The sequence below is a fragment of the Lissotriton vulgaris genome, unplaced genomic scaffold (assembly GCF_964263255.1).
Source record: "Lissotriton vulgaris unplaced genomic scaffold, aLisVul1.2 SCAFFOLD_1781, whole genome shotgun sequence".
Classification (NCBI taxonomy): Eukaryota; Metazoa; Chordata; class Amphibia; order Caudata; family Salamandridae; genus Lissotriton; species Lissotriton vulgaris.
Genome location: NW_028250225.1, coordinates 306,642 through 378,475, shown reverse-complemented (window position 1 = coordinate 378,475; position 71,834 = coordinate 306,642). Strand labels below are relative to the sequence as shown.

General features: G+C 51.2%; 1 long non-coding RNA gene across 1 annotated transcript; it reads left to right on the top strand.

Annotated features, from left to right (window-relative positions):
• The first annotated feature begins 14,784 nt into the window (after positions 1-14,784).
• LOC147663331 (uncharacterized) lies at positions 14,785-61,407 on the top strand. The gene is made up of 2 exons (XR_015305353.1): positions 14,785-14,879; positions 60,789-61,407. It is a non-coding gene; the product is annotated as an uncharacterized LOC147663331 (long non-coding RNA).
• Positions 61,408-71,834: the final 10,427 nt, after the last annotated feature.

Genomic DNA, 71,834 nt, shown 5'->3' with positions numbered 1-71,834 from the left:
CACAGCCATAAATAAAGTTCTCCCCATTGGAATACCTGAAAGCTATTATGACCCTGTTAAAATGCACACGTACCGTGCACATGATGAGCCATAGAAGATGGGCAGCATCTGTGCCCTCTGACCAGCCCCCACCCCGCATAGGGTTGGTATGGTTAGAAACCCTACCGCAATTTTATTTAACTAGACTATTTGATGTGTCCCACTTCAGCAGGTAAACACCTGTGGAAAAGGCTTCAAATTCAAAATTAAAACAAACTAGGCGGACAAAAAAAGTACAGAGGTAAGCAAATATAAATATCACAAGAGCTTTGCTTTGAAAGAGGCAGGGAACCTTTACAACATAAAACAAACGCTGAAACACAAACGCGGCCCTGAGGCCGCTAATGTGAAAAAGTACTGGGCTAAGGGGGCGGGGTGGGCTGAGTGCGAGACAACACACAGCGATTCCCTTGCGGGAGCGAGCAAACATACTTTGCATAAGTTCGCTCCTGCAAGGGAATCGCCAAACGTGCACGCATTTGACCCTGCCCTCAGGTAGGTCGCCCCCCAGCCACTACACGGTCCTCCTGTGATGCAGCCCCCGCTGTCGCCTTGCCCCTGATGCCGCGTGAGTCCCCTGCTGCTCGTGGTATTGTATTTCATTTTATTAACTTTCATTGCATTCCGTGACTATTTGTTTCCTCCTGTTGTGTCTTGAGCCGCGTGAGTCCCCTGTTGCTTGTGGTATTGTATCTCATCCTATTCACTTTCATTGCATTCCGTGACTATTTGTATCCTCCTGTTCTGCCTTGTTGCCTTCTGTGCCCCTTGCTCCCCCGCATCGCCTCCCGTGTCCTGTCCCCCGCTCCCTGGTTCCCTCTGTGCCTTCTCCCCGCCGCTGCGTCCCTGTGGCCCCGCCCCCGCCATTCCCATTCTCCACCCCACTCCCGCCTCCCAGCTGCTCCTCCCTCCCACAGCCCCTCATATGGAGGCCACGCGGCGGTGAAGGGAGCAACCTTTCACCCTGCCCTCAGATAGGTCGCCCCCCAGCCGCCACACGGTCCTCCTGTGATGCTGCCCCCGCTGTCGCCTTGCCCCTGGTGCCGCGTGAGTCTCCTGTTGCTTGTGGTATTGTATTTCATTTTATTTACTTTCATTGCATTCCGTGACTATTTGTTTCCTCCTGTTGTGTCTTGTGCCACGTGAGTCCCCTGTTGCTCGTGGTATTGTATCTCATCCTATTCACTTTCATTGCATTCCGTGACTATTTGTATCCTCCTGTTCTGCCTTGTTGCCTTCTGTGCCCCTTGCTCCCCCGCATTGCCTCCCGTGTCTTCTCCCCGCTTCCTGGATCCCTCTGTGCCTTCTCCCCGCCGCTGCGTCCCTACGGCCCCACCCCCGCCATTCCGATTCACCACCCCACTACCGCCTCCCAGCTGCTCCTCCCTCCCACAGCCCCTCATATGGAGGCCGCGCAGCGGGCGCGCCAAAGGCAAGCCCGTCTGCGCGCGTCCGCACCTGGACTGCGCCCAGTGCCAGAACCCTTGGCCCCCGCCGGAGCAAGGGAACCCGACTGAGATAAGACTCCTCCACCCTCAGTGCATTCAACACCGGACGTCGACCCGCCTGCTACAGAGCAACCCCGAAGCAAACCAAGGGACCCTTCACCTGTCAATCCCGCAAATTCACCTGCCCCTGAACCTGCAGCCCTTCCACCGGACCTAAAATCAACAACACCCACCTCAAGTGCATCCTATTCAACACACGCTCCGTCCACAAGCACGCCGTCGAACTCTCGGACCTCCTCGACGCAACAGCACCAGACATCGCCTTCCTCACAGAAACCTGGATGAACACCTTCTCGGCCCCAGACATCGCCATAGCCATCCCGGATGGCTACAAGATCACCCGGAAGGACTGCGTCAACCAAACTGGAGGAGGAATCGCCATCATCTACAGGAACACCATCAACATCACGACCAACCACGAAGGCACACTCTCTACCGCCGAACACCTGCACTTCCAGATTCACACCAACCCCAAGACCACCATTAGTGGAACACTTATCTACAGACCCCCGGGCCCGCGCACACAATTCAGCGAAACAATCGCCGACTTCATCAGCACGCACGCCCTAGCCTCACCCGAATACATCCTCCTAGGGGACCTAAACTTCCACCTGGAGAAAAACAACGACAACAACACCACCACCCTGCTCGACAACCTCGCCAACCTCAGACTCAAGCAACTGGTGAACACCCCCACCCACTTAGCTGGCCACACGCTCGACCCCATCTTCTCCGCCAGCAACCACGTCTCCTTCAGCCACTCCACCAGACTACACTGGACCGACCACAGATGCATCCACTTCACCTTCAATAAGACCACATCCCACCTCCGCACGCAACAAATCCCCCGCAGATGCTGGAGCAAAGTCACCACAGACCAGCTCCTCTCATCACTGAGCCAGAACCCGCCAGCCGACACCGCGGAAACCAACAACGCAGCCCACAACCTCGCACAGTGGATCACCAATTGAGCCGACGACCTCGCTCCACTGTAGAACCCCCCAGGCGAGTCCCGCAACAGGAAATCCTCATGGTTCACCGACACCCTCAAAAACTCAAAGAAATCCTGCCGAACCCTCGAAAAAACCTGGCGCCCCAATCAGACTACCGAAACATGACTGCCCTCAAGAAGGCCACTCGCAAACACCACCAGCTGATCCACACCACTAAAAGAGCAGTGTTCAAAGAGCGGCTAGACAGCAACACCCACAACAGCAAGGAACTCTTCAGCATCATCAAAGAACTCTCCAACCCCAGTGCCAGCAACAACGACATCACACCATCACAAGACCTCCGCAACTCCCTCGCTACGTTCTTCCACCACAAAATCGCAGACATACACGACAGCTTCGGACCCCAGACACCGCCTCCAGTTACCGAACCACCGACCCCCACCACCATCCGCATCATCTGGACCCCCATCAGTACTGAAGACACCACACACATCATGAACACCATCCACTCCGGCTCCCCCTCTGACCCGTGCCCCCACCACATCTTCAACAAAGCCGACATAATCATCGCACCCCACCGCCGGAACATCATAAACAACTTCTTCACGTCAGCCACCTTCCCTGAGAGCTGGAAGCACGCAGAAATCAACGCCCTTCTGAAGAAACTCACAGCGGTCCCCAAAGACCTCAAGAACTTCCGCCCCATCTCTCTACTTCCCTTCCCAGCTAAAGTCATCTAGAAGACCGTCAATAAACAGCTGACTGCTTTCCTCGAGGCAAACAACTCGCTCGACCCGTCCCAGTCCAGATTTCAAACCAACCACAGCACCGAGACCGCCCTCATCGCAGCCACCGACGACATCAGGACCCTGATGGACAGCCGAGAAACAACCGCTCTCATCCTCCTAGACCTCTTGGCTGCCTTCGACACCGTCTGCCACCGCACCATGATAACCCGCCTCTTCAACAAAGGGATCCAAGCAAAGGCCCTGGACTGGATCACCTCATTCCTCTCCAACAGTACCCAGAGAATCCGCCTACCTCCCTTCCGATAAGCAGCCACCAAGATCATCTGCGGCGTACCTCAAGGCTCCTCGCTCAGCCCAACCCTCTTCAACATCTACATGAGCCCCCTCGCCGCCATCGCACGCAAACACAACATAAACATCATCTCCTACGCCAACGACACCCAACTGATACTCACCCTCACTAAAGACCCAGCCACCGCCAAAACGAACCTCCAGGAAGGAATGAAAGACGTTGCAGAATGGATGCAACTCAGTTGCCTGAAGCTGAACTCAGACAAGACGGAGGTCCTCATCCTCGGACAATCCCCTTCCACCTGGGACGACTCCTGGTGGCCCACAGCGCTGGGCACCGCACCAAAACCCACGGACCACGCATGCATCCAAGAATTCATCCTGGACTCTTCCCTCACAATGGCCAAGCAAGTCAACTCCATCTCGTCATCTTGCTTCAAAACTCTGCGCATGCTCCGTAAGATCTTTCGGTGGATCCCCACCGAAACCAGAAAAAACGTCACCCAGGACCTCGTCACCAGCCGACTGGACTACGGAAACGCCCTATACGCAGGAACCACAGACAAACTTCAGAAACGACTCCAGTGCATACAGAACGCCTCCGCACGACTCATCCTCGACATCCTCCGCCACAGCCACATATCCACCCACCTGAAAAACCTGCATTGGCTCCCCGTCAGCAAGAGGATCACATTCAGGCTCCTCACCCACACACACAAAGCGTTGCACGACAATGGCCCCGAATACCTCAACAACCGCCTCTCGTTGTACACCCCCACCCGCCAGCTACGCTCTGCCAGCCTCACCCTCGCCACCGTCTCACGGATCCGGAGAAACACCACCGGAGGAAGATCGTTCTCCTACCTGGCAGCCAAAACATGGAACTCCCTCCCCACACACCTATGACTGACCGAGGACCATCTCACCTTCAGGAAACACCTCAAGACCTGTCTCTTTGAGCAGTAGCGACACCCTCCCCCCTCTCCCTCCAGCGCCTTGAGATCCTCACGGGTGAGTAGCGCGCTCTACAAATTTATTGATTGATTGATTGATTGATTGATTGCCATTCAAAGCAATGCAATGCATGCACGTTTTTGGCTGAAAAGCCGAAGCCATTTCTATAGGTCTTTTTCGATGCAGCGCATTCGCGCTGCGTAGGCGAGACCTAAAAATGGATAAATACAGATAAAGTTGACAAAAAATAAGTATGCATAAATACAGACGGAAATGTCAAAAAATAAATACCATAAAACCGGGAGCCATTTCTATAAAGAACTTTAAGACTGAGTTAAAAGTTTCTACATTTAGAAGGTAGATAAGAGTGTGCCACCAAACAATGTATGCCTAAAAACACTACCCCGGATACCTCATTATACACCCTAAAACTGGGGTAAAAGTCCCTTTCAGCAGCCATAAATCTTCCCAAGGCACAAGGAATCTCATATCAGTTAAAATACACAGGGGGATATTCTCAAGAACGTGTGATAATAACCGCAAAACTAGCTTAACGAAACTCTTCATATTGCTGGAAAACTACGCCGTGTGAACTCCGTATTCACAGCACAGAGGTACCATGCCATAAGCCCACGACAACGTGTCAAATATCCGTGATAAAGACAACGCGACGCCACAAAAATGCGAAACACCACTGCAAAAAAAGTTGCGACGAGGCCAATTGCGATACAAAAAGCCGTGAAAACCGGAACAGTGCTGCAAATCCCACGCATAAGGCAGGAAAATGCACTATAAAAGCACCAAAAAGAGCACACCAAAAAAAATTCAAAGTGTGTAGCACCATGGATGCACCCGGACCTAGTGCAGAGGCCAACGCGGACCCCACAACCTCACAGACCACCAGCAAGGAACCTCGGGGTCGGGAAAGGCCAAGGAGAAGAGGAAGACAGGGTGCAGTCCGCAGAAAAGCTAGATCAGTGTCACAGAGGTGACAGTACACTACCATCAACTGACCCACAAGTAGACTAGCGTGAATGCAGTCGGAGTGTCAAGGAGGTCAATGGAGGAGGCCAAGAGGAGCTGGCATGATGTGAAAAGCAAAACCAAGCACAATCCCACTGCCAACACGAAGGCAGCAACGGCAACAGGAGGTGGTAGTCCTGCGCTAAAGGAGGACCTGGACAAATCGGAGGCCACAGTCATCAATGTGGAGACGGTGCAAGGAGATCGGAGTAATAGCAATCACAGCACATCCCACGACAATGTGGTATAAAGTGCAACACCGACACTGCAGAACAGGGGACACAACTGGGTCCACTCGTGCGCAGAAACAGGCCTATCGCATCTAACAGAGCAGGTAACTGTGAAATTAAAATGTACGTTTACAACCTTACATCCGTCACGTAGTCCAAATGTCCTCTGTCCCACATCAAATTGCCAGCACCTCCCAAACAGTCACAATGTACATTGTCATATAGTTTGCATGTCAACAAGAACAATGCGCCAACATACATATCAACACAATGTCAACATGCATTTCCCCTTCACATTGCAGAAGGACAAACAACACCTCCAGCAGAGCAGACCAGACAAATCATCAGTGATGCTGGAGACGACCACCACACCTTCTACACTGACGCCCTACAATAGCTCATGTACATCTTAGGTAACCCACCCCCAGGAGCAGGGCAGCCAATCTACATAGAGGAGAACCCCGCCCCTGCACAGACCACAGAGCTGGAAGCACCTGCCACCATGGCTGGCTACCAACACTCCACCGAGGCAAACATCGAATTCAGAAGACAGGTGTCAGAATGCCAAAAGGAGGTTGCCAAACAGGCGCGGGTGGGGTCAGAGCTCAGGGAAGCTGAACTACATCACATACGGGATGTCCAAGTCCTATCAGGGACCACCTACACCCCACAAAGGAGACCCACACTGCGACAGACACACATGCATTTGCACATTTCCTGTACTGATGCACACCCAGAGCCCCGGAATTGCCATTCACCCACCCACGCTGGACCTCCGTATGACGGCCCAGTACACTCCTCTTACGTATTGAGTGGCTGACAACAAAGCTACATGTCAAAGGTCGTACCCGCTGCCAGCGGGGGCATGAATGTGTCTGCTCTACACAGCACAGTTTAATGTTGAAGGGCCCGGGCCCTCATGCATACATTATGACCACATGCACACACTTATATAGTTGGTGGGATTGGCTACGGGCACGTGCACCCGACCCCTTTATTGGCAGGGTCACATGTACAGTGATGCCTGTCCTGGATGTGCGTGGGGTGAGTGTAAGCCAGCCCTCACAGAGTTGTTCGTGCTGGCAACAACTACAACAGTGAACAAAAACGATAACAGAAAACACCAGCATTACAGAGACAACAGCGAAGCATCATGCAGAGGGCAGAAGCTACCCGGAAGTGGCAAATTGAGGAGTGGAATGCTACTGCCTCCTTACTACCACCAAGTCTGCCTCAGCTACATGATGATGAAGACAACCCCCAGTCCATAGACTCAGATGTCACCAAAGTTCAACCGGAGAGTGTCCATGAATGTCAGGAAATAGACTTAGTGGCACCGTGGCTGAGAGGTGATGCAGACTGCGATGAGGTCGGTACAATGATATGGACTCTGCCATTGCAAAATCAAGTCTCAGTCCCAAATGTGTTACCTACTCAACTGCAGTGTAGGCCGGAGGCAGCGGTCAGCAGTGGCCCACAGCCATGTGTCTTCGTAACAATGATCCTTTTTTTCCTCATGACTGAAACGCATCATGCTCTTACACCACTCCGTGCGTGCAATGATATGTACTGTGCCACTGAAAAATCAAGGCTCAGTTCCAAATGTGTGACCTACTCGAGCTTAGTGTGGCCTGAGGGCCCACAGACACGTGTGGTTGTAATGCTATGCACAGACTTGGTGGCACCACATCAAAGGGAGTATAGTGACATAAAATCAGCCATAAATAATGTTCTCTGCCATAGTGTAATCAAGACTCAGTTTCAAATGTGTGACCTACTTGTCTGCTGTGTATGCCGGTAGAGTACGTCAACGAGAAAGGAGTACTGCAGGCCTTGCTCGCGGAGGCCGTGATGGTCGTAGCAGGTTGCCAGGGTCACGGGCCTCGGGCTTGGAGCTTGCACCGGCACATGGTGGGCCCTCTTTGACACACACCGGTGTCAGCAGGTGAGCAGTAATGCCTTGCTGCGCAGAGGCGAGCAAGACTGGTTTGGGGTCCAGCGGCCTGGGGTGCAGCAGGCGCACAGGATCGCAGGCAACACCGCTCACGGCGATGGCATCGGCCTCATGGCGGGGTGAGGGACACAGCTCTGGCAACGATGTTGGGCATTCCAGAAGAGAACCACGCCCAGAGCTACGTGCTTTTTATTCACACCCCTACGCTGGCCTGGCGATCACCGCACCAGCCCACTCCGCTCACGCTTACAGGGGGGGACGTAACAAGCTACATGTCCATGATCTTCCCCACTGGCTGGGGTGACATGGTTGCATCAACTGTCCACTACACTCCAAACATCAGCGGTGTATGTCGACATGGATATGTGTGTGGTCTGCTTACTGCAGTCTGTCCATCACATCCACGGCACACTTGGCATAGTGTACATTCTCATTCATCGGTCACTTGCCTCCTTCGCACGTGCCTGGTTCCAACCTCTTCCCACAATCTTCTATCATGTGGCTGAGGTGCCATGCCTTTGATGGATTATGTGAATGGCTGGCCCAGGTTCCCACAGTAAGTTGTGCTGTTGTGTCTGGTGGATGGGCATATTGTTGGGCATGTGGTATGTGAGTTTGTAATGTGTACATTACCAGTGTGGTGAGTTGCATAATTGTGGAGTTGAGGTGTGTGGTGTGTTCATTTGGTACTTGCCAACAAGCAGTGCATTTCCTTAGGTGCCATCCTAGTGGCGCTGGCTGATGATGGACTGTCGGTAGATGTAGGAGTCATGCACACTGCCTGGGTGGTTGTTGTCGGCGTTGGTGGAGATTTCCCAGAGGTCCAGTATTGCATGCACATTGATAGAATACGTGTGCTTTCTGTTGCGGTTATTGTGTGCAGTGTTCCCAGGGGGCACAAGTAGGACACGTCTGCAGTCAATTGCCCCAACACGCGCGGGAAGCCAGCATGTCAAATGTTTGCTGTTCATATGGGGGCTTAACCCTCTTGCTGCAGCGAGCAGTGATGGCGAATCTGCTATAGACAGGGAGAAAAGCAGCAGGGCCAAGAAACAGCTCTGGTGTGGCCGCATGTGATTGGTATTTTCCAGAACAGTCTTCCTTCAGGGTCCGGTATTACCTGCGCCCAATTCTGACAATGAAGTGCTTTGAAAATAGCCAAAACGCTCCAAGGGATACCTAGATTTGGCCATTTTTCCCAAATGCAGTGACGATCCCTGCACTGAAATCAACAAAGCAGCAGCCAATGGATCCCTTTGTTCTAGAGCCTACAGTGAGAGCCCATAGGCTAAAACAGTGATCTGTAGTCGAATGGCCTCCTGAACCCCTCTCCCGTCCTAATGGGACTGTATTATGCTGTTCTGCCCATTCTTTGAGCCTTCCCAACATTACTTTAGAAAAACATGTTCACCCGCTTCGAGGAGGTTCACTAAGTTATAGTTTTTGGGGTCCCTAAACTCCTCTTTTTTTATATATCCACTTTATGTTTGCACCATTCCAGCTGTCTTGGATCTTAACAGAAGAATGTGGCCCTCTAATCTATCTTGGTTTTAATTATAACAGCTGCACAGATTGCGGGCGTCACTGTCCTGGTTAGTTTTAGTGTCCCTATGGTGGCTTTAATAATCTGGAAGGAGAAGTATGTCCTAATTTTCCCCACTACAGTAGACCTTTCCTCCCTTTCTTTTGCCTTCTCCTCACACCGAGCACCAGACATATCTTTTAGGTGCTTTACTCATTCTCCTTCTTCTACAACTCACCTCAATGACCTTCCTGTACCTTTCTGCACCCGCTGCCAGACCTTTCATGTATTTTTAGTTTCCTTTGCTTTCTGCATGTTTGTCCAGCAACTCTCCTTATAAGACCTTTTCCTATCGACTATTAATGTTCTATATCTCTGCTTAGCGCTGAGTAGCTGGGAGTATTTCTCGTCATCATGTTTTATCTTCAAGCTCTTCTCCCATTTCCATATCTGGCTTTTTAGGTTTCTACTTTCCCTATCAATCCATAGGTTCTCTTTCACACACCTACACTGGTCCTTTATTCTAATATTCTATTGCTTGGGTAATCATATCACTATTTCTTGCTATGACGTTCTCAGGTGTGTCTTCCCACTGCAGCACCTCACAGTTCTGTTGTAGGTTGGCCAGACCTTGCAGCTAATCTTCTGAAATCCTGGTGGTTAATGTTAGGGTATTCTACCTGTAAGGGGTCTACCTTTTTTAGAGCTGGTCCCCACTGAAATTATTACCAGATTCAGGGGCTATGATCCATGCAGCAGCATTACCTTAAAGCTTATGATTTCATACCATGAGTATACAAAGATATAATCAATCAGACACAATTGCTTTTTCCATCTCTAAAGGTCTGTCGAGCGGGACTGTCTAGGGTATTGCGGCCATTTATACTGAACTTTCCTATTTGGCCCAGATGTTTTACCAGTGCAGCCTCACTGGAGTGTTACCAGCCTTGACTCTCGAGCTTTGCCCCTGTCAAAGGTCTCTGCCAGCAGGAGTGTTACCAGCCCTAACTCTCGAGCTTTGCCCATGTCAAAGGTCTCTGCCAGCAGGAGTGCTACCAGCCCTGACTCTCGAGCTTGGCCCATGTCAAAGGTCTCTGCCAGCAGGAGTGTTACCAGCCTTGACTCTCGAGCTTTGCCCCTGTCAAAGGTCTCTGCCAGCAGGAGTGTTACCAGCCCTAACTCTCGAGCTTTGCCCATGTCAAAGGTCTCTGCCAGCAGGAGTGCTACCAGCCCTGACTCTCGAGCTTGGCCCATGTCAAAGGTCTCTGCCAGCAGGAGTGTTTCCAGCCTTGACTCTCGAGCTTTGCCCCTGTCAAAGGTCTCTGCCAGCAGGAGTGTTACCAGCCCTAACTCTCGAGCTTTGCCCATGTCAAAGGTCTCTGCCAGCAGGAGTGCTACCAGCCCTGACTCTCGAGCTTGGCCCATGTCAAAGGTCTCTGCCAGCAGCAGTGTTACCAGCCCTTATTCTCGAGCTTTGCCCATGTCAAAGGTCTCTGCCAGAAAGAGTGTAACCAGCCCTGACTCTCGAGCTTGGCCCACGTCAAAGGTCTCTGCCAGCAGGAGTGTTACCAGCCCTGACTCTCAAGCTTTGCCCATGTCAAAGGTCTCTGCTAGCAGCAGTGTTACCAGCCCTGACTCTCAAGCTTTGCCCCTGTCAAAGGTCTCTGCCAGCAGGAGTGTTACCAGCCCTGACTCTTAAGCTTTGCCCATGTCAAAGGTCTCTGCCAGCAGCAGTGTTACCAGCCCCGACTCTCGAGCTTTGCCCTTGTCAAAGGTCTCTGCCAGCAGGAGTGTTACCAGCCCTAACTCTCGAGCTTTGCCCATGTCAAAGGTCTCTGCCAGCAGGAGTGTTACCAGCCCTGACTCCCGAGCTTTGCCCATGTCAAAGGTCACTGCCAGCAGGAGTGTTACCAGCCCTGACTCTCAAGCTTTGCCCATGTCAAAGGTCTCTGCCAGCAGGATTGTCACCAGCCCTGACTCTCAAGCTTTGCCCATGTCAAAGGTCTCTGCCAGCAGGAGTGTCACCAGCCCTGACTCTCAAGCTTTGCCCATGTCAAAGGTGTCTGCCAGCAGGAGTGTTACCAGCCCTGACTCTCGAGCTTTGCCCACGTCAAAGGTCTCTGCCGGCAGGAGTGTTACCAGCCCTGACTCTCAAGCTTTGCCCATGTCAAAGGTCTCTGCCAGCAGGAGTGTTACCAGCCCTGACTCTCAAGCTATGCCCATGTCAAAGGTCTCTGCCAGCAGGAGTGTTACCAGCCCTGACTCTCAAGCTTTGCTCATGTCAAAGGCCTCTGCCAGCAGGAGTGTTACCAGCCCTGACTCTCGAGCTTTGCCCATGTCAAAGGTCTCTGCCAGCAGCAGTGTTACCAGCCCTGACTCTCAAGCTTTGCCCATGTCAAAGGTCTCTGCCAGCAGGAGTGTTACCAGCCCTGACTCTCGAGCTTTGCCCATGTCAAAGGTCTCTGCCCACAGGAGTGTTACCAGCCCTGACTCTCGAGCTTTGCCCATGTCAAAGGTCTCTGCCAGCAGGAGTGTTACCAGCCTTGACTCTCGAGCTTTGCCCATGTCAAAGGTCTCTGCCAGCAGGAGTGTTACCAGCCCTGACTCTCGAGCTTTGCCCATGTCAAAGGTCCCTGCCAACAGGAGTGTTACCAGCCCTCACTCTCGAGCTTTGCCCGTGTCAAAGGTCTCTGCCAGCAGGAGTGTCACCAGCCCTAACTCTCAAGCTTTGCCCATGTCAAAGGCCTCTGCCAGCAGGAGTGTTACCAGCCCTGACTCTCGAGCTTTGCCCATGTCAAAGGTCTCTGCCAGCAGGATTGTCACCAGCCCTGACTCTCAAGCTTTGCCCATGTCAAAGGTCTCTGCCAGCAGGAGTGTCACCAGCCCTGACTCTCAAGCTTTGCCCATGTCAAAGGTCTCTGCCAGCAGGAGTGTTACCAGCCCTGACTCTCGAGCTTTGCCCACGTCAAAGGTCTCTGCCGGCAGGAGTGTTACCAGCCCTGACTCTCGAGCTTTGCCCACGTCAAAGGTCTCTGCCAGCAGGAGTGTTACCAGCCCTGACTCTCGAGCTTTGCCCACGTCAAAGGTCTCTGCCAGCAGGAGTGTTACCAGCCCTGACTCTCGAGCTTTGCCCACGTCAAAGGTCTCTGCCAGCAGGAGTGTTACCAGCCCTAACTCTCGAGCTTTGCCCATGTCAAAGGTCTCTGCCAGCAGGAGTGCTACCAGTCCTGACTCTCGAGCTTTGCCCATGTCAAAGGTCTCTGCCAGCAGCAGTGTTACCAGCCCTTATTCTCGAGCTTTGCCCATGTCAAAGGTCTCTGCCAGAAAGAGTGTAACCAGCCCTGACTCTCGAGCTTGGCCCACGTCAAAGGTCTCTGCCAGCAGCAGTGTTACCAGCCCTGACTCTCAAGCTTTGCCCATGTCAAAGGTCTCTGCCAGCAGGAGTGTTACCAGCCCTGACTCTCGAGCTTTGCCCATGTCAAAGGTCTCTGCCCACAGGAGTGTTACCAGCCCTGACTCTCGAGCTTTGCCCATGTCAAAGGTCTCTGCCAGCAGGAGTGTTACCAGCCTTGACTCTCGAGCTTTGCCCATGTCAAAGGTCTCTGCCAGCAGGAGTGTTACCAGCCCTGACTCTCGAGCTTTGCCCATGTCAAAGGTCTCTGCCAGCAGGAGTGTTATCAGCCCTGACTCTCGAGCTTTGCCCACGTCAAAGGTCTCTGCCAGCAGGAGTGTTACCAGCCCTGACTCTCGAGCTTTGCCCATGTCAAAGGTCTCTGCCAGCAGGAGGTGTGTTACCAGCCCTGACTCTCGAGCTTTGCCCATGTCAAAGGTCTCTGCCAGCAGGAGTGTTACCAGCCCTGACTCTCGAGCTTTGCCCATGTCAAAGGTCTCTGCCAGCAGGAGTGTTACCAGCCCTGACTCTCGAGCTTTGCCCATGTCAAAGGTCTCTGCCAGCAGGAGTGTCACCAGCCCTGACTCTCGAGCTTTGCCCTTGTCAAAGGTCTCTGCCAGCAGGAGGTGTGTTACCAGCCCTGACTCTCGAGCTTTGCCCATGTCAAAGGTCTCTGCCAGCAGGAGTGTTACCAGCCCTGACTCTCGAGCTCTGCCCATGTCAAAGGTCTCTTCCAGCAGGAGTGTTACCAGCCCTGACTCTCCCGCTTTGCCCACGTCAAAGGTCTCTGCCAGCAGGAGTGCTACCAGCCCTGACTCTCGAGCTTTGCCCACGCCAAAGGTCTCTGCCAGCAGGAGTGTTACCAGCCCTAAATCTCGAGCTTTGCCCATGTCAAAGGTCTCTGCCAGCAGCAGTGTTACCAGCCCTGACTCTCGAGCTTTGCCCATATCAAAGGTCTCTGCCAGCAGGAGTGTTACCAGCCCTGACTCTCGAGCTTTGCCCCTGTCAAAGGTCTCTGCCAGCAGGAGTGTTACCAGCCCTGAATCTCGAGCTTTGCCCCTGTCAAAGGTCTCTGCCAGCAGGAGTGTTACCAGCCCTGACTCTCGAGCTTTGCCCATGTCAAAGGTCTCTGCCAGCAGGAGTGTTACCAGCCCTGACTCTCGAGCTTTGCCCATGTCAAAATCTCTGCCAACAGGAGTGTTACTAGCCCTCACTCTCGAGCTTTGCCCACGTCAAAGGTCTCTGCCAGCAGGAGTGTTACCAGCCCTGACTCTCAAGCTTTGCCCATGTCAAAGGTCTCTGCCAGCAGGAGAGTTGCCAGCCCTGACTCTCGAGCTTTGCCCATGTCAAAGGTCTCTGCCAGCAGGAGTGTCACCAGCCCTGACTCTCGAGCTTTGCCCCTGTCAAAGGTCTCTGCCAGCAGGAGTGTTACCAGCCCTGACTCTCAAGCTTTGCCCATGTCAAAGGTCTCTGCCAGCAGGAGTGTTACCAGCCCTGACTCAAGCTTTGCCCACGTCAAAGATCTCTGCCAGCAGGAGTGTTACCAGCCCTGATTCTCGAGCTTTGCTCATGTCAAAGGTCTCTGCCAGCAGGAGTGTTACCAGCCCTGACTCTCGAGCTTTGCCCACGTCAAAGGTCTCTGCCAGCAGGAGTGTTACCAGCCCTGACTCTCGAGCTTTGCCCATGTCAAAGGTCTCTGCCAGCAGGAGTGTTACCAGCCCTGACTCTCGAGCTTTGCCCATGTCAAAGGTCTCTGCCAGCAGGAGGTGTGTTACCAGCCCTGACTCTCGAGCTTTGCCCATGTCAAAGGTCTCTGCCAGCAGGAGTGTTACCAGCACTGACTCTCGAGCTTTGCTCATGTCAAAGGTCTCTGCCAACAGGAGTGGTACCAGTCCTGACTCTCGAGCTTTGCTGTTGCTGTGAGGTGTGTGTCTTAGAATGGAACTGTGCCCACGTGGACACATCCTGCTGCGCTCTGCTGTGCGCTGGAAATGTTTGCACCGGCTCCAGGACCTCAAACACCGGGACAGGCGAGGACAGGGGGCGGCGACTCCTAATGGGAGGCGGAGTCAGAGGAAGAAACAGGTCCATCCTCCGCCCCCAATTGGTCAGCCTTGCGAAACAGACAGGCAGAGGCCTATAAATATGGTGGTTCCAACACTTGGAGTTCAGAGCATCCCTCGGATATCAAGATGAAGATCACTGGCTGTTACCTGCTCGCCCTGGCCCTCGTGCTGGGCCCCGTGCTCCAGATGTGCGCAGCTCGTGAGTACAGACTCTGTGTAGCTACTCTACACACTGCCTAGGGGTGGCTCCACTGCTGATGAGGGAGAGGGGGCGAGCTTCCTTGGCAGGGAGCTGTGTGCAGCCACAGCACATGATGGAGAGGGTGCGAGCTCCCTTGGGAGGGAGCTGTGTGCAGCCGCAGCACATGAGGGAGAGGGTGCGAGGTTCCTTGGGAGGGAGCTGTGTGCAGGCGCAGCACATGAGGGAGAGGGTACGAGCTTCCTTGGGAGGGAGCTGTGTGCAGCCGCAGCACATGAGGGAGAGGGTGCAAGCTTCCTTGGGAAGGAGCTGTGTGCAGCTGCAGCACATGAGGGAGAGGGTGCGAGCTTCAGTGGCAGGGAGCTGTGTGCAGCTGCAGCACATGAGGGAGAGGGTGCAAGCTTCCTTGGGAAGGAGCTGTGTGCAGCTGCAGCAGAGGAGGGAGAGGGTGCGAGCTCCCTTGGGAGGGAGCTGTGTGCAGCTTCAGCACATGAGGGAGAGGGTGCGAGCTCCCTTGGCAGGGAGCTGTGTGCAGCCGCAGCACATGAGGGAGAGGGTGCGAGCTTCCTTGGGAAGGAGCTGTGTGCAGCTGCAGCACATGAGGGAGAGGGTGCGAGCTTACTTGGGAAGGAGCTGTGTGCAGCTGCAGCAGAGGAGGGAGAGGGTGCGAGCTCCCTTGGGAGGGAGCTGTGTGCAGCTGCAGCACATGAGTGAGAGGGTGCAAGCTCCCTTGGGAGGGAACTGTGTACAGCCGCAGCACATGAGGGAGAGGGTGCGAGCTCCCTTGGGAAGGAGCTGTGTGCAGCCACAGCACATGAGGGAGGGAGTGCGAGCTCCCTTGGGAGGGAGCTGTGTGCAGCTGCAGCACATGAGTAAGAGGGTGTGAGCTCCCTTGGGGGGGAGCTGTGTGCAGCTGCAGCACATGAGGGAGAGGGTGTGAGCTCCCTTGGGAGGGAGCTGTGTGCAGCCACAGCACATGAGGGAGAGGGTGCAAGCTCCCTTGGCAGGGAGCTGTGTGCAGCCGCAGCACATGAGGGAGAGGGTGCGAGCTTCCTTGTGAGGGAGCTGTGTGCAGCCGCAGCACATGAGGGAGAGGGTGCGAGCTTCCTTGGGAGGGAGCTGTGTGCAGCTGCAGCACATGAGGAAGAGGGTGCGAGCGTCCTTGGGAGGGAGCTGTTTGCAGCTGCAGCACATGAGGGAGAGGGTGTGAGCTTCCTTGGCAGGGAGCTGAGTGCAGCTGCAGCACATGAGGGAGAGGGTGCGAGCTTCCTTGGCAGGGAGCTGTGTGCAGCTGCAGCACATGAGGGAGAGGGTGCGAGCTTCCTTGGGAGGGAGCTGTGTGCAGCTGCAGCACATGAGGGAGAGGGTGTGAGCTTCCTTGGCAGGGAGCTGTGTGCAGCTGCAGCACATGAGGGAGAGGGTGCACGCTCCCTTGGGAGGGAGCTGTGTGCAGCTGCAGCACATGAGGGAGAGGGTGCGAGCTTCAGTGACATGGAGCTGTGTGCAGCCGCAGCAGATGAGGGAGAGGGTGCGAGCTTCCTTGGAGGGAGCTGTGTGCAGCTTCAGCACATGAGGGAGAGGGTGCGAGCTGTCTTGTGAGGGAGCTGTGTGCGCGTTGACACTTCCTCAGGGTTGTCTTGCACACTGACGCATGCTCACGGATAGGTGTGTCTGCACACTAATGCTTTTGGTGAACTGTCTAAGGCTGGACTCTGTAGCAGGCCCGGCTCCAGGAATTTTTATTTGGGTGGGCCAAGGGTGCATTTCGGTGGGCCGCTGCGGACTTGATTTGTTGCATTTATGTCTAGGCAGCCCTGCTTCAGGGCCCTCCTTTATCTCTTTTTAGTCATACAAAGCCCAGTAAAACTCACTCTTTTGCAAATCTCTTTTTAATGTTATCACTCTCAAAAAGTGTTTTTTTCCATGTAATGTTACTTTGATGGGAATTGGAGGTTTCTGAGGTGGGAGTATCAGGCAAGTGACACTCCTCGGGCTCCCTCTGAGCGAGCCTTCAGGGAGAATTTCCTTTCATTACTACCTCCACCTGACCACAGACTCTGCAACACACTCCCTTACAGGATTGATTAGCCACTATTCTTCTCCAGTGCACCTTATCTCACAAATGACCTTGGGTCTCAGGCCCATCTCAGGCAGCATCGGGCTCCGCTTTCATTTTTCCAGGTAAAAACATTAGTAAAATCACCTTCATACTAGGCGTGGGCGGAAAATCCGTTCCGCTCGCGGATTTTGCGGATTTTCGGGAAATCCGCAATCCGCGAGATTTGCGAATTTCCCGCAAAATCCGCAAATCCGCGAGCAGCGGATTTTGCTCGCACTGCTCGCACTGTTCGCGTGAGTTCGCGCCCCGCGAATAAGTGCAAAATTGCAGAAATACGATTTTAGCAAAACTGAAAGTAACTACTTACCAGGTTCAAAAGTTCAGGCTCATCATTAGTAGCCATTTCCTGGAGTGCTTCCTGAGGGGCCCCTCCAGAGTTCAGTTGCCAGTTGAAACTAGTATGTGACCCTGCTCTGAACCTCAGAATAGTTACACATATGCCACAAAGGTCCTGAATTACAGCTAAGGGAGACAAGCAGGAGCCAGGCTGGAAGTTAAAATCCATTAATCAGCCCCTAATTCATTATTGTCAGTTGGGGCAGGGCAGGTGTTGTAACTAATTTTGCAACAATGAAAGCACTTAGCAAGTGCAAAAGATCACTAATCAGGGCGCACTAAGGAAGCAGGTGCCAGCTAAAAAAATATTCTGTGACACATGAATCAGCCCCAAATTAATTCAGGTCACTTGAGGCAGGGAAGGTGTGCTTTGCTTTGCCGAAAATAATGTACACTGGACAACCAGAGGGTGTGGTGATGAAACAGAGGGTGGCATGGGTGGGCCAGAGGGTGGCATGAGTAGTCAGAGAGTGGCAGTGGTGACAGAGAGTGGCAGTGATGAAGAAGAGTGTCCCAAACAGGCTGGACACGTAGAAACAACAAGTTCGCGAAACTTGCGACCCGACAGGTAAGTTCGCAATTTGCGAAAGTGTACAAAACCCTCGCGAACTGGCAGAAACACGGGCGAACACAAAAAAAAAAAAAATCCGCAAATTCGCGGGAATTCGCGGATTTTGCGGATTGCGAATCCGCAAATCCGCAAAATTCGCGAACGCGAGATCCGCAAAATTCGCTCATGCTTACTTCATACTTAAACCATTGAATTTATCAGTAAATATAATTAACAGGGACCTTAAAGTATGTTCCACAGTAGCCCTTATGGCCCGATTGCTAATTAAATAAACAAAAACAGAAGGGCCTGACGGGGCCGGCTTCAGCGCTGATGCGAATGTCTTTTTTGATGCTGCACCAATAACTTCTTTCTCAGCAAATACCTTTACTACCACCCTCCCCCAGTGCCCCTCATCCCTCCATGGCCCCCCTATTGACCTCTTCCTCGGATTCCCTCACTGCCACACACCACAAGTGCCCCTCATCTCCCCATAGGCCTTCCCCCTCGTGACCTCCTCCTCAGACTCCCTCACTACCACCCTCCACCAGTGCCCCTCATCTCCCCGTAGCCCCTCCTCCTCAGACTCCCTGTTAGACCTGACATCATTGGCTTGAGTCTCTCCTCCATTTTTACTGTTTGGCCTCCACTGTTTTACGATGTTTTGCTGGTATATGCTTTGGGCGCTGGGCCGCTGCTGATCAGTGCCCCAGCGCAAGTGCTCCCTATGTTAAATTGATGTGTCTATTGTATCCATGTTTGGCTTATTTGGTTTACTGTCAGTCCCTCGTCTAGTGCACCAGGAGTGCCGGGGCTTGTAAATACAAATACCGCTCGTGGGCTTGCAGCACGTGTTGTGCCACCCACAAGAGCGGCCTCGTAAAAGAATGTCTACGGGTCGGTCATTGCGTGACCCACGTGCAGCCTAGTGCTGTCACGCAGGCTGCGCGAGTATACCTACTTGCCAGTCCCCGAACCTTCCCTTAACTTCATGTTAGTCACCCCTATGGTAGGCCTGAGGGCAGGGTGCGTTGTAAGTATAAGGTAGGACACGCCTGACCAGGTTGGCATGTCCTAATAGTGAATTACAGCCATCTTCGTTCTTCACTATTGCGAGGTAGCCTGCTCTCCATTAGTTATAATGGGCCGCCTGGATTATTAACGCTATGATCCTAGCTGGCTCGGGGAGCATGGTGCAATGTCGAGTTTGGTATCCCTGAACTCGGGGTTTAATTACGCATCCGTTGGTGTGGATGGTTTTTGGACTCTGGGTTTGGAAATAGCACTTTTAGAAAGTGCCTATTTCCTTGTCCAACCATATCTGGTTTCTGCTGGTCTTGTGTGTGTGTGAGACAGGAGCTGGGTGGCTCCACAGGTCTGGATGAGTCAGTGTGGGATGAGTGGGACATTTGCGTTGAGAGTAGGGGGAGAGTAGTTGCTGATAGCCTGCCCTGCTTGATACAATGCTGGCTCCACCTCCTGCCAAGCGGCTGATGGCTCTGTGCCTGCCATGGACGATCCTAGCCCCACCTCCTGCCAGGAGGCCGATAGCTCGGCTCCTGCCAGTGTCAATGCTGGCTCCACCTCCTGCTGGGCGTCTGAGGACCCAGCCCTGCTCAGTGAATAGGCCAGGTGCGACTGCCTGGCTCCGCCCACAACAGACCCAGGATGTTGGGAAATTCCCCTGCATGGACAAAGGGATCAAAGCCAGAAAGGGGTATAAGAGAAAGACCCCTGAACCATGAAATCAGATCACTTCTGACAAGAAACTCTGACACCAAGGACAAGAAGCCTGCTGATCCAAGGACTGCCTACCCCTTCTGCCAGTGTGCTGTTTGTTGGGGGAATCCTGCAGTGCTTCTTTATTTTTGCCAAGGAACCAGGAGAGAGGAACTAGGTGTGTACTCTCACGCTTGCTAAGAAAATCTCCAAGGACTGGAAGAGTGCCAGTCTCCTGCCGAAGTCACAGGGCTAAAGTACTTCATCTGCTTAAAGTGCTATTCGTGGAACCTGTGAATCCAGCACCTCTGAAAGAGCCAGCAACCCCGACGCCGACGGACGTCGCCGAATCCAGCTCGACATAGTGAGTAACGGCTCCAGTGTCCCGCTTCCTCGACGCCGGCCGCCGGGCCCGATCGACGCCAGCATCAACGCCAGTGAGTAGTGAGTTCGGCTCCAGCTCCAAGGGACCTCGTGTCTGCACCGCTGCTGAGCGCGTCGCCCTCGTGCCCTCTCGACGCCGTGAGCGCTGCTCACCCTTTGCAACCGCATCATCGACGACGACGCCTGCTGAGGCCTGATCGACACCGAAGACGCGACGCCGGAGTGCCCGACGCTGCTGACCATCGTGTGCTTCATTTTCCTAAGGTACTGTGTTGTGGGAGGTCCGTGTGACCCCGGGCTCGACGTAGCGCTCCTCGCGGTCGACGCCGAACCTTTGGATTAACTTTGCCTCGACGTCGTGTAGCCCCCGTGTGGGTTACCCTGTTGCTAAGAACTATATTTCCAAGACGAAGATTTGCTTTGATACGAAAGACTTTGTGCTACAGAAGAAACTACCTTTGAACTATTTTTCCCTTCCCAAAGTATTTATTACGATTGTGTACATTTTTGCCGTTATTTGGTCTTGTGCTAAGCCTTATATAAAAATCCTTATTTTTATAATACTACGGTGTCATGTCCATTTGTAGTGTATTCACTTTATTACTGTATGTGGTCATAAATGCTTAACCAACAGCCTCTGGGATAAGCCTGTCTGCTCTGCCAAGCTACCAAGGGGGTGAGCAGGGGTTATCTAAGTGTGTGGTCCCCTTGCCCTGACTAGAAAAGGTGTGTCCCTTTTTGTCAGAAGTGCATACCTCTGCCAACTAGAGACAGCCGGTTCTAACACTCCCTCACTACCACCTTCCACCAGTGCCCCTCATCTCTCCGTAGCCCCCCCCTATTGAACTCGTCATCTGGCTCCCTCACTACTACTCTCCACCAGTGCCCCTCATCTCTCCGTAGCCCCCCCTATTGAACTCGTCATCTGGCTCCCTCACTACCACCCTCCACCAGTGCCCCTCATCTCTCTGTAGCCCTTCCCCCTCATGACCTCCTCCTCAGACTCTCTCACTACCACCCTCCACCATTGCCCCTCATCTCTCCGTAGCCCCCCTATTGAACTTGTCATCTGGCTTCCTCACTACTACTCTCCACCAGTGCCCCTCGTCTCTCTATAGCCTCCCCTTATTGACCTCCTCCTCAGATTCCCTCACTACTACTCTGCAACAGTGCCCCTCATCTTTACGTAGCCCCACTCTCATATGCATTTCATTTGTTGTATAGCGCTACTCATATCAGTGTAGTGTGTGTCAGTACTTTACACCACACACACATTATACAGAGACAATGAATCATACAAGTATGTACATCAGTCTACAGGGAATGTCACATAAACCAATGAGGATTCCAAGGTGTAGGACTCACATGTCATCCATACTGGTGGGCAGTATATTTTAAGAGGGTTTGGTCTGGGAAAACACAACCTTAGAATTCAAAGAGTATTCCATGGGGGTCAGCTTTACTGATAAAAATGTATATCTCCCCAAACATACTCTTTTTAGCAACATTAGAATGATGAAAGACTGGGGAAGTTCTAACTATATCACAAAACCAAAAAAGCGAAGTTCTAACTATACCATTCATGTTTGTATGCAGCTTTTTGGTGACAGTTCATTGGTCACTGTCCTATGTTAGGATTGTAACTTCTGAACTGCAATTAACACAATGATCTCTGTGACAAAGGCAGCAACCCACTGAGCTATCCACATAAAATACAGTTCATCTTAATTTAAAAACTATTAACAGACAAATGATTGCTCTCCAGAAGATTGTTAATGACCAGCGTTATCTGGGCATTTTTTATCGTCTTAATGCTGTCCTGCCTGATAATGATAAAAACTGTTTAAATGAAGCAGATTCGAAGTATGTGTCCTGCTGGGCCTGTGCAGATTTTAAAAAGAAAATTACACATTCTCTTACCTAATAAATTAGTCAAACTTTGTGTCACAAAGGTGACTAGGAATAAACAAACTTATTTTCTCCTGGGCGGCATAGAAAGAGAAATAAGGCAGCAGGACAGTAGGCAAAGGTTACCAAAGGTTACCATTGTCAAAGAAAGGATTTGTTGCCTTTCACCATGCAGAGATGCAGGGGTGAAAAAATAAACAAGGCCTTGTTAACATTTAAAGACCTGTGAAGTACTTGGTGCGGCTGCGATCATTTCTAAAACTGTCTGTATGTGTGCGCCCAGGAAGCTGTCTCGGCCCAGGCTGACACACACGACCTGTGCGGTGCGCGCCTGCCTTCAAGCCCTCACTGCGAGGGCCAAGGCTCCTGTCTGGGTCGGCCTGGCCCACCCGCTAGAACCGGGCCTGCTCTGTAGAGCCCCTCTCTGTGCTCAACCATCGTCTGATTTGTACAAACTGGCTCCAAAGATCATGAAAACTCTTCAGGGGCTGGGTCTGGATGATGAGGCCGCACACTAACCGATTATTACATTTTGTTCATTACAGAGGGAGTCGGCGGCTGTCCTTCGACAGAGGTTACGAGGGAGATGTGCGAGAAAGGAGGTGGAGTCCGCAATAGATGTGGCAAGAACGAAGAGTGCGATGAGGGGATGTGCTGCCTCGTCGAAGGCTGCATCTTGCGTTGCCGTCTAATGGGTACGGGGGCAATGCAGGGGTCTCCATGGCAACGCCTGGAGGGAGGGGGGCTCACACACTTCCGGCTGCTTTGGGTCCGGCAGCCCCACGGAATTGGCACAAAGCAGGGGCCTGATCTTTACCATAAGTGTAAACTGAACATACATTCAGACGTGTAGGGCTGCAGGCAGAGGGCGCATTCCAAGGCATTGTCAGAGTCCAGCCTGAGCCTCTCTGAGAATAAACCCATCACAACTTCACACTTCACAGGTGAGCCCAGAGCAGGCCCAGGCGCACCTGACAGAGAGACGTCATCCCTGATGCTAAGGTTCGGGAGAAATATCTATATATGTAGAATAATGAACCTCAATACATACCATGCAGTAGCCATGGTTAGGGGTCCCGGTACAAAAAAAGGTTCCTATGAACTTTATTAAGATGCAGAAAAGCAGTGCAAGCTTCCTGCACACACGGAACAGGGGCAGCACTGGCTGCAGCATTGCAAGCTTCCTTCATGCATAGAACAGGGGCAGCACTGGCTGCAGCAGTGCAAGCTTCCTTCACGCATAGAACAGGCGACGCACTGGCTGCAGCAGTGCAAGCTTCCTCCACACATGGAACAGGGGCAGCACTGGCTGCAGCATTGCAAGCTTCCTTCACGCATAGAACAGGGGCAGCACTGGCTGCAGCAGTGCAAACTTCCTCCACACCTAGAACAGAGGGCAGCCCTGGCTGCAGCAGTGCAAGCTTCCTCCACACACGGTACAGGGGGCAGCACTGGCTGCAGCATTGCAAGCTTCATTCACGCATAGAACAGGGGCAGCACTGGCTGCAGCAGTGCAAGCTTCCTTCACGCATAGAACAGGCGACGCACTGGCTGCAGCAGTGCAAGCTTCCTTCATGCAAAGAACAGGGGCAGCACTGGCTGCAGCAGTGCAAGCTTCCTCCACACTCAGAACAGGCGACGCACTGGCTGCAGCAGTGCAAGCTTCCTCCACACACAGAACAGAGGCAACACTGGCTGCAGCAGTGCAAGCTTCCTCCACACACAGAACAGGGGCAGCACTGGCTGCAGCAGTGCAAGCTTCCTCCACACACTGAACAGGGGCAGCACTGGCTGCAGCAATGCAAGCTTCCTCCACACACGGAACAGGGGCACCACTGGCTGCAGCAATGCAAGCTTCCTGCACACACGGAACAGGGGCAGCACTGGCTGCAGCAGTGCAAGCTTCCTCCAAAACCAGAGCAGGGACAGCACTGGCTGCAGCAGTGCAAGCTTCCTCCACACAAAGAACAGGTGACGCACTGGCTGCAGCAGTGCAAGCTTCCTTTACGCATAGAACAGGTGACGCACTGGCTGCAGCAGTGCAAGCTTCCTTCACGCATAGAACAGGCGACGCACTGGCTGCAGCAGTGCAAGCTTCCTCCACACACAGAACAGGGGCAGCACTGGCAGCAGCAGTGCAAGCTTCCTCCACACACAGAACAGGGGCAGCACTGGCTGCAGCAGTGCAAGCTTCCTCCACACAGAGAACAGGGGCAGCACTGGCTGCAGCAGTGCAAGATTCCTTCACACATAGAACAGGCGACGCACTGGCTGCAGCAGTGCAAGCTTCCTTCATGCACAGAACAGGCGACGCACTGGCTGCAGCAGTGCAAGCTTCCTTCACGCATAGAACAGGGGCAGCACTGGCTGCAGCAGTGCAAGCTTCCTCCACACACAGAACAGGGGCAGCACTGGCAGCAGCAGTGCAAGCTTCCTTCACGCATAGAACAGGCGACGCACTGGCTGCAGCAGTGCAAGCTTCCTTCACGCATAGAACAGGCGACGCACTGGCTCTAGCAGAGCTTGCTTCCTCCAAACACGGAACAGGGGCAGCACTGGCTGCAGCAGTGCAAGCTTCCTCCACACACAGAACAGGGGCAGCACTGGCTGCAGCAGTGCAAGCTTCCTCCACGCACAGAACAGGCACAGATCTTGCAGTAGCAGTACAAGCATCATTCACACTCAACAAGCACATCACTAACAGTAGCAGCGTGAGCTTCCTTTACACACAGAACAGGGACAGACATTGTGAAAGCATCATTCACACCCACAGCAGGCAGAGCTCTGGCAGCAGCAGTGCAAGCTTCCTTCATACATGGAACTGGTGGAGCACTGGCTGCAGCTCTGCAAGCATCAATCACACCCACAAAAGGCACATCACTGGCATTGCCAGTGCAAGCTTCCTAAACACACACGGAACAGACACAGACAAGACACAGATCTTGCAGAAGCAGATCAAGCATCATTCACACTCACAATAGACACATCATGGCAGTAGCAGTCAAGCTTCCTTTACACAAAGAAAAGGCACAGATCTTGCAGCAGCAGTGCAAGCATTGTTCACACTCACAACAAGCACATCACTAGCAGTAGCAGCGTGAGCTTCCTTTACACACAGAACAGGGACAGAATTTGTGGAAGCATCTTCACACCCACAACAGGCAGAGCTCTGGTAGCAGCAGTGCAAGCTTCCTTCATACGTGGAACTGGTGCAGCACTGGCTGCAGCACTGCAAGCATCGTTCACACTCAGAAAAAAGGCACATCACTGGCATCGGCAGTGTAAGCTTCCTAAACACAAATGGAAAAGACACAGACCAGACACAGATCTTGCAGAAGCAGAGCAAGCATCATTCACACTCACAATAGGCACATCATGGCAGTAGCAGTCAAGCTTCCTTTACACATAGAACAGGCACAGATCTTGCAGCAGCAGTGCAAGCATCGTTCACACTCACAATAGGCAGATCATGGCAGTAGCAGTCAAGCTTCCTTTACACATAGAACAGGCACAGATCTTGCAGCAGCAGTGCAAGCATCGTTCACACTCACAATAGGCACATCATGGCAGTAGCAGTCAAGCTTCCTTTACACATAGAACAGGCAAAGATCTTGCAGCAGCAGTGCAAGCATCGTTCACACTCACAATAGGCAGATCATGGCAGTAGCAGTCAAGCTTCCTTTACACATAGAACAGGCACAGATCTTGCAGCATCAGTGCAAGCATCGTTCACACAATAGGCACATCATGGCAGTAGTAGTCAAGCTTCCTTTACACATAGAACAGGCACAGATCTTGCAGCAGCAGTGCAAGCATCGTTCACACTCACAATAGGCACATCATAGCAGTAGCAGTCAAGCGTCATTTACACACAGAACAGGCACAGATCTTGCAGCAGCAGTGCAAGCATCGTTCACACTCACAACAGGCACATCATGGCAGTAGCAGTCAAGCTTCCTTTACACACAGAACAGGCATAGATCGTGCAGCAGCAGTGCAAGCATCGTTCACACTCACAATAGGCACATCATGGCAGTAGCAGTCAAGTGTCGTTTACACACAGAACAGGCACAGATCTTGCAGCAGCAGTGCAAGCATCATTCACACTCACAATAGGCACATCATGGCAGTAGCAGTCAAGCTTCCTTTACACACTGACCAGGCACAGATCGTGCAGCAGCAGTGCAAGCATCGTTCACACTCACAACAGACACATCATTGCATTAGCAGTGCAAGCTTCCTTTACACAGAGAACAGGGACAGAATTTGTGGAATCATCATTCACACCCACAACAGGCAGAGCTCTGGCAGCAGCAGTGCAAGCTTCCTTCATACATGGTAAATGTGCAGCTCTGGCAGCAGCAGTGCAAGCTTCCTTCATACATGGTACACGTGCAGCTCTAGCAGCAGCAGTGCAAGCTTCCTTCATACATGGTACACGTGCAGCTCTGGCAGCAGCAGTGCAAGCTTCCTTCGTACATGGTACACGTGCAGCTCTGGCAGCAGAAGTGCAAGCTTCCTTCGTACATGGTACACGTGCAGCTCTGGCAGCAGCAGTGCAAGCTTCCTTCATACATGGTACACGTGCAGCTCTGGCAGCAGCAGTACAAGTTTCCATCGTACATGGTACACGTGCAGCTCTGGCAGCAGCAGTGCAAGCTTCCTTTGTAAATGGTACGTGTGCAGCTCTGGCAGCAGCAGTGCAAGTTTCCTTCTCACATGATACACGTGCAGCTCTGGCAGCAGCAGTGCAAGCTTCCTTCTCACATGGTACACGTGCAGCTCTGGCAGCAGCAGTGCAAGCTTCCTTCACACATGGTTCATATGCAGCTCTGGCTGCAGCAGTGCAAGGTTCCTTCATACATGGTACACGTGCAGCTCTGGCAGCAGCAGTGCAAGCTTCCTTCTCACATGGTACACGTGCAGCTCTGGCAGCAGCAGTGCAAGCTTCCTTCACACATGGTTCACGTGCTGTTCTGGCAGCAGCAGTGCAAGCTTCTTTCATACTTGGTACGTGTACAGCTCTGGCAGCAGCAGTGCAAGCTTCCTTCACACACGGTTCACGTGCAGCTCTGGCAGCAGCAGTGCAAGCTTCCTTCTCACATGGTACACGTGCAGCTCGGGCAGCAGCAGTGGAAGCTTCTTTCATACATGGTACACGTGCAGCTCTGGCTGCAGCAGTGCAAGCTTCCTTCATACATGGTACGTGTGCAGCTCTGGCAGCAGCAGTGCAAGCTTCCTTCACACATGGTTCACGTGCAGCTCTGGCAGCAGCAGTGCAAGCTTCCTTCATACATGGTACACGTGCAGCTCTGGCAGCAGCAGTGCAATTTTATTTCATACATGTTACACGTACAGCTCTGGCAGCAGCAGTTCAAGCTTCCTTCATACATGGTACGTGTGCAGCTCTGGCAGCAGCAGTGCAAGCTTCCTTCTCACATGTTGCACGTGCAGCTCTGGCAGCAGCAGTGCAAGCTTCCTTCACACATGGTTCACATGCAGTTCTGGAAGCAGCAGTGCAAGCTTCTTTCATGCATGGTACGTGTGCAGCTCTGGCAGCAGCAGTGCAAGCTTCCTTCACACACGGTTCACGTGCAGCTCTGGCTGCAGCAGTGCAAGCTTCCTTCTCACATGGTACACGTGCAGCTCGGGCAGCAGCAGTGCAAGCTTCTTTCATACATGGTACAGGTGCATCTCTGGCAGCAGCAGTGCAAGCTTCCTTCATACATGGTACGTGTGCAGCTCTGGCAGCAGCAGTGCAAGCCTCTTTTATACATGGTACACGTGCAGCTCTGGCAGCAGCAGTGCAAGCTTCCTTCACACATGGTACACGTGCAGCTCTGGCAGCAGCAGTGCAAGCTTCCTTCACGCATGGTACACGTGCAGCTCTGGCAGCAGCAGTGCAAGCTTCCTTCGTACATGGTACGAGTGCAGCTCTGGCATCAGCAGTGCAAGCATCGTTCATACTCAGAACAGGCACATCACTGGCATCGGCAGTGTAAGCTTCCTAAACACACACGGAACAGACACAGACCAGACACAGATCTTGCAGAAGCAGAGCAAGCATCATTCACACTCACAATAGGCACATCATGGCAGTAGCAGTCAAGCTTCCTTTACACATAGAACAGGCACAGATCTTGCAGCAGCAGTGCAAGCATCGTTCACACTCACAATAGGCACATCATGGCAGTAGCAGTCAAGCGTTGTTTACACATAGAACAGGCACAGATCTTGCAGCAGCAGTGCAAGCATCATTCACACTCACAATAGGCACATCATGGCAGTAGCAGTCAAGCTTCCTTTACACACTGACCAGGCACAGATCGTGCAGCAGCAGTGCAAGCATCGTTCACACTCACAACAGACACATCATTGCATTAGCAATGCAAGCTTCCTTTACACAGAGAACAGGGACAGAATTTGTGGAATCATCATTTACACCCACAACAGGCAGAGCTCTGGCAGCAGCAGTGCAAGCTTCCTTCAAACATGGTACACGTGCAGCTCTGGCAGCAGCAGTGCAAGCTTCCTTCATACATGGTACACGTGCAGCTCTGGCAGCAGCAGTGCAAGCTTCCTTCATACATGTTAAATGTGCAGCTCTGGCAGCAGCAGTGCAAGCTTCCTTCATACATGGTACACGTGCAGCTCTGGCAGCAGCAGTGCAAGCTTCCTTCATACATGGTACACGTGCACCTCAGGCAGCAGAAGTGCAAGCTTCCTTCATACATGGCACACATGCAGCTCTGGCAGCAGCAGTGCAAGCTTCGTTCATACATGGTACACATGCAGCTCTGGCAGCAGCAGTGCAAGTTTCCTTCATACATGGTACACTTGCAGCTCTGGCAGCAGCAGTGCAAGTTTCTTTCATACATGGTACACGTGCAGCTCTGGCAGGAGCAGTGCAAGCTTCCTTCATACATGGTACACGTGCAGCTCTGGCAGCAGCAGTGCAAGCTTCCTTCTCACATGGTACACGTGCAGCTCGGGCAGCAGCAGTGCAAGCTTCTTTCATACATGGTACACGTGCAGCTCTGGCTGCAGCAGTGCAAGCTTCCTTCATACATGGTACGTGTGCAGCTCTGGCAGCAGCAGTGCAATCTTCCTTCACACATGGTTCACGTGCAGCTCTGGCAGCAGCAGTGCAAGCTTCCTTCATACATGGTACACGTGCAGCTCTGGCAGCAGCAGTGCAAGCTTCCTTCTCACATGTTGCACGTGCAGCTCTGGCAGCAGCAGTGCAAGCTTCCTTCACACATGGTTCACATGCAGTTCTGGCAGCAGCAGTGCAAGCTTCTTTCATGCATGGTACGTGTGCAGCTCTGGCAGCAGCAGTGCAAGCTTCCTTCACACACGGTTCACGTGCAGCTCTGGCTGCAGCAGTGCAAGCTTCCTTCTCACATGGTACACGTGCAGCTCGGGCAGCAGCAGTGCAAGCTTCTTTCATACATGGTACAGGTGCATCTCTGGCAGCAGCAGTGCAAGCTTCCTTCATACATGGTACGTGTGCAGCTCTGGCAGCAGCAGTGCAAGCCTCTTTTATACATGGTACACGTGCAGCTCTGGCAGCAGCAGTGCAAGCTTCCTTCACACATGGTACACGTGCAGCTCTGGCAGCAGCAGTGCAAGCTTCCTTCACGCATGGTACACGTGCAGCTCTGGCATCAGCAGTGCAAGCATCGTTCATACTCAGAACAGGCACATCACTGGCATCGGCAGTGTAAGCTTCCTAAACACACACGGAACAGACACAGACCAGACACAGATCTTGCAGAAGCAGAGCAAGCATCATTCACACTCACAATAGGCACATCATGGCAGTAGCAGTCAAGCTTCCTTTACACATAGAACAGGCACAGATCTTGCAGCAGCAGTGCAAGCATCGTTCACACTCACAATAGGCACATCATGGCAGTAGCAGTCAAGCGTCGTTTACACATAGAACAGGCACAGATCTTGCAGCAGCAGTGCAAGCATCATTCACACTCACAATAGGCACATCATGGCAGTAGCAGTCAAGCTTCCTTTACACACTGACCAGGCACAGATCGTGCAGCAGCAGTGCAAGCATCGTTCACACTCACAACAGACACATCATTGCATTAGCAGTGCAAGCTTCCTTTACACAGAGAACAGGGACAGAATTTGTGGAATCATCATTTACACCCACAACAGGCAGAGCTCTGGCAGCAGCAGTGCAAGCTTCCTTCAAACATGGTACACGTGCAGCTCTGGCAGCAGCAGTGCAAGCTTCCTTCATACATGGTACACGTGCAGCTCTGGCAGCAGCAGTGCAAGCTTCCTTCATACATGTTAAATGTGCAGCTCTGGCAGCAGCAGTGCAAGCTTCCTTCATACATGGTACACGTGCAGCTCTGGCAGCAGCAGTGCAAGCTTCCTTCATACATGGTACACGTGCACCTCAGGCAGCAGAAGTGCAAGCTTCCTTCATACATGGCACACATGCAGCTCTGGCAGCAGCAGTGCAAGCTTCCTTCATACATGGTACACATGCAGCTCTGGCAGCAGCAGTGCAAGTTTCCTTCATACATGGTACACTTGCAGCTCTGGCAGCAGCAGTGCAAGTTTCTTTCATACATGGTACACGTGCAGCTCTGGCAGGAGCAGTGCAAGCTTCCTTCATACATGGTACACGTGCAGCTCTGGCAGCAGCAGTGCAAGCTTCCTTCTCACATGGTACAAGTGCAGCTCTGGCAGCAGCAGTGCAAGCTTCCTTCACACATGGTACACGTGCAGCACTGGCAGCAGCAGTGCAAGCTTCCTTCTCACATGGTACACGTGCAGCTCTGGCAGCAGCAGTGCAAGCTTCCTTCATACATGGTACACGTGCAGCTCTGGCAGCAGCAGTGCAAGTTTCCTTCGTACATGGTACACGTGCAGCTCTGGCAGCAGCAGTACAACTTTCCATCGTACATGGTACATGTGCAGCTCTGGCAGCAGAAGTGCAAGCTTCCTTCGTACATGGTACACGTGCAGCTCTTGCAGCAGCAGTGCAAGTTTCCTTCGTACATGGTAGACGTGCAGCTCTGGCAGCAGCAGTACAAGTTTCCATCTTACATGGTACACGTGCAGCTCTGGCAGCAGCAGTGCAAGCTTCCTTCGTACATGGTACACGTGCAGCTCTGGCAGCAGCAGTGCAAGTCTCCTTCATACATAGTACACATGCAGCTCTGGCAGCAGCAGTGCAAGCTTCCTTCTCACATGGTACACGTGCAGCCCTGGCAGCAGCAGTGCAAGTTTCCTTTGTACATGGTACACGTGCAGCTCTGGCAGCAGCAGTGCAAGTTTCCTTCTCACATGGTACACGTGCAGCTCTGGCAGCAGCAGTACAAGTTTCCTTCTTACATGGTACACATGCAGCTCTGGTAGCAGCAGTGCATGCTTCCTTCACACATGGTTCACGTGCAGCTCTGGCAGCAGCAGTGCAAGCTTCCTTCATACATGGTACACGCGCAGCTCTGGCAGCAGCAGTGCAAGCTTCCTTCATACATGGTACACGTGCAGCTCTGGCAGCAGCAGTGCAAGTTTCCTTCGTACATGGTACACGTGCAGCTCTGGCAGCAGCAGTGCATGCTTCCTTCACACATGGTTCACGTGCAGCTCTGGCAGCAGCAGTGCAAGCTTCCTTCATACATGGTACACGTGCAGCTCTGGCAGTAGCAGTCAAGCTTCCTTTACACATAGAACAGGCACAGATCTTGCAGCAGCAGTGCAAGCATCGTTCACACTCACAATAGGCAGATCATGGCAGTAGCAGTCAAGCTTCCTTTACACATAGAACATGCACAGATCTTGCAGCATCAGTGCAAGCATCGTTCACACTCACAATAGGCACATCATGGCAGTAGCAGTCAAGCGTCCTTTACACACAGAACAGGCACAGATCTTGCAGCAGCAGTGCAAGCATCGTTCACACTCACAATAGGCACATCATGGCAGTAGCAGTCAAGCTTCCTTTACACACAGAACAGGCATAGATCGTGCAGCAGCAGTGCAAGCATCGTTCACACTCACAACAGACACATCATTGCATTAGCAGTGCAAGCTTCCTTTACACAGAGAACAGGGACAGAATTTGTGGAATCATCATTCACACCCACAACAGGCAGAGCTTTGGCAGCAGCAGTGCAAGCTTCCTTTATACATGGTAAATGTGCAGCTCTGGCAGCAGCAGTGCAAGATTCCTTCATTCATGGTACACGTGCAGCTCTGGCAGCAGCAGTGCAAGCTTCCTTCTCACATGGTACACGTGCAGCTCTGGCAGCAGCAGTGCAAGCTTCCTTCATACATGGTATACATGCAGCTCTGGCAGCAGCAGTGCAAGTTTCCTTCTTACATGGTACACATGCAGCTCTGGCAGCAGCAGTGCAAGCTTCCTTCACACATGGTTCATATGCAGCTCTGGCTGCAGCAGTGCAAGGTTCCTTCATACATGGTACACGTGCAGCTCTGGCAGCAGCAGTGCAAGCTTCCTTCTCACATGGTACACGTGCAGCTCTGGCAGCAGCAGTGCAAGCTTCCTTCACACATTGTTCACGTGCTGTTCTGGCAGCAGCAGTGCAAGCTTCTTTCATACATGGTACGTGTACAGCTCTGGCAGCAGCAGTGCAAGCTTCCTTCACACACGGTTCACGTGCAGCTCTGGCAGCAGCAGTGCAAGCTTCCTTCTCACATGGTACACGTGCAGCTCGGGCAGCAGCAGTGCAAGCTTCTTTCATACATGGTACACGTGCAGCTCTGGCTGCAGCAGTGCAAGCTTCCTTCATACATGGTACGTGTGCAGCTCTGGCAGCAGCAGTGCAAGCTTCCTTCACACATGGTTCACGTGCAGCTCTGGCAGCAGCAGTGCAAGCTTCCTTCATACATGGTACACGTGCAGCTCTGGCAGCAGCAGTGCAAGCTTCCTTCTCACATGTTGCACGTGCAGCTCTGGTAGCAGCAGTGCAAGCTTCCTTCACACATGGTTCACATGCAGTTCTGGCAGCAGCAGTGCAAGCTTCTTTCATGCATGGTACGTGTGCAGCTCTGGCAGCAGCAGTGCAAGCTTCCTTCACACACGGTTCACGTGCAGCTCTGGCTGCAGCAGTGCAAGCTTCCTTCTCACATGGTACACGTGCAGCTCGGGCAGCAGCAGTGCAAGCTTCTTTCATACATGGTACAGGTGCATCTCTGGCAGCAGCAGTGCAAGCTTCCTTCATACATGGTACGTGTGCAGCTCTGGCAGCAGCAGTGCAAGCCTCTTTTATACATGGTACACGTGCAGCTCTGGCAGCAGCAGTGCAAGCTTCCTTCACACATGGTACACGTGCAGCTCTGGCAGCAGCAGTGCAAGCTTCCTTCACACATGGTACACATGCAGCTCTGGCAGCAGCAGTGCAAGCTTCCTTCGTACATGGTACGAGTGCAGCTCTGGCATCAGCAGTGCAAGCATCGTTCATACTCAGAACAGGCACATCACTGGCATCGGCAGTGTAAGCTTCCTAAACACACACGGAACAGACACAGACCAGACACAGATCTTGCAGAAGCAGAGCAAGCATCATTCACACTCACAATAGGCACATCATGGCAGTAGCAGTCAAGCTTCCTTTACACCTAGAACAGGCACAGATCTTGCAGCAGCAGTGCAAGCATCGTTCACACTCACAATAGGCACATCATGGCAGTAGCAGTCAAGTGTCGTTTACACACAGAACAGGCACAGATCTTGCAGCAGCAGTGCAAGCATCATTCACACTCACAATAGGCACATCATGGCAGTAGCAGTCAAGCTTCCTTTACACACTGACCAGGCACAGATCGTGCAGCAGCAGTGCAAGCATCGTTCACACTCACAACAGACACATCATTGCATTAGCAGTGCAAGCTTCCTTTACACAGAGAACAGGGACAGAATTTGTGGAATCATCATTTACACCCACAACAGGCAGAGCTCTGCCAGCAGCAGTGCAAGCTTCCTTCATACATGGTACACGTGCAGCTCTGGCAGCAGCAGTGCAAGCTTCCTTCATACATGGTACACGTGCAGCTCTGGCAGCAGCAGTGCAAGCTCCTTCACACATGGTTCACATGCAGTTCTGGCAGCAGCAGTGCACGCTTCTTTCATGCATGGTACGTTGTTGGACTTGGCCCTTCTGGCAGGTTCACCCCTGAACTTTTTGCCTAGTGATTTCTGGTCTTTGCGCACTTTGACACTGTGGCGCAGTGTAAAGTGCGTGCTCTCCCTGAGTGCGTGTGCGAGATTGACCTGCTCTCCCATAGGAATGCATGGGGAATGTCTGTGTCCCTAGTAGTTTCTGATGCGTGAGGCGTGCATGGTCAAGTTTGGTATGTGCGAACTCGTGAGAGTGAATGCTTCGCAACGATGTACGTGACATGGTTGTGTCTTGTGCGGAAGTGCTACTTCTAGACATGACTGTGTATGTGCTGTGAAGGTGCTGGCGTGTGATTGGCTGGAGCTGGCTGGGATGCCAGGCTCCAGGAAGTCTGTGTGGGTCTGCCCCGGTGGTGAATGGAGAGATTAGCATGCTGATGTGAGGGAGGGGCTGCGCCTGTGTCCTGAATGGGGCTGGGTTTTCCCCACACAATGCTGGCTCCGCCCCCTGTGGTGCGACTGATGACCCTAGCCTGCCTGATGAATGAAAGGGGTGGTTGAGCCATCAACAGTGCTCTCAGACCAGCTGCGACTGGTTCTGCCCCCACCCTGCACCCACAGACAAAAGGGAAAAGGTGTATAAAAGAGGGGCTGTGACCCCAGGAAAATATTCTTGTTTCTGACTTGGATCTACCAGGGGCGTGCTGCTGCTTGGGCCCAGGGGAAGGCTTGCCTCCCCTGGGCTCTGCCCAGCCCCTGGCTTGCTGATGGACCCCAGAAGGACTTTGCTGGAATTGCCTCCTAGCACTTGGAAGCGCTTTCCCTGGACCCTTTTCTGATTTATAGCGCTGGGAGCGCTGTATTCACCTGCCTAGCGCCTGGAAGCGCTTGGTTTGCTTATAGCGCTTTGAGCGCTTTATTGTGGTGCCTTTATAGCGCTTGGGAGCGCTCCATGTTCCTCGCCGGTGCCCACCCGGCATGTCCTTCGCTTTGTTGCCGGCTCGCGCAGGGAGTGCTTTGTTTCCCCCTTGTGGCGCTTGGGAGCGCTGTGGTTGCCCTCCGGCGCCTGGAGCGCCTTGATTGCTTTGACCGGTGCCCACCCGGCATTGCCCGGCTCAAGTGCTGCCTTAATTTGCCCCGTGTAATCACCGCCGCCGCCGCGGGCAAAACAGGAAGTCAGGCGGCGTCGCGCCTGACTGTAGGCGGGACTTCCGGTTTGCTGAAGGAAGTCCCGCCCGCCGCCGTCCTCTGATTGGCCAGGGCGCCCGGCCGGAGAAGAGGAGCCCGGAGCCTTGAGGGCTCCACCTGCCAAGTCCCGGTCCCGAGATGGGGGACCGGGTGAAGATGCCCCCCCCTCTTCGCGCCGGATGTTGCGTGGTGGGGCTCCCAGGAGTGAGGGGAGCCCCGGAGGCGGAGTCCTACGCTGTCCCCGGAGGGGGGACACAGAGAGAAGGGACGCCCGGAGCCCGGTAAGGAGGGGGGCCTCGGGACTGTCCCTGGTTGTTCTTTGAGCGGCCCCACATGATAGCGGGCCGCTCCAACGATGTGGCCATACCTGTTTCCAGTGGCCCGTCACCCCAGCACCATAGTAGTGTCAACTTCCTGAGCGTCCCCGAATGGCAGCGGGCCGCTCCCACGTTCCCAGAGCCCAGATGGCTCCAAACGCCCGGCACCATTTATTTAGAGCCCACGAGGCTCCTTGGGCATGTGTACTTCGAGCCTGAGAGGCTCCACCAGTGCTTCAATGGTGCCACATTCGTTGTGAGAGCCCTGAGAAAGGCTCAAGGAGGCGTATTTTGGATTTACTGAGAGCCCACGAGTGGCTCAGGGGCCATTTGTTTATCCAGAGCCTGCAAGGCTCCCACGTTGGCCCATCCTTGCTTGCACCAGTTGCCCAGCACTTAGTGGGCAACTGCCACGTTTAGGACCCTGACTTTGGACACAGGGCGTCCTAGCCCTAGAGAGGCCAGTTGGCCTAGGGACTGCCACAGGTGGTGGCTAATGTGAGTTTTTGCTCTATTGTGTTGTCCTGCACCGCTGAATGTGTTGTTGATGCATCATGTGCCTTGCTCCTTACACCGCTGAATGTGTTGTTGATACATCATGTGTTTTGTCCCCAGGTCTATACCCCTAAATGTAAGTTGATATTTAGTTGGTTGTTCTTGCTAGTACAGGTGGTGCTAGTGAGGTCCTGGTTCCCTGCGTGACCTGTTCCTAAGGTGGTTAGGATTGCGTAGGGAGTACTTACCTGATTACCAGTAGTTACTTGTGTTGTGCTACAGTGATTTTCTGTTATGTGCTAAGTGATATTCCAAGGGCTTGATACTGAGCTTGCCCCCTGACCAGAGTCCCAGGACCAGTGGACTCTATTGTGCCTGCCCTGACAAATTGGTGGGACTTGTCTGATCTCCCTTGGGCCCCTGGGGCCTCGCTGAAATGTGCCTCGCTCATTCCCCTCGGCAGCTCGTGCACAGCAGCCCGGCCAAGCCTCGAGCAGCACCGCTCTCCCCTGAGCCGCGCCGCTTCGCCGGGTCGCCCGCATCCTGCCTTCCCCTCCTCTTCTGAGCCGCACACATTGGTCGCCCCAGAGAAACGCTTGTACCTTGCCGGTGGCCGGCTCAAGCCTCGAGCCGCACCACTCTCCCCTGAATTGTGCCGCTTCGCTGGGCCGCCCGCTCAAGTTTACTAAGAAGGTCACTCGCATTATCCTTGCAACCAGGTCGGGAGGTACTGTCCGTTAGGCTCTATGTTTAAGTTCTAGGCCTACAAGTATTGTGTTCTAAAAGTGCTAATTCCTGACAGTGGTCCAGGTGGCCCTGTCTTGTAAATATCCCTTGTAAATTCTGCCCGTGCCTCTGGCACAATGTAAAGTGTGTGTTTTATCTAATGTATGTTAATTGGAATACAAAGGCTATTTTTATATATACCCTTGTGTGGAGTTTCCTTTGTGGTGGGCCTTGGGTGTTGTTGCTGGGGTGCGTGCGCAAATACTTACCTCATATCGCCTCCAAGTTTAGCCTTGCTGCTCGCGCCACGTTACCTAGAGGGCGAATAGGGGTTATCTTGGCGTGTAACTCCCTTGCCCTGACCTTGGGAATGGTGATCCCTGACTGACCTTGACGCGAGTCTTGGCCAGCCGGGGTCCCATTTCTAACATTGGACGCAGCGGTGAGGATAAGGATTTGTGTTTGCGTTGTACCACAGTGGCAACTGGCCACTACAAAGCTCTGCATTTTAGATAAATCACATTTTTGGGGATTATTGTATGGAGTTTGCTAAAAATGTCATTTCTGTGGAAATGTGTTTCTTGTGCACTTTGAGTTAGGTGTCCCTAGCTCGGGAGGGTAGATCATCCCCCTAAGTGCAGTGTGTTTTCTGGATTCACCAGGAGGGTGGGATCCAGTGGTGGCAGCATAGTGTGTTCAGTGCATGTGTCCCCCGTCCCTGCCCTGGAGTAGGAGTACCTGTGCCACGTGTGGTCAGGTTGAGAAATCAGATGTGGTAGAAACTGCCTTACCAGTCTGGGGAGGGGTGTGTGTGGATGAATGGTGTGATGCACTGGACCAGTGGTGTGAGTTCTCTGGATTGGGAGCTTGCTGAATGCTTGTGTACTCTTGTTTTGCTCAGATACTTAAAGTTCCGTGTGGTAAACTTTTCCCAAGAACGTCTGCAGACAGTGGAGCTGGCTTTTGATTTCTGTGGTCTATTTAGAGACAGATGGTTGGAGTTGGTAATGTTCTGGGAGGAGAGAGGCATAGGGGATGGAGTGATTCCAAAAGGAGTGGCTGAGGTGTCTTCCAGCCCAGTGTGGTGGAAGAGGTTAAGTGTAGCCCAGCTAGGTCTCGGTGTAGGGGCTCACGTCCTGTCTCAGAGGAGAAGGAGTGGGTGGGACTGCATGTCTCCAGGTGCCCGAAACACAGTGTCAGGGCCTAGAATGTTTCTGAAGGGAACGTCAGGTCGGGGGCCTAGGCTGTACCAATAGGTCATTTGAGAAAGATCTCCCATAGTATTTGAAGAATATAGAACATCAGTGAACATGATTTCATGGGTGGGCCTGAAGCTCATGGGAGTTTCCCCCGCCCCTGTGCCATTGTGTTAATTGTTGGGGAGTGACCCTAAGGAAAGGTTCTGGTCTTCCAGCCCAGTGTGGTGGAAGTGGCTCAGAGGAGCACAAGCCTGGTCTTCGTAGTCTGGGTGTTTTTTTTCTTAGGAACACCAGGTGAGGGAGCCTAGCATGTCCGTATGGAGCGTCCTTCTAGGGAGATCTCCCAGTGTGGAGAGAACGTGGAGCGCCTGTAAGCAGGGCTCTAGTAGTTCTGTTATCTGGCAGTACCGCTCCAGTTGGGAGGGTGCAGAAGTCCAGATGGAGGGGTGCGAGGAGGATAGGTTCCCCAGTGGAGTAACCAGAAGGGTTGTGTCGCCAAGGAGTGACCAGGGTGATGCCACTTCTGTCCTGAGTGTCAGGCAGACTTGTACACGACACATTAGTTATGTGTCACCCTCAAGGAAGTCCTGGTGCGCCAGGCATCTGACCAAAGGGGTACGTCCCTCGGTTGGGGAGCCAGTAGCCGGTGTGTCCGGATCTGGACGTAAGGGCAACTGTATGTAGTGTCCTGAAGGAACTCCTTTGACACTGTGGCGCAGTGTAAAGTGCGTGCTCTCCCTGAGTGCGTGTGCGAGATTGACCTGCTCTCCCATAGGAATGCATGGGGAATGTCTGTGTCCCTGGTAGTTTCTGATGCGTGAGGCGTGCATGGTCAAGTTTGGTATGTGCGAACTCATGAGAGTGAATGCTTCGCAACGATGTACGTGACATGGTTGTGTCTTGTGCGGAAGTGCTACTTCTAGACATGACGGTGTATGTGCTGTGAAGGTGCTGGCGTGTGATTGGCTGGAGCTGGCTGGGATGCCAGGCTCCAGGAAGTCTGTGTGGGTCTGCCCCGGTGGTGAATGGAGAGATTAGCATGCTGATGTGAGGGAGGGGCTGCGCCTGTGTCCTGAATGGGGCTGGGTTTTCCCCACACAATGCTGGCTCCGCGCCCTGTGGTGCGACTGATGACCCTAGCCTGCCTGACGAATGAAAGGGGTGGTTGAGCCATCAACAGTGCTCTCAGACCAGCTGCGACTGGTTCTGCCCCCACCCTGCACCCACAGACAAAAGGGAAAAGGTGTATAAAAGAGGGGCTGTGACCCCAGGAAAATATTCTTGTTTCTGACTTGGATCTACCAGGGGCGTGCTGCTGCTTGGGCCCAGGGGAAGGCTTGCCTCCCCTGGGCTCTGCCCAGCCCCTGGCTTGCTGATGGACCCCAGAAGGACTTTGCTGGAATTGCCTCCTAGCACTTGGAAGCGCTTTCCCTGGACCCTTTTCTGATTTATAGCGCTGGGAGCGCTGTATTCACCTGCCTAGCGCCTGGAAGCGCTTGGTTTGCTTATAGCGCTTTGAGCGCTTTATTGTGGTGCCTTTATAGCGCTTGGGAGCGCTCCATGTTCCTCGCCGGTGCCCACCCGGCATGTCCTTCGCTTTGTTGCCGGCTCGCGCAGGGAGCGCTTTGTTTCCCCCTTGTGGCGCTTGGGAGCGCTGTGGTTGCCCTCCGGCGCCTGGAGCGCCTTGATTGCTTTGACCGGTGCCCACCCGGCATTGCCCGGCTCAAGTGCTGCCTTAATTTGCCCCGTGTAATCACCGCCGCCGCCGCGGGCAAAACAGGAAGTCAGGCGGCGTCGCGCCTGACTGTAGGCGGGACTTCCGGTTTACTGAAGGAAGTCCCGCCCGCCGCCGTCCTCTGATTGGCCAGGGCGCCCGGCCGGAGAAGAGGAGCCTGGAGCCTTGAGGGCTCCACCTGCCAAGTCCCGGTCCCGAGATGGGGGACCGGGTGAAGATGCCCCCCCCCTCTTCGCGCCGGATGTTGCGTGGTGGGGCTCCCAGGAGTGAGGGGAGCCCCGGAGGCGGAGTCCTACGCTGTCCCCGGAGAGGGGACACAGAGAGAAGGGACGCCCGGAGCCCGGTAAGGAGGGGGGCCTCGGGACTGTCCCTGGTTGTTCTTTGAGCGGCCCCACATGATAGCGGGCCGCTCCAACGATGTGGCCATACCTGTTTCCAGTGGCCCGTCACCCCGGCACCATAGTAGTGTCAACTTCCTGAGCGTCCCCGAATGGCAGCGGGCCGCTCCCACGTTCCCAGAGCCCAGATGGCTCCAAACGCCCGGCACCATTTATTTAGAGCCCACGAGGCTCCTTGGGCATGTGTACTTCGAGCCTGAGAGGCTCCACCAGTGCTTCAATGGTGCCACATTCGTTGTGAGAGCCCTGAGAAAGGCTCAAGGGGGCGTATTTTGGATTTACTGAGAGCCCACGAGTGGCTCAGGGGCCATTTGTTTATCCAGAGCCTGCAAGGCTCCCACGTTGAACCATCCTTGCTTGCACCAGTTGCCCAGCACTTAGTGGGCAACTGCCACGTTTAGGACCCTGACTTTGGACACAGGGCGTCCTAGCCCTAGAGAGGCCAGTTGGCCTAGGGACTGCCACAGGTGGTGGCTAATGTGAGTTTTTGCTCTATTGTGTTGTCCTGCACCGCTGAATGTGTTGTTGATGCATCATGTGCCTTGCTCCTTACACCGCTGAATGTGTTGTTGATACATCATGTGTTTTGTCCCCAGGTCTATACCCCTAAATGTAAGTTGATATTTAGTTGGTTGTTCTTGCTATTACAGGTGGTGCTAGTGAGGTCCTGGTTCCCTGCGTGACCTGTTCCTAAGGTGGTTAGGATTGCGTAGGGAGTACTTACCTGATTACCAGTAGTTACTTGTGTTGTGCTACAGTGATTTTATGTTATGTGCTAAGTGATATTCCAAGGGCTTGATACTGAGCTTGCCCCCTGACCAGAGTCCCAGGACCAGTGGACTCTATTGTGCCTGCCCTGACAAATTGGTGGGACTTGTCTGATCTCCCTTGGGCCCCTGGGGCCTCGCTGAAATGTGCCTCGCTCATTCCCCTCGGCAGCTCGTGCACGGCAGCCCAGCCAAGCCTCGAGCAGCACCGCTCTCCCCTGAGCCGCGCCGCTTCGCCGGGTTGCCCGCATCCTGCCTTCCCCTCCTCTTCTGAGCCGCACACATTGGTCGCCCCAGAGAAACGCTTGTACCTTGCCGGTGGCCCGCTCAAGCCTCGAGCCGCACCACTCTCCCCTGAGTCCTGCCGCTTCGCTGGGCCGCCCGCTCAAGTTTACTAAGAAGGTCACTCGCATTATCCTTGCAACCAGGTCGGGAGGTACTGTCCGTTAGGCTCTATGTTTAAGTTCTAGGCCTACAAGTATTGTGTTCTAAAAGTGCTGATTCCTGACAGTGGTCCAGGTGGCCCTGTCTTGTAAATATCCCTTGTAAATTCTGCCCGTGCCTCTGGCACAATGTAAAGTGTGTGTTTTATCTAATGTATGTTAATTGGAATACAAAGGCTATTTTTATATATACCCTTGTGTGGAGTTTCCTTTGTGGTGGGCCTTGGGTGTTGTTGCTGGGGTGCGTGCGCAAATACTTAACTCATATCGCCTCCAAGTTTAGCCTTGCTGCTCGCGCCACGTTACCTAGACGGCGAATAGGGGTTATCTTGGCGTGTAACTCCCTTGCCCTGACCTTGGGAATGGTGATCCCTGACTGACCTTGACGCGAGTCTTGGCCAGCCGGGGTCCCATTTCTAACATACGTGTGCAGCTCTGGCAGCAGCAGTGCAAGCTTCCTTCACACACGGTTCACGTGCAGCTCTGGCAGCAGCAGTGCAAGCTTCCTTCTCACATGGTACACGTGCAGCTCGGGCAGCAGCAGTGCAAGCTTCTTTCATACATGGTACACGTGCATCTCTGGCAGCAGCAGTGCAAGCTTCCTTCATACATGGTACGTGTGCAGCTCTGGCAGCAGCAGTGCAAGCCTCTTTTATACATGGTACACGTGCAGCTCTGGCAGCAGCAGTGCAAGCTTCCTTCACACATGGTACACGTGTAGCTCTGGCAGCAGCAGTGCAAGCTTTCTTCGTACATGGTACGAGTGCAGCTCTGGCATCAGCAGTGCAAGCATCGTTCATACTCAGAACAGGCACATCACTGGCATCGGCAGTGTAAGCTTCCTAAACACACACGGAACAGACACAGACCAGACACAGATCTTGGAGAAGCAGAGCAAGCATCATTCACACTCACAATAGGCACATCATGGCAGTAGCAGTCAAGCTTCCTTTACACATAGAATAGGCACAGATCTTGCAGCAGCAGTGCAAGCATCGTTCACACTCACAATAGGCACATCATGGCAGTAGCAGTCAAGCATCGTTTACACACAGAACAGGCACAGATCTTGCAGCAGCAGTGCAAGCATCGTTCACACTCACAATAGGCACATCATGGCAGTAGCAGTCAAGCTTCCTTTACACACTGACCAGGCACAGATCGTGCAGCAGCAGTGCAAGCATCGTTCACACTCACAACAGACACATCATTGCATTAGCAGTGCAAGCTTCCTTTACACAGAGAACAGGGACAGAATTTGTGGAATCATGATTTACACCCACAACAGGCAGAGCTCTGGCAGCAGCAGTGCAAGCTTCCTTCATACATGGTACACGTGCAGCTCTGGCAGCAGCAGTGCAAGCTTCCTTCATACATGGTACACGTGCAGCTCTGGCAGCAGCAGTGCAAGCTTCCTTCATACATGGTAAATGTGCAGCTCTGGCAGCAGCAGTGCAAACTTCCTTCATACATGGTACACGTGCAGCTCTGGCAGCAGCAGTGCAAGCTTCCTTCATACATGGTACACGTGCACCTCAGGCAGCAGAAGTGCAAGCTTCCTTCATACATGGCACACATGCAGCTCTGGCAGCAGCAGTGCAAGCTTCCATCATACATGGTACACATGCAGCTCTGGCAGCAGCAGTGCAAGTTTCCTTCATACATGGTACACTTGCAGCTCTGGCAGCAGCAGTGCAAGTTTCTTTCATACATGGTACACGTGCAGTTCTGGCAGGAGCAGTGCAAGCTTCCTTCATACATGGCACACATGCAGCTCTGGCAGCAGCAGTGCAAGCTTCCATCATACATGGTACACATGCAGCTCTGGCAGCAGCAGTGCAAGTTTCCTTCATACATGGTACACTTGCAGCTCTGGCAGCAGCAGTGCAAGTTTCTTTCATACATGGTACACGTGCAGTTCTGGCAGCAGCAGTGCAAGCTTCCTTCACACATGGTACACGTGCAGCTTTGGCAGCAGCAGAGCAAGCTTCCTTCGTACATGGTACACGTGCAGCTCTGGCAGCAGCAGTGCAAGCTTCCATCATACATGGTACACATGCAGCTCTGGCAGCAGCAGTGCAAGTTTCCTTCATACATGGTACACTTGCAGCTCTGGCAGCAGCAGTGCAAGTTTCTTTCATACATGGTACACGTGCAGTTCTGGCAGGAGCAGTGCAAGCTTCCTTCATACATGGTACACGTGCAGCTCTGGCAGCAGCAGTGCAAGCTTCTTTCATACATGGTACGTGTGCAGCTCTGGCAGCAGCAGTGCAAGCTTCCTTCATACATGGTACACGTGCAGCTCTGGCAGCAGCAGTGCAAGCTTCCTTCATACATGGTAAATGTGCAGCTCTGGCAGCAGCAGTGCAAACTTCCTTCATACATGGTACACGTGCAGCTCTGGCAGCAGCAGTGCAAGCTTCCTTCATACATGGTACACGTGCACCTCAGGCAGCAGAAGTGCAAGCTTCCTTCATACATGGCACACATGCAGCTCTGGCAGCAGCAGTGCAAGCTTCCATCATACATGGTACACATGCAGCTCTGGCAGCAGCAGTGCAAGTTTCCTTCATACATGGTACACTTGCAGCTCTGGCAGCAGCAGTGCAAGTTTCTTTCATACATGGTACACGTGCAGTTCTGGCAGGAGCAGTGCAAGCTTCCTTCACACATGGTACACGTGCAGCTCTGGCAGCAGCAGTGCAAGCTTCCTTCATACATGGTACGTGTGTAGCTCTGGCAGCAGCAGTGCAAGCTTCCTTCACACACGGTTCACGTGCAGCTCTGGCAGCAGCAGTGCAAGCTTCCTTCTCACATGGTACACATGCAGCTCGGGCAGCAGCAGTGCAAGCTTATTTCATACATGTTACACATGCAGCTCTGGCAGCAGCAGTGCAAGCTTCCTTCATACATGGTACGTGTGCAGCTCTGGCAGCAGCAGTGCAAGCTTCCTTCATACATGGTACACGTGCGCATAAAGCTCTTCATGCCTCCGGAGCGAAATACCTTCAAAAAAGGCTGGCTTTTTACCATCCAGCCAGGCCCTTGAGGTCAGGATCCTTGTTCCTCGCCGCAGTTCCTCGTGTTAAGAGGGCACGTATTGGAGGCCGTTCCTTTAGATTGCTGGCTACCCAGCTTTGGAATACGTTGCCAGTGGCCTTACTCAGTACTTCAAACTTGCTGGCCTTTAGGAAGGGGCTTAAAACTTGGCTTTTTACTTCTTAGCTGTTTCCTTGGGGTTTTTTTTCTTTCTGGATTCTCTGTTTTTATCTCTCTTTTTCTTGTTATGTTATGAGATAGGTGTGCAAACCAAAGCGCCGGGACACTCTTTGAGTAGCCGTGCGCTATACAAAACCAAGTATAACATAACATAACATAACGTGCAGCTGTGGCAGCAGCAGTGAAAGCTTCCTTCATAAATGGTACACGTGCACCTCAGGCAGCAGAAGTGCAAGCTTCCTTCATACATGGCACACATGCAGCTCTGGCAGCAGCAGTGCAAGCTTCCTTCATACATGGCACACATGCAGCTCTGGCAGCAGCAGTGCATGCTTCCTTCATACATGGTACACGTGCAGCTCTGGCAGCAGTAGTGCAAGTTTCCTTCATACATGGTACACGTGCAGCTCTGGCAGCAGTAGTGCAGGCTTCCTTCATACATGGTACACGTGCAGCTCTGGCAGCAGTAGTGCAAGTTTCCTTCATACATGGTACACGTGCAGCTCTGGCAGGAGCAGTGCAAGTTTCTTTCATACATGGTACACGTGCAGCTCTGGCAGGAGCAGTGCAAGCTTCCTTCATACATGGTACAAGTGCAGCTCTGGCAGCAGCAGTACAAGCTTCCTTCTCACATGGTACAAGTGCAGCTCTGGCAGCAGCAGTGCAAGCTTCCTTCTCACATGGTACACGAGCAGCTCTGGCAGCAGCCTTGCAAGCTTCCTTCATACATGGTACACGTGCAGCTCTGGCAGCAGCAGTGCAAGTTTCCTTCGTACATGGTACACGTGCAGCTCTGGCAGCAGCAGTACAACTTTCCATCGTACATGGTACATGTGCAGCTCTGGCAGCAGCAGTGCAAGCTTCCTTCGTACATGGTACACGTGCAGCTCTTGCAGCAGTGCAAGTTTCCTTCATACATGGTAGACGTGCAGCTCTGGCAGCAGCAGTACAAGTTTACATCGTACATGGTACACGTGCAGCTCTGGCAGCAGCAGTGCAAGCTTCCTTCTCACATGGTACACGTGCAGCCCTGGCAGCAGCAGTGCAAGTTTCCTTTGTACATGGTACACGTGCAGCTCTGGCAGCAGCAGTGCAAGCTTCCTTCTCACATGGTACACATGCAGCTCTGGCAGCAGCAGTACAAGTTTCCTTCTTACATGGTACACATGCAGCTCTGGTAGCAGCAGTGCAAGCTTCCTTCACACATGGTTCACCTGCAGCTCTGGCAGCAGCAGTGCAAGCTTCCTTCATACATGGTACACGTGCAGCTCTGGCAGCAGCAGTGTAAGCTTCTTTCATACATGGTACGTGTGCAGCTCTGGCAGCAGCAGTGCAAGCTTCCTTCACACATGGTACACGTGCAGCTTTGGCAGCAGCAGTGCAAGCTTCCTTCGTACATGGTACACGTGCAGCTCTGGCAGCAGCAGTGCAAGCTTCCTTCACACATGGTGCATGTGCAGCTCTGGCAGCAGCAGTGCAAGCTTCCATCACACATGGTGCACGTGCAGCTCTGGCAGCAGCAGTGCAAGCTTCCTTCATACATGGTACGTGTGCAGCTCTGGCAGCAGCAGTGCAAGCTTCCTTCACACACGGTTCACGTGCAGCTCTGGCAGCAGCAGTACAAGCTTCCTTCTCACATGGTACACGTGCAGCTCGGGCAGCAGCAGTGCAAGCTTATTTCATACATGTTACACGTGCAGCTCTGGCAGCAGCAGTGCAAGCTTCCTTCATACATGGTACGTGTGCAGCTCTGGCAGCAGCAGTGCGAGCTTCCTTCACACACGGTTCACGTGCAGCTCTGGCAGCAGCAGTGCAAGCTTCCTTCTCACATGGTACACGTGCAGCTCGGGCAGCAGCAGTGCAAGCTTATTTCATACATGGTACACTTGCAGCTCTGGCAGCAGCAGTGCAAGCTTCCTTCATACATGGTACACGTGCAGCTCTGGCAGCAGCAGTGCAAGCTTCCTTCGTACATGGTACACGTGCAGCTCTGGCAGCAGCTGTGCAAGCTTCCTTCGTACATGGTACACGTGCAGCTCTTGCAGCAGCAGTGCAAGCTTCTTTCGTACATGGTACACGTGCAGCTCTGGCAGCAGCAGTGCAAGCTTCCTTCATACATTGTGCACATGCAGCTCTGGCAGCAGCAGTGCAAGTTTCTTTCATAAATGGTACACCTGCAGCTCTGGCAGCAGCAGTGCAAGCTTCTTTCGTACATGGTGCACATGCAGCTCTGGCAGCAGCAGTGCAAGCTTCCTTCACACATGGTGCACGTGCAGCTCTGGCAGCAGCAGTACAAGTTTCCTTCATACATGGTACACATGCAGCTCTGGCAGCAACAGTGCAAGCTTCCTTCATAGATGGTGCACATGCAGCTCTGGCAGCAGCAGTGCAAGCTTCCTTCACACATGGTTCACGTGCAGCTCTGGCAGCAGCAGTGCAAGCTTCCTTCACACATGGTTCACGTGCAGTTCTGGCAGCAGCAGTGCAAGCTTCTTTCATACATGGTACGTGTGCAGCTCTGGCAGCAGCAGTGCAAGCTTCCTTCACACATGGTTCACGTGCAGCTCTGGCAGCACCAGTGCAAGCTTCCTTCTCACATGGTACACGTGCAGCTCTGGCAGCAGCAGTGCAAGCTTCCTTCACACATGGTTCACGTGCAGTTCTGGCAGCAGCAGTGCAAGCTTCTTTCATACATGGTACGTGTGCAGCTCTGGCAGCAGCAGTGCAAGCTTCCTTCACACATGGTTCACGTGCAGCTCTGGCAGCACCAGTGCAAGCTTCCTTCTCACATGGTACACGTGCAGCTCGGGCAGCAGCAGTGCAAGCTTCTTTCATACATGGCACACATGCAGCTCTGGCAGCAGCAGTGCAAGCTTCCATCATACATGGTACACATGCAGCTCTGGCAGCAGCAGTGCAAGTTTCCTTCATACATGGTACACTTGCAGCTCTGGCAGCAGCAGTGCAAGTTTCTTTCATACATGGTACACGTGCAGTTCTGGCAGGAGCAGTGCAAGCTTCCTTCACACATGGTACACGTGCAGCTCTGGCAGCAGCAGTGCAAGCTTCCTTCATACATGGTACGTGTGTAGCTCTGGCAGCAGCAGTGCAAGCTTCTTTCATACATGGCACACATGCAGCTCTGGCAGCAGCAGTGCAAGCTTCCATCATACATGGTACACATGCAGCTCTGGCAGCAGCAGTGCAAGTTTCCTTCATACATGGTACACTTGCAGCTCTGGCAGCAGCAGTGCAAGTTTCTTTCATACATGGTACACGTGCAGTTCTGGCAGGAGCAGTGCAAGCTTCCTTCACACATGGTACACGTGCAGCTCTGGCAGCAGCAGTGCAAGCTTCCTTCATACATGGTACACGTGCAGTTCTGGCAGGAGCAGTGCAAGCTTCCTTCACACATGGTACACGTGCAGCTCTGGCAGCAGCAGTGCAAGCTTCCTTCATACATGGTACGTGTGTAGCTCTGGCAGCAGCAGTGCAAGCTTCCTTCACACACGGTTCACGTGCAGCTCTGGCAGCAGCAGTGCAAGCTTCCTTCTCACATGGTACACATGCAGCTCGGGCAGCAGCAGTGCAAGCTTATTTCATACATGTTACACATGCAGCTCTGGCAGCAGCAGTGCAAGCTTCCTTCATACATGGTACGTGTGCAGCTCTGGCAGCAGCAGTGCAAGCTTCCTTCATACATGGTTCACATGCAGCTCTGGCAGCAGCAGTGCAAGCTTCCTTCATACATGGTACGTGTGCAGCTCTGGCAGCAGCAGTGCAAGCTTCCTTCATACATGGTACGTGTGCAGCTCTGGCAGCAGCAGTGCAAGCTTCCTTCATACATGGTACACGTGCGCATAAAGCTCTTCATGCCTCCGGAGCGAAATACCTTCAAAAAAGGCTGGCTTTTTACCATCCAGCCAGGCCCTTGAGGTCAGGATCCTTGTTCCTCGCCGCAGTTCCTCGTGTTAAGAGGGCACGTATTGGAGGCCGTTCCTTTAGATTGCTGGCTACCCAGCTTTGGAATACGTTGCCAGTGGCCTTACTCAGTACTTCAAACTTGCTGGCCTTTAGGAAGGGGCTTAAAACTTGGCTTTTTACTTCTTAGCTGTTTCCTTTGGGTTTTTTTTCTTTCTGGATTCTCTGTTTTTATCTCTCTTTTTCTTGTTATGTTATGAGATAGGTGTGCAAACCAAAGCGCCGGGACACTCTTTGAGTAGCCGTGCGCTATACAAAACCAAGTATAACATAACATAACATAACGTGCAGCTGTGGCAGCAGCAGTGAAAGCTTCCTTCATAAATGGTACACGTGCACCTCAGGCAGCAGAAGTGCAAGCTTCCTTCATACATGGCACACATGCAGCTCTGGCAGCAGCAGTGCAAGCTTCCTTCATACATGGCACACATGCAACTCTGGCAGCAGCAGTGCATGCTTCCTTCATACATGGTACACGTGCAGCTCTGGCAGCAGTAGTGCAAGTTTCCTTCATACATGGTACACGTGCAGCTCTGGCAGCAGTAGTGCAAGCTTCCTTCATACATGGTACACGTGCAGCTCTGGCAGCAGTAGTGCAAGTTTCCTTCATACATGGTACACGTGCAGCTCTGGCAGGAGCAGTGCAAGTTTCTTTCATACATGGTACACGTGCAGCTCTGGCAGGAGCAGTGCAAGCTTCCTTCATACATGGTACAAGTGCAGCTCTGGCAGCAGCAGTGCAAGCTTCCTTCTCACATGGTACAAGTGCAGCTCTGGCAGCAGCAGTGCAAGCTTCCTTCTCACATGGTACACGAGCAGCTCTGGCAGCAGCCTTGCAAGCTTCCTTCATACATGGTACACGTGCAGCTCTGGCAGCAGCAGTGCAAGTTTCCTTCGTACATGGTACACGTGCAGCTCTGGCAGCAGCAGTACAACTTTCCATCGTACATGGTACATGTGCAGCTCTGGCAGCAGCAGTGCAAGCTTCCTTCGTACATGGTACACGTGCAGCTCTTGCAGCAGCAGTGCAAGTTTCCTTCATACATGGTAGACGTGCAGCTCTGGCAGCAGCAGTACAAGTTTACATCGTACATGGTACACGTGCAGCTCTGGCAGCAGCAGTGCAAGCTTCCTTCGTACATGGTACACGTGCAGCTCTGGCAGCAGCAGTGCAAGTTTCCTTCGTACATGGTACACGTGCAGCTCTGGCAGCAGCAGTGCAAGCTTCCTTCTCACATGGTACACGTGCAGCCCTGGCAGCAGCAGTGCAAGTTTCCTTTGTACATGGTACACGTGCAGCTCTGGCAGCAGCAGTGCAAGCTTCCTTCTCACATGGTACACGTGCAGCTCTGGCAGCAGCAGTACAAGTTTCCTTCTTACATGGTACACATGCAGCTCTGGTAGCAGCAGTGCAAGCTTCCTTCACACATGGTTCACCTGCAGCTCTGGCAGCAGCAGTGCAAGCTTCCTTCATACATGGTACACGTGCAGCTCTGGCAGCAGCAGTGTAAGCTTCTTTCATACATGGTACGTGTGCAGCTCTGGCAGCAGCAGTGCAAGCTTCCTTCACACATGGTACACGTGCAGCTTTGGCAGCAGCAGTGCAAGCTTCCTTCGTACATGGTACACGTGCAGCTCTGGCAGCAGCAGTGCAAGCTTCCTTCACACATGGTGCACGTGCAGCTCTGGCAGCAGCAGTGCAAGCTTCCATCACACATGGTGCACGTGCAGCTCTGGCAGCAGCAGTGCAAGCTTCCTTCATACATGGTACGTGTGCAGCTCTGGCAGCAGCAGTGCAAGCTTCCTTCACACACGGTTCACGTGCAGCTCTGGCAGCAGCAGTACAAGCTTCCTTCTCACATGGTACACGTGCAGCTCGGGCAGCAGCAGTGCAAGCTTATTTCATACATGTTACACGTGCAGCTCTGGCAGCAGCAGTGCAAGCTTCCTTCATACATGGTACGTGTGCAGCTCTGGCAGCAGCAGTGCAAGCTTCCTTCACACACGGTTCACGTGCAGCTCTGGCAGCAGCAGTGCAAGCTTCCTTCTTACATGGTACACGTGCAGCTCGGGCAGCAGCAGTGCAAGCTTATTTCATACATGGTACACTTGCAGCTCTGGCAGCAGCAGTGCAAGCTTCCTTCATACATGGTACACGTGCAGCTCTGGCAGCAGCAGTGCAAGCTTCCTTCGTACATGGTACACGTGCAGCTCTGGCAGCAGCTGTGCAAGCTTCCTTCGTACATGGTACACGTGCAGCTCTTGCAGCAGCAGTGCAAGCTTCTTTCGTACATGGTACACGTGCAGCTCTGGCAGCAGCAGTGCAAGCTTCCTTCATACATTGTGCACATGCAGCTCTGGCAGCAGCAGTGCAAGCTTCTTTCATAAATGGTACACCTGCAGCTCTGGCAGCAGCAGTGCAAGCTTCTTTCGTACATGGTGCACATGCAGCTCTGGCAGCAGCAGTGCAAGCTTCCTTCACACATGGTGCACGTGCAGCTCTGGCAGCAGCAGTACAAGTTTCCTTCATACATGGTACACATGCAGCTCTGGCAGCAACAGTGCAAGCTTCCTTCATAGATGGTGCACATGCAGCTCTGGCAGCAGCAGTGCAAGCTTCCTTCACACATGGTTCACGTGCAGCTCTGGCAGCAGCAGTGCAAGCTTCCTTCACACATGGTTCACGTGCAGTTCTGGCAGCAGCAGTGCAAGCTTCTTTCATACATGGTACGTGTGCAGCTCTGGCAGCAGCAGTGCAAGCTTCCTTCACACATAGTTCACGTGCAGCTCTGGCAGCACCAGTGCAAGCTTCCTTCTCACATGGTACACATGCAGCTCGGGCAGCAGCAGTGCAAGCTTCTTTCATACATGGTACACGTGCAGCTCTGGCAGCAGCAGTGCAAGCTTGCTGCAGAGAGAGAATGAATACAGCAGTGGCATTGCGTCCACTGTGCAACACATACACACACACCACACGCCAGATAAAAGTGTAAAAAAAAAACGAAACCTTCTATTACATTGTGGTAATCACTACAGTTTATTTATGGTTTAACTGCATTGCCCTTTGATATATCAGGCCGCGACCCCTTCACGCGGTTCAGGCAGCGGACAAATAGTCAAAAACAGGTAAAAAAAACAAGAGATGTTTCCCATTTTAGCTCCTAGGGAACTTTTGCTTGCACATACAGCCAAAACCACCAAACGGATTTACACCACTATTTACAGGAAGTTTAAACTTGTCTCAGAAAGCGTGCATTCCTTGGTTGGATCTACATATGCTCAGGCGTGCTTGAGACATTAGCGTTTGACAGAGGTGCAGGAAAGCCTTGAAAGGGTTCACACTTTGTCTGTCATCTTTCTACCTTGTCAGTTGGAAGCCATTTGTTGATTTGCTTATGTCTTTGGCTCTGGTTGACATTCATGACATATGTCAGACACTTCATCTTCAGGCACATCCACCAGAGGGGAAAGGCAGGTAAAAAAGGGAGAGGCAAGTGCTGATGTTATAATAACACTGACCATGTGTGACATGGGAGCACAGATGTGTGCAGATGCTCGAGGGGATCGGTGTTCTGCTGCTTTGTCAGGTTTTGTGTCAATCCATCAAGGAGAGGGGAGGGGAGGCTGGAGGGAAGGGAGTCAGTTTACATGTCCTTGTATTTTTGGTGCTGTTTGATGAAGCTGCAGGAATCTCAGGTTGTGTGTCGATCCATCAAGGAGAGGGGAGGGGAGGCTGGAGGAAAGGGAGACAGCTTACATGTCCTTGTAGCTTTGGTGCTGTTTGATGAAGCTGCAGGAATCTCAGGTTGTGTGTCGATCCATCCAGGAGAGGGGAGGGGAGGCTGGAGGGAAGGGAGACAGCTTACATGTCCTTGTAGCTTTGGTGCTGTTTGATGAAGCTGCAGGGATCTCAGGTTGTGTGATGATCCAGCTCGGGAGGTGGGGGCAGTCTTTCTGTCCTCCTCTTGGTTTCTTTGTTGATGCATGAAATCTGACAGACACATGGTATGTGGAGAGTACCCTGTATATTCAACTTTGTGCAGCTTCACTGTGAGCAGGTAAAAAGAGGGCACAAAAGTGCTAATTAAATCAGTGCTGTGTGACAACTCTTCACAACACTTGGCAAAGGCTTGGAGGGCTGTGGGTTCCATCGGTATATCATGTACTGAGTCACCTCCTCAAAGACAGGGGCGGAGATAAAAAGGACGTCAATAGAATTCGGATTTGCTTATAACTGGTTCTGTTTGATGAATCTGCATTATAAGTATTAAGCAGTGAGCAAGGTGCACCAGGGCCAGTATTTTCAGGTTATCTCAAGCTATGTGCATATCCAATGGATGGAGAGCGAAAGGAAGGGTGGGGGGAGGGTCAAGTATGTTTATATTTACTAATCATGTTTGCACTATTTCATAGATCGACACAAACTGTGGCAACGACTTACCATGTTTAAGGGGTCCGAAAAGTATTAAAAGTATACATTTGTCAGAGTTTGAGGAATTCACACAAAATGTTGAGCTTCCTGTTAAATCAAATTCTGATCAGATCTGTCAAAGAGACGTAAAGATACATGGGTGGGCAATAAAGGTTCCATTCACTAATATGAATTTTGGCATGGACCACCTGAGGAGAAGTGAGTGCATAGACTCTGTGGGACTGGGCAACTACTAGTGCTGGGGATCCTCAAAATGGGCAGAGTGTCCAGGAAGAAGGGTTTTGAGGTACTGCAGTTTGAGGACCCGGGTCACAACATGGAAGACGGGGAATCTGCAACTGGAAGTAGGGTATCCACACAGCCGCGGGACCCTCCTTGGGTGACATCATGCAGGCCATCATGGCCTCGAGGGAGGCTCTGGAGAAGAGAATGGATTCCATCGGCTCGGTCCTTTCCCTGCTAAAGGATGACCAATGGAAACTCAAGGAGCGAGTGGCGTCTAACGAGACAACCATGAAGGACATTCCGGACACGGTCGCTGCCTTACGGTAGACGCTGAACAAGGTGGTGCAGAAGGTCCACGTATTGGAGGTGAGAGCGGAAGACAGCGAAGGGCGCTCCAGGCGCAATAATCTCCGCATAGTGGGAGTCCCGGAGCGAGAGGAGGGATCCGATGCTGTTCAATTTTTGGAGACATGGATAAAAGCGGAGGTGGCGCGGGAGGGCCTCTCTCCATTTTATGTGCTGGAGCGCGTGCACAGAGTTCCGGCTCGCCCACCAGGGCCTGGGGCCCCACTGCGCCTGATGGTGGTGAGACTTCTACATTACCGTGACTGGGACTATAATCTGCAGAGGGCCAGGGAACTACAGAATTTGCGAATTGGGAACAGCAAAGTAATGATCTTCCCGGACTACACCAGAGAAGTGCAGGGCCAAAGAGCCTCTTTCTTAACAGTGAAGCGGAAATTCCGACAACTAAATCTACCTTACGCAATGCTGTTCCAGGCCCGGCGGGACAAGGCAGTATTGGCGGTGGCGGCCATCAGCCACGGAGATCTTAGTCCAGCCAGTAACAATTGGGAGCGCACGAAGAGTGGAGAAGAAAGCCCCAGTTCAAGCAGCATCCATGGACTCTCTGAAGCCGATCTGCCAGAGGTTACCCCGCAAACAGAGTATGGGGTGTTTGGCTGAAAGAGCAGCATGAACAGTGTGACTGAATTCACGAGGTATCTGCGCTGCTTACTGGGCCTTGGGACCTTTTACCTGTATGGGTGCGGACTGCCTGAGCACGCCATGGGGGAGCCTGGATAGAGATATTGAACTATGGGAGGGGGGAGGGGGTTGAGAGGATATCTGGAATCATTGAGTTGACGTTCCAGCAGCCTTAACCCCTTCAACGCTGATGACGAGCTGGGCTCGTCATGGCGTAGCCCGCTCGCACGCTGATGACGAGCCCAGCTCGTTACGTAACATGCGTTTTCGCAAAACCCAGCGTGCGAGCGGAATTCCGCTAGCGCGCATGCGGTTAACTGAGTAGATTTTGTAAGCGCATTTTCTTTGTTTGGATGGGGTTGCCTCGTTGGGTGCCTGTCCTGGGGAGTGGGAGATGGGGATGTTTTGATTATGGGGTTTGGTTCGGGGGACCCGGGCATGTCGTGGAGGTGGAAGTAATGGAACATTGTCTATGTCTTTGTCAACAATGGGACCCGCATTAGGCTACACATGTCTCACATGGAATGTACGGGGTATGCATACTATGAATCGGTGACACAAGATACACTCATTCCTAATTCGTAGAGGTATACACATCGCCTTCCTCCAGGAAACACACCTTATTGCGAAATAAGGGAAAGCTCCACAATGCCGTTGGAGGGGTCAAGTCTATTACACCACATATTCGGCATATGCGAGGGGGGTATTAATTTGGGTTAGAGCTGGGGTTCCCTTCCAATGCACAACACAATTGATTGACCCAGAGGGCAGATATGTGGTGATCCAGGGGAAACTAGATGGTAGAGACTTAACACTGGGATGTCTGTATGCACCTAATGTGGACCAACCCGCCTTTTTCTCTCTTCTATCACACAAGCTAGCGACAGTCCTTGCAGGGTCGCTGTTACTTGGGGGCGATTTTAAATGTATCACAGATATTGACCTAGATCGCTCACACCCTCCCTCCCGAATGCACCCGCACATAAACTCGCTATGGCGCGTTCTACCTGGCAGCAGACTTGGGGTTTAGTAGACACTTGGCGGGCCCAACACCCATTGGTTAAGGATTACTCCTTTTTTCTGCCCTGCACGAATTGCGCATCCGTCTAGACGCATTCCTATGCTCCCCAGATGTGCACAGAGGTATTTGCAGTAGCGAGTATCTCACTAGAACTATCTCTGACCATAATCCGTTGCTGGCCCAGTTGAGATGGGGAAACAACACTTACAATGCAACTTTTACAACGCACTACCTTTACAACAAAACTTTTACAATGCAACATCCATTACAACGCATGCCATTACAATGCAACCATTACAACGCATGTCACTACAACGCATACCACTACAACGCATGTCATTACAACGCAGTCATTACAACGCATACCATTACAACGCATACCTACACTATCCAATACTTACCATACATGCAATGTAATGGTATGCGTTGTAATGGTATGCGTTGTAAATGTAGTATGCATTGTAGTGGAATGCGTTGTAAAGGTAGCTTCAAAGAATTCATTGTAATGGCATGCGTTGTAATGGAATGCGTTGTAATGGATGTTGCGGTGTAAAAAATGCGTTGTAAAGGTATGCGTTGTAAAAGTATGCGTTGTAACGACATACATCCGTTGGGATGGTTGCAGCTGTGCCCCAGAATCCCTGCTTGGAGATTGCTTCCGGAAGCGCTTGAAGATCAAGTCTTCCGTACCACTATAGGGACGGCCATTAAAGAATATTTTCAGTTCAATGAGGGGTATGTGACTGTTGAATGGGACGCCTATAAAACGGTCGTGCGTGGGAGACGTATTTCGGAGGTGGCTGGGACTCAGAAAGCCCTCCTACAAGACATTCAAAGGGATGATGATCGCTTGCGCACCCTGGAGAAGGAGCGCCCTGAAAATCCGGTTATGCAGGATGAATTATTAGAAGCAAAAGAAGCAGTGGCAGCAAATGTAGAACGTCGGCGGTGTTTTGATTATAAAGCCTATATCACACGGGTGCACTCAGAGCGAGATGAATCAGTGGCCCTTTTGGCCTGGTTGGCTAATCCGGCTCATCACGGCTCAGTCATACTGGAGTTGAGGGACCCGATGGGAGTGGTCCGTTTTGATCAACAACGGATAAATGAGCTGTTTTTTTACTACTACACAGAGTTATATCGTAGCCATGTGCTCCCGTCTGAGTAAGATTTGCAGAGCTTTACGGGGGGACTGAACTTGCCAGAACTGGGGGACGAAGACGCAAAACTGTTGGGGCAGAACATTGAGGTGCGAGAAGTGCGGGTAGCCATCAAAAGTATGGCCCGTAATAAAACTCCGGGTTCGAATGGCCTCCCAGTAGAATTCTATCTCACTTACATCGACCTCCTTGCCCCTCGCCTGGCGTGCCTATATAATGAAGCCAAGAAGTTAGGTAGGTTGCCTGACTGCACCAGGGAGGCGATCATTATTCCTTTATTAAAGCCGGGCAAACAACCTTGGGATAGAACGGCTTACCACCCGCTATCCATGCACAACTTGGATTAAAAAATCCTGAGCAAGATACTGGCAACTCGGCTGCTTCCTCACATGCCCACACTGATACCTGCTTCTGAGGGCAACTCCTGGTGGGCTACTCGACCAATGTAGGATGGCAGGAGCTTCAGGTCTTGATGGGCAGGATTTTCCCTCCGGAATATATGCGGGAGAGACAAAACACAGAGGGGTACAATCAGGTAGCCGTCTGTATACTAGATTGCCAGGGAACGCAGGGGGTGAGGGAGTCACCGGTGCTCTCGTGAAGGTATTTACAAATCGACTGATCTCGAGTGCACTAACATGAGGGAGGTGCAATAAGAAGGGATGGGGGAACAAAAGATGCGGGGAGTCACGGGGAGAGTGCTTCGGAAGAAAAAAATACCGGCACTAACTCTTCGTGGACCCGGCCCACCTCCCTACCCAGCTCGACAACCTCCATCTTACCTGGGAGAGCCACACTCCTCTGTGAGTGTGGCTGGGCGGCTCGTGGAAACGTTGGCCTCCAGGCGTATCCTCTTCTTCGGCTTCTCTGCTTAACCGCTCTGCTTCACGTCCTCCTTCTCTTGGTTCACGGTCTTGGCACTCACAAACTTCCTCCTCAGTGTCGTCACACGCCGAGTCTTGGGTTTCCTCCTTTTTCTCCAACCGGCAGGTCGCAACGTCATCTCAGGGCAAGGCTCCCGGCTCAGACCTCTCCCACTTAAAGGAGCCGTCCTCGTCATCTTCTCTTTGGCGTCCACCTCGCGGCTCCGTGTCTGAGTTCCAGTCATTCTGGGTTGGTTGGAAAGAGGGGAGAGTTGACGTGTCAGCGACCCACCATCCCGTTGAAGGAGCTTTTCTTTCCTTGAGCGGGGTCTCCCAGCTACATACCTCCCCCCCTTAGTTTCTCCCGATCGGGGAGAAAAGAAGAGTGGAACAGAAACTCTGCGTTACCATTTTCTTGTCCTTTCTTATGCTTAATGATCAGGGAATAGGGTTGTAAGAATAAAAACCACCTAAGAATTCTAGGGTTTTGGGATTTGTTCCTGTACATCCACTGTAGTGGAGCATGATCTGTATACAGGACAAAAGGTTTCCCTTCCAAATAATACTTTAACTTGTCCACAGCCCAACGTATCGCTAGACATTCCCTTTCTATGGTTGGGTATTTGGTTTCGCGAGGGTACAGCTTTCGACTTAAGTAGAGCATTGGGTGTTCTAATCTGTCTGTACCTATCTCAGAAAGCACAGCTCCCAAGCCGGTATCTGAGGCATCTGTGGCTAAGAAAAAGGGTTCATCAAAATTCGGGGATATCAGTACCGGACTTGTAGTAATGGCCTGCTTTAGTTGGGTGAATGCCTGTCTGGCGGACTCCGAGGGGTGTTGTATCTGTGCCTTACTGGTAGTTTTTTAAAGGAGATCGGTTAAGGGGTAAGCTGTCTCTGCAAAGTTAGGTAAAAACCTTCTGTAATATCCGATCAGCCCTAAACAAGCTCTTAACTCCTTTTTTGAGGAGGGAAAAGGGGTGTTTACTATTGTCTTAACCTTCTCTTCTTGAGGCGCAATGACTCCGTCCCCTAGCATGTATCCGAGGTATTTCACTCTAGAGAACGCGGCCCTTGATTTCTTCGCATTGCTGTCAGAATGTTTTGGAGGTGTTTAATATGTTCGGGCCAGCAGGCACTGAAAATCATAATGTCGTATAGGTATACGGAACAATACTTCGCATACGGACTTAGGATCTCATTCATCAACCTCTGGAAGGTTGCTGGGGCTCCATGGAGCCCAAACGGCAGTACATTAAACTCATAGTGTCCATCATCGGTGGAAAAGGCTCTTTTACAATTGTCTTCTTCTCGTATAGGCACCTGCCAGTATCCTGGTGGGCTACTCGAACAATGTAGGTTGGCTGGAGCTTCAGGTCTTGATGGGCAGGATTTTCCCTCCAGAATATATGCGGGAGAGACAAAAGACAGAGGGGTACAATCAGGTAGCCGTCTGTATACTAGATTGCCATCGTGAGGGAGGTGCAATAAGAAGGGAGGAGGGGAAACAGAAGATGCTGGGGGTCACAGGGAGAGTGCTTCGGAAGAAAAGAATACCGGCACTAACTCTTTGCGGACCCGCCCCGCCTTCCTACCCAGCTCGACAACCTCCGTCGTACCTGGGAGAGCCACACTCCTCCGTGAGTGTGGCTGGGCGGCTCGTGGAAACGTTGGCCTCCAGGCGTATCCTCTTCTTCGGCTTCTCTGCTTCTCCGCTCGGCTTCGCGTCCTCCTTCTCTTGGTTCACGGTCTCGGCACTCACGAACTTCCTCCTCGGTGTCGTCACACGCCGAGTCTTGGGCTTCCTCCTTTTTCTCCAACCGGCAGTTCGCAACGTAATCCCAGGGCGAGGCTCCCGGCTCGGACCACTCCCACTTAAAGGAGCCGTCCTCGTCGTCTTCTCTTTGGCGTCCACCCCGCAGCTCTGTGTCTGAGTTCCAGTCATTCTGGGTTGGTTGGAAAGAGGGGAAAGTTGACGTGTCTGCGACCCACCATTCTGTTGAAGGAGCTTTTCTTTCCATGAGCGGGGTCTCCCGGCAACACTGGGTTTCCTACTAGCCAAGAGAACCATAACCTCCCAGTGGAAAGCGAAAAAGGGCCCCAGTTTAGATAAATGGAGAGGTGAATTTCGTAAGTGGGCAGACTGCAAGGGTGCTGTCCGGCTACAAATTGCACACAGAACGGGTAGTGAACAGGCGTTAGAGAGGGCGAGAGCCTGGGGAAGACTGGTCATGGAACTTACGCCCTCTGAGGATGGGGATGGTGAGGCCCCAGCAAAAATCCCCGAGGCGCGCCCACTATAGTATATCCAAGGGCTTACTGGAGCCTCGTCTTGACCGGATGACTAACTGCTACCCCTTCCCGTAAGTGAGATGTTTCATACCACATTGTATCCATTGGTCCCATTGCTAGGCACGCTCAGGGTTATAGGCAAATTTACATTCCGGTGAAGACACACTACAACACGCCTGGGGGGGGAGGGAGGGGGGGGAGTTGCGGGATGGAGGAGAGGGGGGGGAATGGTTGGGGGGGACTGAGGTTGGTTGGGGCTGAGAAGGGGGGAGTTGTTGAGGGACTTTTCTTCAGAATCCAAGCATGGATTACAATGACACTGCTGCAAAGAACTATATACAAATGAGACAATGGTCTTTCCTATGGAAAATTGGCTTAACTAGTTTGTGGAATGCAGACGATAATGACTGATATGTCACTTACTAATGCAATGTCTTTTTGTGTTATCAACCTAATAGAAAAAAAAATGTTGAATGAATTTTGGCATGGATAGTGTGTTGCAAACAATAACTGGCAAATTTGGGGCTTTTTCCTTTAACTGTGTGTTTTTTCATGAATATAAATACACTAACAGGCAGCAGCAAGAACATCTAAAGAGCATCTTTGCAGGATTTGTGGACCCGTAATCATGTCCAAGACCACAATGGAGGGTTCAGCGTAGGCTCCTGAAACTTGCCCTGGAGTCATGGTTCCTGGCTCTGAAGCTGGCCCTGGGTTTGCAAACCCCACACTGAGATTCACAAACCCTAATAGAAACAAACCTAAAATGGCTTGGCCAGAGCCGAGCTCTGTAGTCAAAAGCTGTGTTCAGTGAGCGGTGCAGCCGCAGTGGTGGGGCGCAGGTCGACAAACCCCCGCTGTGCCCGAACACACTCCATACACGAAATGCAAAGCTTATGACCTCGCAATGGGCACTATTCACAAGGTTAAACTTGCACACATGAGTGATTTTGAGACTTACAAATTTCAACCTCCTGAAAGAGGAAGTGGAGCCAAATATATGGGTGTATGATACCACTGCAAAAAGAAACTGTAACAAGTCAAACACCAGACATGGCCTACTGCAGGTACTGCATCATCCTCCTCACAGAAACCAATGCAAGAAGGAACTCAAAATAAAACCCCATAGGAAATAATGTTAAATTAAATTATTTAAAATATTAATAAATACAAATAAATATTTTTTGTAAACTCCAGTGCATATACATTGTAGGAGCGAACAGTAAGTAGATGAGGATAGTTGTTACAATTGAGGGTTGTTAGCTTGATTGTTTCTATCTTTACAGCTTCATAATTGTATTGATTTCATTCTTCATTTGCTCCTTAGGTGCATCCACTCGTGCACCACCCGTTATCGATGACTAGCTCATGCTCCGTCTGTGCTTGTCACTGGAGGCACCGGACAGATCTCGCATCAAGAAGCCTTTCCAGAGTCCACTACAAGAAGGACCCTTCGGAAGAGGGAAGGATGTGCTTCGCTGACTCCTCTGCATCTTGCTGATCAAACCCCCTTGACACAGAACATTAGACAGCCTTGAGTGAGCACACATTATTCGGTAACCCCCTGTACATTGCAGGTCACGTGTGGCAGACAGACTCGTGTGCCTGGATAAGATCCACCCCTGGTCTTCTGAAGATAGATTTGCATAGCCCATCTCTGACAATACCTTCTAGCTTGCTTAGCGGTGGGGGCTCTTTAGGGATCATACAGAGACCAAAGCACATCATGAGTGTCTGAGAAGAGTATGTGTTGAGCCAGACACAAGGACTGTTTTTCTTTTGAAAATACCAGCTGATCCACCTGTTTGTCTTCCATCTGTATCCTTGTCTTGTACACCGTGTTACTGTTTCAGAGGAAATAGAAAACACTTTGCTTGCCATTATGTAATTGATTAAACATATGTTGGAACTTTAAATAAGCATTAAAATATGAATGCCCCAAGTTAGTAGATTGTTGTTCTTATTTGCACTACATAGAGTTTTTAATATTATAAATAACAGTAAAGTAAACAGTGAAGTTGTGATGAACAAACTCCAGAAATCTAAGAAACTTGTAGGAATATTTTATCACTCTTCTCTTCAAAAACGTTGTGTTATGACCCCTTAGGACAATCCGACTCAAACCAGGCTCAAACCAGTATCTTGAATTGACAGCCGCTGTTATGAATCACAATGTACCCCATTATAGGCTTGGGTGGTCTCCTAACCTTTTACCTACATTTTCCATGCCATTGCACTGCATAACAGGTTTTGGTATTGACCTTTTACCTAGTTATGTGCTGCATAAATGTTGTGGGGTATTTCCCCTAAAAACTGGACTCATTTATTATGCATGAGGATTCTCAGAATCACATCAAGATTACCATCTTCTGCATAATAAATGTGTATAAGGTTCATCATCATCCTCATCCTCGGCCGACAAGAGACATAAAGGTAGAACCCCTGCTGGTACCTTTTTTTGGGTATACAAGCACCATATCTTTGCTGGGACAGGCAGAGGAGAAAGACTTCCATGCTGACACAAGATGCTGACGTTTCTGCAAGCAGACACTCCAGCATGCAGTGGTCTGACATCCCTCGCAGGGTTTCCATCTCGAGACCAAGATGGGGTCTTTCGCTCCCCCACATCAGGCAATGGGGTTGGCTCTATCCTAAGGGGATTCTTGGCTATACACCTAAACACATAAAGCGAAGACGATGCAAGGTGACCGACCTATTACATAGCACCTCACTGTATCACTGCTGCCGTATTTAAAATGGTTGTGCACAGTACTCCAGCACCTATCAACCCTTTGGTGCCACTGGTTACAGATTTATAGAGCAAATTGAACATAATGAGGTGCACCAAACAAAATATATTTAGTCCGTTGTGATTTCTTTCATTTCTTCCTTTGCTTCAACATCGATAATGTTACAAATTGGATTTTTGGCAGGCTAGGGCATGTATCAAAGCCAGGCAGAAACCACCACTCTAGTCAGGATAAGGGAGTTACACTCCTAATATAACCCCTGATCACCCCCTTGGTAGCTTGGCACGAGCAGTCAGGCTTATCTTAGAGGCAGTGTGTAAAGCAATTGCACATAACCAACAGTAATACAGCGTAAGTACTACGAAAGGACACCACACCAGTTTAGAAAAATATCCAATATTTTTATATACTTAAGACAAGACCAAAAATGATAAAAATCCACAATACAGTACTTAAAAAGCCACAGTTATCAAAATACGCTTTAAAAACAGTTCCTTCATGTCGATAGCTCCATCAGGGGCTATTAAAGCATCATGAGTAAACAAATCCAAACAGTTCTGGCTGAGGCGGCGTCGCGGGCCAGCTACAGTGTCGGGAAGAACCACAAACAGTACCTTTTAGAAATGTAGAGTGTCGGCGACCTCTCATTGAGCTTCCGAAAACACGGCGTCCGCATGCGTCGGTTCCGGAGGGCGGTGCAGGAGTCGTCGGGGCCCTCGAAGTCACACGTGTTGCAGGTCGAATTCCTCTCTATTGGAGTCAGGAGTGCTGGCGTTGGCCGCTGTCGGGTGCTGCTGTGCGAAGTGCAGTGGTATGGCGTGCGGTGCTCAGTAGCGGCATCAGATGGCGTCATCGGTGAGACCAGGGTCGCGGTGCGAGATTAAGGCTGTGCTTGTCATGGTGCTAACAGGTCTCGGTGCAAGCAGCGGTGTCGTCGTTGCTGAAGTGCTGTCATTGGCTGACGAACTGGATTCGATTACACCGGTGTCGGTAGGCCAACGCTTGCGGTGTGGGATGAGGGTGTTGTGTCGTGTAACTTTTCAAGTGGTGCCCTCGAACCATGGTGCAAGCAGCGGCGTTGATTCCGGCGTGGAGCATTGTCGTCGAGGATACCAAGGCGTCGTTGTGAAGCGAGGCAGTGGGGAGTGCATTGCCCACAGGTCGCGGTGAGAGCAATGGCTCGGTGGCGGCATCAGATGGCATCATCGGTGAGACCAGGTTTGCAGTGCGGCGTTGCGGTGGTGCCCTCTGCAGTATCAAGGTGTCGTCGTGAAGCGAGGCGGTGTGGAGTGCGGTGCCCACAGGTCGTGGTGCGAGCAGCGGCTCATTGGCGCCCTCAGCAGGCTTCGCCAGTGAGACCAGGGTTGCGGTGCAGCATTGCGGTGGTGCCCTCGGTGATGCCATCAGAACATGGAGGCAGCAGCGGCGTCGTAGACAGCGTTGAGTTGCTTTTCTTCTGTTACAGCACAAAACATACAGTCCCCAGTGCTGCGGGCCGAAGAGCCTGAAGTCTTTGTTGTTCCTGAGACTTCTTAAAACAGGGGGCAAGCTCTACCTCAAGCCCTTGGAGAAACTCACAATGCAGATTGCAGAAAGTGCAGTCCCGTCCTTTCACGGCCCAAGACAGAAGCAGCGACTGCAGGCCAACACAGCAAAGCACACAGCAAAGTGGCAGTTACTCCTCACAGATTCTTCTTCTTGTCAGTTTTCTTGATCCAAAAGAGTTCTAAAGTTCATGGGTCTGGGCCCCAGTATTTGTATCCAAAAATCCTTTGATCCTCTCGGCAGAGGGTGTCTGTGCCCTGCCAGAACCAGTTCTGCCTTCTCTGGTGTGATTTCCTGGCAGGGAGTGGAGACGGCATTGTCAGAGGCAGACCAGGCCCTTTGAGGTGCAAGAAAATCTCCCTTTTCCCCCATCGCAGACCAGGTCTATTCAGCCCTTTCCTGACCTACCTAGACGATCAGGAGCCACCCTTGCTTCCTAGCCAGCTGTCGTCCAAAACCCAGACAAGCAATCCACATTCCATCAGAGGCACACAGGATGGCTGCGCAAGAAAATACCTACTTCCTAAAAGGGGTATTTTCAAACACAGAATGTAAAAATCAAGTGTGTCCACTGGCCAAGTCGACATGGCAGTTACCAACTGCGCGCAGACTCTGCAAGAGCAGGTCTGAGTTTCCTTTTTAAGGCTACTCATGTGGGTGACACAATCAGTGCTGCAGGCCAACTAGTGGTACAAAAGGGGGTGGTGATGGACAGAGCATCTGAACCAATCAAACACTCACACAAAAGTCAACAGATCTGGATTTAATCCATCAGCGTTCTTTAGCCCACGATGCCACCCCAGTTCAGACATGGCCATATGAAAATCAGTCTGACCCTGTGCCTCATGGGAACAGTCCAGCCCGAACTGCCAACTAGTAGCATTTGATTTACAGGCCCTGGTACACTCAGTGCACTTTACTAGGGAGTAACAAGTAAATCAAATATCGAATCATGGAAACACCAATCCATAACACAATTTACACAGAGAGCATATGCACTTTAGCACTGATCAGCAGTGGTAAAGTGCCCAGAGTCCTAAAACCAATTACAGCAGGTCAGGAAAAAAAGGAGGAAGAAGCAAAGGGTTTGGGGATAACCCTGCAAAAAGGGCCACTTACAACAGACAATCGCTCATAAAAACAGCCAACGTGTTCCGTTCCTCAAAAACACAAGCTGTTGGATCTTCATTAGGGCTTATATAGCAGAATGCAAATGTGCCGTAAGGTTGTGGTTCAGAAATTAGGTATTCCTTGTAGAGGAGAGGTGCTCCAAATGGCAGAGTTTGCCACCTTATACAGAGGAATGCAAATATGCCGTCAAGTATCCATACTTTCCTGGCATCACAGAGAGAAGGCTCTGTCCCTTATCAAGGTGGCTAAATCATATTTGGAGCACCTCTCCTCTCTTCTACAAGGCACAGTTACCAAGAGCACTAAGTATCCAATCCTAAGTCCTAGCACACAGAACTTTACAAGGTGTGGACCACCTTGAAAATAAGTTCATGGAACATAAGAGGCTCTGAAAGAATGACATCATTGTACAAGTGAAGAAATGTGACAATATGGAGCTCCATGAAACATGGGCCCTCCATTAATCCGTCTGGCATGACTTCCCTGCATATGAAGGTCAGGCAATGGTATATCAGGCAGGGGTCATGCCTCAGGAGGCGTGTCAATCTATGTGAATATAATCTAATGGTAAAAACAATAGTACTCAGTACGGGTAAGGGTGATTATATTTTCCTTTTGGCACCCTTTGATAATAGTGAAAGCAAAAGTCCCACTTCTTCTCTCATCATAAGGTGCATCTATTTCCATCCAGCCAAGGAGACAAGAGAGTCAAATTCAAATTCAAGTTTATTGTTTGATTACTAAAAACCATAACAAAAGAGTCAACATTGGCAACACTTCTCCCAACACTCAGAATATGAAAACGATCTCATCCAGATGCGATGTGGGTCATCATGAGAGATTTCAACTCTAACTTAATGTGGGAAGAGCTAAACGATACCCTTCTGGGTCTTGAAGTCGAAATTTGTGCCATGCCGCTAATTTGGAACAATACCAAAGGCCTGATAATCAGGGCAAAGCATTAGTAGGTAGCCTAAATCAACCAGGTCTCAGTGTACTAAATGGCAGGTTTTCATTTTTCATACTGACCGAAGCCCACTTTAAGTGTATGAGTTACTTTGAAGTTGCTCCAACCTTGGCTAGTGACCACACAATCCTAATACGTGAAGTGTTGGCCTTAAGATCCCGACAATGATCAAGAATAAACCTTATTGGAAGGCAAGAAGATCTTGAGGCCATTACAAGAATAAAATGCATAATCGATGACCAAGAACGACAGGGGACCGAGTGGACAAGTTTTAGAAGAGACCCTGAAAAAGGCCATCACTAAAAATCTCAACTCAGATCTTTAGGGGTCCCTTGCCTCCTATCCTAAGTAGAATGGTGGAGCCCACCTATGCCTGCAGGCCACCAGTGACAATCTCGAGCAGTGCAAGATCATTTAAAAAAAAAAAATTAAAATGTTTTTATTGGTATTTACACATTACAAATTACATACATTACACATAATAGCAAAACATACATATTTGTGTTGGTATGGTTGCTTCATGCCATTAGTTGCCGGAGACATAAAACATAAAATATAAAGTGGTGGTGGTTGTTTTGACAGAAAGATACTGATGATTGGAGATTGGGTTGGACTTGGGCTGTGTTGTCTTGAGGGAGACTGAGAATTTGTCTAGTGTGGACCCTGGAAGTAAGAGCATAAGGCATAGAGAGTCAAGTGGCTTCCGATTGGAGAACTTTATCTATGGCGGTTTGAAAGAGTCTATGAATTTGTCTAGTTTGGTCCACATATCTCTGTGGGGGTGTCTTAATGGTGTGTTCCTAAGAGTGGCGTAGTCTGCACCTCTAAGGAAGATTATCCAGTTCAGCCAACCTTTGAAGGTGGCCTTTGAGGTGTCCTTCCAGTTAGTGAGTACTATTTTTGTTGCCGAGGTGAGGAGGAAGTCGAGGAGATTTTTGTCTTCTTGGGTGGGGACTTCTGGTGAGATATGTGCTGTGACTATTGTGGCAAATGTCTCTCTGAGTGTGCAGCCTAGTGTCTTGTTCATAAAGTCTAGCACCTGTTTCCTGAATTTTTTTACTTTATTGCAGCTGAAGATGAGGTGTTCAAGGTCCCACTTCTCTATTTCGCAGTTCCAGCAGGTGTCATTGTCCTTAAGACCTATTGTGGCCAGGCGAGCTGGTGTCCAATAGACTTGGTGCAGTAGCCAATATTTGGTCTGCGCAAGAACAGGGGATATCATGTTCTTAGATGGGGAAGCCCACAGTGTTTCTAGTTCCTGTTCTGTTAGTTGCATTTCATTTGGGTTTCCCAATAGGCCGTTTTTTTGTCATTGAGCTTGGATTTTGGAGGTCGGAGAAGTTTGTATAGAAGTGATACTTGGTGCCCTGTCTTATTTATGTTTTCCATGAGCTGGAAGATAGAAGGGGTTTGTCTGTGTAGCTTCGATTTTGTTAGTGCTGTTTTTATGGCTAGGAATTTGTATAGTTCTATATCCCGGTAGGTTGTGCTTTGTTTTCAGGTTGTTGTGGGTGTGTGGCTTTCCTTCCTGTTCTAGTTCTACCGGGAATGGTATCCCTCGTTCTTTCCATGTGCTCATGTCTAAAGTGTTCCTTCTGTATTTAGTTTTGTGGTTGCTCCAGAGTGTCTCCCACTGCGAGTTTTTGATGCTGACTTCTAGGTTGCGGTCTAACCTCAGTAGCGCCTGTTTCGTGAACTTTAGGATCGGGTTGTTGATGAGTGCTTGTTTGTTCGCTATTAATAGTGTGAGTGAGTCGGTGTTGTTCAGCATGGTTTCCTCTATGGCTAACCAAGTTGGTGTGTATTTTTGTCTGGGCAGTACCCAGTGCATTCCTTGTCTGGCTATGAACGCTGTTTGGAACGTTTTAAGATCAGCTAGGTTGAGCCCGCCCAGTTTCTTCCCCAGTCTCAGCTGGCAGAGACCTATTCTGGCTTTATTCCCTTGCCATATAAATTTGTTGATCATTAGGTCTAGTTTCTTGTGGAAGTCCTCTGTCAAGGGCAGGGGGAGCATGTCTGCCAGGTATTTTATTATGGGTGTTACCATCATTTTAATGGTGTCTATATGTCCCCACCATGTGATGAATTTGGGTGACCATGTGTCTAGTAGTTCTTTTACCTTTCTCAGTGTGAGTGTCTCGTTCAGTTCTAGCATGCCTCTTAGGCTTCTTTTAAACTGAATGCCTAGGTATTTGACGGCCTTTGGTTGCCAAGCTAGACCTATGTTGCCCCGTACTTCTTTCGTTGTGTGTGCATTGAGTGGCATACAATCTGATTTGTCCTTATTGAGTTTGTAACCTGAATGTTTGGCATTGTTTTCTATTGTGTACATGAGTGCCGGTATGGATTGGGCTGGGTCGTTTGTTAGTATTAGTAGATCATCTGCTTAGGCCGCGATCTTGGCCGTTGTGTTGTTTACAGTTGTCCCGTTGATGTCTCTGTTTGCTAAGGTGTCTGTGATCAGAGGTTCTAGTGCTAGTAGAAAGAGCAGCGGTGATAGAGGACAGCCCTGTCTCGAACCTCTTTCTAGTTCGAACGGGGCCGATGACCCTCCGTTTATGGCTATTCTTGCTGTTGGCTTTTTATATAGCGCCATGACTTTCTTCGTGTCGCGCTCCCTACGTTGTACGCCTGCAGGCACTTCTCCAGGAAATGTCAGGAGACCCTGTCAAACACCTTTTCTGCATCTAGCGTGATTGCTACCTCAGGGTGGAGTGAGTTGGAGGAGTGTTCAATCACTTGGCACAATAGTCTGGTATTGTCATGCGACATGCGAGATTTCATGTACCCTACTTGCGTGTTTCCTATTAGCTGTGGTAGTATTTTGTTAAGTCTGGTGGCTAGTATTTTTGCATATATTTTGCAGTCAAGGTTAATTAGCGATACGGGTGGTAGTTTTTGGGCCATTGCGGATCCATACCCTCTTTCGGAATGACAATTATGTCAGCTTGTGACATTGTTTCTCTTATTGTTCCCTCCTCTGTGCATTGGTTGAAGAATTTGGTCAGGACTGGAGTGAGAAGTTCTTTGAACTTCTTGTAAAAGGGTGCTGTGTAGCCGTCTGGTCCAGGTGCTTTGTTGTCTTTTAGTGAGTTTATGGCAATTGCTATCTCGGTTTCTTTGAAGTCTTGGCCTAGTGTTTTCGCTTCCTCCTCTAGTAACTTGGGTAGTTTGAGTCTCTTTAAGTACTCGTTGTACCTGCCTTGTCAATGTTGTCGTCTTTTGTGTATAATTATTTGTAGAACTCCCTGAAAGCTTGTAGGATTTCTGTATTGGCTTGTGTGTGTTTTGTTTTGCTGGTCTGTGATGTTAGATATGCTGTGCTGTTTTTGCTTAAGTTTGAGGTATGACGCTAGTATTTTCCATGCTTTGTTTGCTTCGCACAGATTGATCTGTTTGTACTTCCTGATCCACAGTCCTGCCCTCTCACTAAGGATTCTGTTGTATTCATATTTCATTCCTGTAAGGATTAGAAGGAGATTTGAGTTTGAGGTGTCGTCTATGTGCTCTGTTTCTAGTTGTTAAATGTCTCTTTCTAGTTTGTCTAGCTGCGATTTTGCTTCTCTGTCCCTCCTGGCCCTGATTTCTATCAGGTTTCCTCTGATGGTTGCTTTCAGGGGACTCCCACAGGCATTTCGGGTCAGTTTCCCCTGTGTCGTTTTCCATTATATCGTTTTTGATCGCTCTTTCAATCATGTCTTTGTCCTCTTGCTTCATAATCGTTATATTGTTGAACCGCCATTTGCTGTTAGTGTGGTCGTTGTGCCTGCCTGTCAGGTGTAGACTGATGCAAGAGTGATCTGAGACCATTCCTGCTGCTATGTTTGTGTATTCTGTCAGGTGTGTATGTGCTTTTGAGATGAGGATGTCGATTCTGCTGTATGTTTTGTGTGGGTTGGAGTAGAAAGTGTAGTCTCTGGGTGCTGTTATCTCCATGGGTCTTGTAACTGAAATCTGTTGCAGATATTTTTCAGGGTGTTTTGGGAGGTCGGTGGTCTTGTCCGGGTGCTTGACTGTCTGTCTAGTGTCTGGTCTAGGACTAGATTGAAGTCCCCTGCTACTATACTCAAGGTGTTCGTTTGGTTCTTTTCTAGCTTCCTGTTTACCCCCTCCCAGAATGTCGTGTCGTGTTAGGTGCATAGATGTTGGTTACTGATATTGTTTCTTCTCCCCTTTTGAGTAGAGCGTACAGAAGTCTGCCTTCGTCGTCTTGTTCTACCCTTTCGATTGTTATTTTGGACTTAGCATTCACTATCGTGATTACTCCTCTCTTTTTCCCTACTGCTAGTGAGCAGGCTAGCTGGCTTATCCATCTCTCTTTGAACTTATTCGCTTTTTCTGATGATAGTTTGGTTTCTTGCAGGAGGATGATATCTCCTTTTGTTTTTGCTAGGTAGTCTAAAATCTTTTTCCTTTTAACGGGATGGTTCAGACATTTAGCGATACGACCTTAAGGTCGGATAGCAGTGTGTCCTTACTACCCATTGTCGTTGTGTGTTGATCGTTCTATGTTCAATTTCTGAAGGCCTGGGAAGTAATTTTTGTGCCTGATCTTGTTAGTGGTCATAGTGTATCTGGGTGGATCTTTGTTTCTGTCTAAGAATGCGATTATAATCAGGATATGACTAACGTGATGGACATGACGGACATTACAAAACAAACATAAATGAGCTCTCCCTCCTTTTACCCTACCCTCCCCTCCCACCTCTCCCCCTTCTTCTTCTGTGTCGGGCTGGAAGCGTGTGACAGCAAGGTCCTCTGCCCCCCCCCTCCCCCAGGACTTTGAATGGACTGGTTGACGATCATGTTAAAAAGTTTCTTCAGTACCCCCTCCCTAGGCTTTTCCGCAATTGTCTAACTTCAGTGTTCCCGGTTCTCCCCATGGACCCATCATTTAAATCTCTTAAAGGATATGTTTGTTATTGGTCCACGCCAGTCTGTTTAGTGTCTCATGCCGGTTCTTGTAGATCATTGTTTGTTGTTAGCTTTATAGTTCTGATGGAGGTCGGCGCGTTGCCATGGTTGAGGTAGATCCGTTGATTGATGCACTCAGTGCTCAGTTCCGATTCCGTAGTTGAGGTAGATATGTTTATTGATGTTCACAGCGTTCAGTTCAGTTTCTTTGATTGATGTAGATATGTTAATTGATGTGCTCAGTGTTAAGTTCCATTCCCTTGAGTGAGGTAGATACTTTAGCTTGAATGCCTGATGCTCGGTCGCATGTTGCGTGTTGGTTCCTTATCATGAGTTCTTTTGTATTCTTTTTTTTTTTAAATGTTTTTATTGGAAGTTTCTGGTGCATTAAAAAAGACACATACAATTCAATATTCAGAAATTATTAAACAAATCTGAGCCCGACAAATGAAACAGATAAACAGTAGCGTATTCAGAACAGTTACAATATTAGTCAAAGAGTAAAAACAGAGCTGATGATAAAAGCATTTTTAAAACCAGAACCCTGAATCCCTTATCCAGCCAGCTACAAGTAAAACAGATTTAAACAAGGTATACTGTACCCAGAAATTATAATCTTACCTCCCTCCATTCTATAAGTGGGGCCCAAATACGTCTTCCCCGCTCCCGCGTTTTTTTGCCCTTCTGTTCATATAGCCAGGACTTTATATTTTGTATGCCCAGTAATCTGGAAAGCCACATTTGGAATGAAGGAGCGATGGTATCTTTCCTCCCCGAAGAGATTAGAATACGGAGTACCGCTACTGAGATAAAGACCAAGGCTTCCTCATCTTTCCACAGTTGTAGCTTATCGTCTATACCCAATAGCATCAGGGTAGGGGATAGCTCGATCTTATGACCTAGCAGCCCCTCCCAAAATTTCCCTATCTCATCCCTAATTTGAACTAGTGAACTACAATGGAAGAACATATGTAATGAATCTGCTTGTCCTTCATTACATCTGGGGCAGCTATCCTCCTCCCTAACCCCCCAAGCAGATAGCTTTTCTGGCGTATAGTGCGGGTTA